Here is a 72,089-nt window from a genome sequence, read left to right as displayed (position 1 = left end):
TGAACACAGTGGAGAAACAAATTTACTGGGAACAGTACAGAACGAATTTGAGCAAGATAAGGCCTGCCCAAATTTGGGACTTTAGAGACATAATTCTATCTCAAAGAAGAATGCAAGATTGCAATTCAACTCAAATTTCATTCAATGCAAAGGTGTCTACAAAGAAGAACCCCTAGGTTGCTTATATAGCTTTTGGAATGACTTTGGTGATGAGTTTCAAGAGATGTGGGACTTGGAAGGCTCCAAGTTCTGTCCAGCAGCAGCTGCAACGTCCCTAGGTGCATGGGAGCCCCACATTTCTTAATTCTCTCATTCCAAAAGGGTTTATAAGCTTCCTAGCTCTCCTAGAGTTCAAAAACTAACACTAGCTATGCTTCCTAACTCCTACACGCCTAAAAATGCTCACTTTCTCTTCTATTCTTTTTAAGACCAAGCTATGAAAAGTCCCACATTGCTTACTCTTAAAGAGAAAGAAGAGTTTATAAGCAATTATTCACAAGAACTAAGAGAAAGAAATCAAAAGGCAAATACACACCCAAAGGAAACCTATTCTACTCTTTTTGTCTTTTTGTCACTTTGAAACTCTTCACTACTTGACCCATTTATGATCATATCAAAGTGTGACCGAATCGTATCAAGTAATAAAACTAGGTAAGACCAAGTATCGTTTTCCCAAAGGACTCACGACCTAGTTAGCTATATGATTTGTTGATTATTTAAGACTATTTAATAATTGATTGTAGGGTTTAAATGCAAAAGACAATAATTAAACATGTATGCATGAATTTGATCAATGGAAAAGAGGAATACAAACACTTTAATGAATTAGATGGATGAGTACGCTGTTGGGGTTATCAATTTCATCTTATCCACTCTCCTATACTTTAGGATTTCATCATTCTTTTCATCAATTGCTAATTCCACTCTCTAAATCACCTTGCAAGAAGGCCTATCCTTAATTACGAGTTCATACAATTCCTAGCATTCCTAATAATTAATTTTGAAGTGTAGAAGCTTAACGGCAACCAACCCTCATATTCCTATGTCTAGGCAATATGCTATTGGGAGAATTTCCCCGGATCTAGATTTCCCCGTACGTTCCCATATCGACAAAATCAATAATCATAGCATTGAATGAGTTAAACAAAGCAAGCTTTAAGCAAAGAGGAAAAACCCTAACTAATGATGAAAGGAAGCATATATCTTAAAATAAGATGTTAAAACACAAATTCCATATATGAGAGTTTCAAAAGACTACATTGGTTCCCTAACAACAATACAAGGTTTAGTTCACGATATTCATGGTGAAACTAGATGAACAATAATGAATGAAAGAAAGATAGAACCCTAGAAAGATGAGGAGGTAGCCTGAGCATCCAAGATCTTCCTTCAATGGGTGAAAAAGTGAGTGTTTGCTTCATCTCAGCCAAAGATACAAAACCTAGGACGTCCTAAAGCTTATATACTATTCTAAAATATACAGAAAATTAGGCCCAAGCCAAAAATAGTGCCGCTCAGCGGTAAGTGCGTGAGTTGATTCTTTCCCCTCAGCGGCATTTTCACCCCTCAGCGGATCCAACGTGAGTTCCTGAGTGCCGCTGATGGACAAATTTGTAAGCACCAAAATATGATGTCACAAACTTGTTTCACAATCGGCAAGTATGACCGAATCGTTTCAAGTAATAAACTTGGTAAGACCAAGTATCGTTCTCCCAAAGGACTCACGGCCTAGTTTAGTTATGTGATTTGTTGATTAGCTAAGACTTAAGAACACAATAATTGAAGTTTAATATGCAAAGACGAAAATTAAATATGTATGCATGAATTGATCAATGACAAAGACAAAAGATAAACACTTTCAAGGAAATATATGAATGAATATGTTGTTGGGGGTCAATTTCATCTCATCCACTCTCATATATTTTAGGAATTCAACATTCAAATCATCATTGTTAATGCCACTCTCTAATGTACCATTCTAGATGGCTTCTCCCTAATCAAATAGTTCATACAATTCCTAGCATTCCTAATGATTAGTTCATGAGTGCAGGAGCTTAAAGGCAACCAATATAATATTGTCAGTATAATATTGGGAGAAATTCCCCGGATCTAGATTTCCCCGTACGTGTCCGTATCAACAAAACCAATAATCATGCATTAGAATGAGTTAAACAATGCAAGCATTGAGCAAAGAGGAAAAACCCTAACTAATGATGAAAGAAAGCATATGTCTTAATTCAAAGATGTACTCAACAAATCCATATATGAGAGCTTCAAGAGATTACTTTGACTCCCCAACAAACATACAAGGTTTAGTTCACCATATTCATGGTGAACCTAGATGAATTACAATGAAAGTATGAAAGAATAAACCCAATAAAGGTGAAGAGGTAGCCTGACCATCCAAGATCCTCCTTCAAAGGGGTGAAAGAGAGAGTGTTTGCCTCGTTTCTGCCAAAGATGCCTAACTATAGGACGTGCAAGCCCTTATATACTAATCTAGAGTTACAAAAGATTACAAAAGTCCAAGCCCAAAAAGTGCCGCTCAGCGGTATTTACCGCTCAGCGGTGATTGCGCGTCTTCTTTCTTCCCCTCAGCGGCCATTTTGCCCCTCAGCGGTTCCAACGTCACCTCTTGAGTGCCGCTCAGCGGTAGTTTGCCGCTGAGCGGTGCCTTCGACTTCTCCTTTTTGCACTTTTTCTTGTCTTTTCTAATGTCCTCTCTCTTATTCTTCACTTCTTTCACCAAATTCACCTCAAAACCTGCACAAGAACACTTAAATCAAGCATAAACTTGTCCAGCTCTCTTATTTCTGAAAATATAAACAAAAGGCATGATTTCAAGCTAGTTTCTAAGTCTAAAGGTTGCTTTTAGTATCAACTTTAAGCATGAAAATAACAGTTTTTCAACTGTTATCACAACCCCAAACTTAGAACTTTGCTTGTCCTCAAGCAAATAAAATGTAACTCCATCTCCAACCAATTCATATGATGGTTCACTCATTCAAAATCCTCTTTTCAAGATAAGTAATAACTTCACTCAAACTTAAGACCAAGAGTTCAATCAAGATGTGCACATGCTTTAGTGTTCACAAAGTCATTTAAATTCCAACAAATGCTATTTTTCATGAATGATCAATCAATTAAGCATGGATGTTCATGTGCTTATGGAATATTTCCTCACTAGGTAAAGTGTTTCACTCAACACACAAGTGTATAAGAGGTAAAGTGTTTCACTCATTCACTCCACTATCACAATGTCACATGAATCAACTTTGCCTTTCATTTAACCACAATCAAATACATTCACAAGCATGCATCATCACAAGGACTTTTCAATGGCTTATAATGTGGCTGGGCTAACAAGAAAATTGGTTTTTCTGGATCACAAAATCCTTGAGTTAAGAGAATCATAACAACACAATCTTCTTATTCATTCCAAACTTTCTTTTGCCTTTGCTTTTGCATTTGCATTGAGCTTTGCTTCTTTTTCTTTTCTTTTCTTTGCATATTCTTACTTTTTAGCTGTTAGCTCAATGCTTTTTCCTTTTTCATGTTTCCCCAATAACCCCAAACTTGAACATTTAACAATACCACACAAGATCTTCTACTTAACTCAAGGTAAAGATTTTCAATCAAGGGTGTTCAGTGTATATTTAAGGCTAAGGGTTCAAAGGATAGAACACAACGTGTTCTCTTTTAGAAGGCTAACTTTATGAATTTGGCCAATAAAAAGGGTTTCAAAAACACGGCCTTTGATCATATGATGCAAAACAAGCAATTGATTCAATCATAGAAAACCTGGGCAAAGTCATTCATGCTTTCAAAGTAATAGCATTCAACAATAACAACTCTGGAGCTCAAAACCTCACATATAAGCTCATTCACATTTGACATACACATCCTGCTTAATTTCACAATCACAATCATGATACCCTGCATTTGTTCACAAAGCTTGTGAATCACCTGTATAAGCATTTTAATGTGCACATCATCTCAACATTAATCAATCAATAAGCATCATTCAATCATTACTTATCACACAATCACAGTTAATAGCAAACCATCATAAGGAACCAGGTGTTCAATAGAGTACATCAAACCCTAATCTAAAAACAAAAACAAATAAGTTCAGAAAACTTAAACCACAAAAGCATAATCATATGATAGCATTCATCAGTAAATGCTATCTCAGCTCCTCATCAGTCCGAGCTCTCTGTATCTTCCTCTTCCTCTTCATCATCATCTTCATCAAATGCATCCTCCTCCTCAGCTTCATCTTCATCCATGTCTCGGGCTGAAGCTTTAGCTGCTTCAGCTCCTCCATGCCATGGTTTTCAATCTCTTTCCTGAAGAGGATGCCATTCCTGCATTCAAACATAAATCCAAAACCACAGAACATGATGTTAATCATTAGTAAACACAAAACAAAACTCCTTTTGAAGCTAAACCACCGCTGAGGGCCAGAATTTCCCCTCAGCGCCACCAGTGCCACATTCAAACACGCAACAAACCAGAAAAAGCAAATCTGGCAGAGTGCCGCTCAGCGGTAAATGCCGCTCAGCGGTGATCTGCAGATTTTTGCAAATCTCGTTTTTAAACTGTCCTAACTCCACCCAAATGCAATTTTCAGTTTTCCAGTTCATAATCAAGCAGTTTAATCGGTTCAAACATCAAATATATCATCAAATCATGCATAGAAATCAAAACCCCTAAATATTCATGCTTTGACAATCACAGTCAATTTCAAGAACCCTAGAATGAACAAAATGCATTTTACTTACTTGGGTGGAGATGCTAGATGATATGAGAATGCTTCCAAACTAGAATGCTCTCTTCCAACCCCAAACTTTGATAGCACACTAGTGTAAAAGTGAGTGGAAGAGAAATTTTCTAAAGAGGGAAGAGTAAAAAGATGTGGGAAACCTAAGAGGAGATATGTGGGAGTCTTAGTGCAGAGAAGAGCTTGAAAGAATATAAAAACGCGCAGCTTAGGGTTTAAAAATACCCCAATGGGCTCGGGTTCCGCTAAGGGGAACTTAAGCCCATCTGCGATAGTACCGCTCAGCGGTAATTGCCGCTCAGCGGCACTTTCGTGATGTGCCCTTCTCCTTCTTTTCTTGACCTACGTGCCTTCCTAGCATACCCCTCATAGGTTCCCTGCAATTCAATGTTAAAAATGCTTATGCAAATCCTAAAAATAAACAAACAGAAAACAATCAATCAACTGGGTTGCCTCCCAGGTAGCGCTTGTTTAACGTCACGAGCCTGACCCAAAATCCACCAACACCCATCAGTAGGTGTTTCAAACTTACCAGCACCCATCAGTAGGTGCAAAATCTTCTCACCAACACCCATCAGTAGGTGTTACAAACTTAGTATCCTTCAGTAGATACTTAACCACCTAGCATCCTTCAGTAGATGCTAAATCCAACAAAATAATGTCCAGAATAATGTTCACAAATTACAAATTATAAAACCAAATCAAAAGTTTGTAAATCTACTGGGTTGCCTCCCAGCAAGCGCTTCTTTAATGTCATTAGCTTGACCCAGTAAAGCTCAAGTTCCTTCTTCTTTTTCTTCTTCTTCCTACTGAACTTCTTCAGAAATTTGATCAAACCAGGAACCTGTTGCAGTGTCTCAATCATAGGAACTTTAATCTCCAATTTCTTGAAGATTTGCATGAAGCACTTAAATTTCTTTTCCTTCCTATGATTCTTCTTTAGATGAGGATGTGATTTTTCATGTGATTTCTTCTTCTTTCCTCTCATCTTCTTTTTCTTCCTTTTTCTCTCCCTAAATTTTCTCTTTTTCTCTTCTTTTATTTTTTTCTTCCTTTCTCTTTTTCTCCTCAACTTCTTTATCTTCACACAAATTTTCTTTCTCTCTTCTCTCTCAACCAATTCTTTTTCTTTTTCTTCATCTTTATCTTTCTCACTCAACTCTTCTTTCTCTTTTCTCTCTACCCTTTCCTCATCTCCCTCTAATTTTTCCTCATCAAGAATCTTGTCACTTTCAGTGATAATGACTTGCCCTTCCTCCTTAAGGTTAACATCAGTATTAACATCATCATTTAATATCTGACTAATGTGACGAAGTTGCATCTCCATTCTTTTACATGATTCTTCAATGCTTTTCTGAGTAGAGTCAGAATTTTTCAAAAATCGTTGAAGGGTGTCCTCCAACCTATCCAAACTTCCTGATAGAAAGGGTTGTTGCTGCCATTGTTGTTGTGGTTGGTTCTCAAATTGTCCAGCAGCTTGCCAAAATTGGCTTTGATCCATGCTTGAGTGAGGTTCCCACCAGTGGTTGAGATTACTTTGGTTGAATTGAGTGCCCATATAGTTAAATTCTTAACCAAATTGCATTCTGCAGACATTAGGCACAAAACCCTAAAAACAATTGTTAGCACAAAAAGATAGAGAAAAGAAAAAAAATCAAAGGATAGAATTGAAAAGATAAGAAGATAGGAAATAAAAACAGGAAAAAATAAAAACAGAAAAATAAAATAAAATAAAATAAAAACAGAAAAATAAAATAAAATAAAATAAAAACAGAAAAATAAAATAAAATAAAATAAAATCTAATCTAATCAAATAAAATAAAATCAAATCAAATAAAAACTGAAAAATAAAAAAAACAGAAAATGAAAACAGAAAACAGAAAAAATAAAATAAAATCAAATAAAATACAAACTGAAAAATATAAACAGAAAAATAAAATAAAATAAAATAAAAATTCGAAATTTAAAATAAAATAAAAAAATAAGTCAAAGATAATCAATAATCACACAAATTAACCAGTTAAACCACGAATCCCCGGCAACGGCGCCAAAAACTTGATGGACAAATTTGTAAGCACCAAAATATGATGTCACAAACTTGTTTCACAATCGGCAAGTATGACCGAATCGTTTCAAGTAATAAACTTGGTAAGACCAAGTATCGTTCTCCCAAAGGACTCACGGCCTAGTTTAGTTATGTGATTTGTTGATTAGCTAAGACTTAAGAACACAATAATTGAAGTTTAATATGCAAAGACGAAAATTAAATATGTATGCATGAATTGATCAATGACAAAGACAAAAGATAAACACTTTCAAGGAAATATATGAATGAATATGTTGTTGGGGGTCAATTTCATCTCATCCACTCTCATATATTTTAGGAATTCAACATTCAAATCATCATTGTTAATGCCACTCTCTAATGTACCATTCTAGATGGCTTCTCCCTAATCAAATAGTTCATACAATTCCTAGCATTCCTAATGATTAGTTCATGAGTGCAGGAGCTTAAAGGCAACCAATATAATATTGTCAGTATAATATTGGGAGAAATTCCCCGGATCTAGATTTCCCCGTACGTGTCCGTATCAACAAAACCAATAATCATGCATTAGAATGAGTTAAACAATGCAAGCATTGAGCAAAGAGGAAAAACCCTAACTAATGATGAAAGAAAGCATATGTCTTAATTCAAAGATGTACTCAACAAATCCATATATGAGAGCTTCAAGAGATTACTTTGACTCCCCAACAAACATACAAGGTTTAGTTCACCATATTCATGGTGAACCTAGATGAATTACAATGAAAGTATGAAAGAATAAACCCAATAAAGGTGAAGAGGTAGCCTGACCATCCAAGATCCTCCTTCAAAGGGGTGAAAGAGAGAGTGTTTGCCTCGTTTCTGCCAAAGATGCCTAACTATAGGACGTGCAAGCCCTTATATACTAATCTAGAGTTACAAAAGATTACAAAAGTCCAAGCCCAAAAAGTGCCGCTCAGCGGTATTTACCGCTCAGCGGTGATTGCGCGTCTTCTTTCTTCCCCTCAGCGGCCATTTTGCCCCTCAGCGGTTCCAACGTCACCTCTTGAGTGCCGCTCAGCGGTAGTTTGCCGCTGAGCGGTGCCTTCGACTTCTCCTTTTTGCACTTTTTCTTGTCTTTTCTAATGTCCTCTCTCTTATTCTTCACTTCTTTCACCAAATTCACCTCAAAACCTGCACAAGAACACTTAAATCAAGCATAAACTTGTCCAGCTCTCTTATTTCTGAAAATATAAACAAAAAGCATGATTTCAAGCTAGTTTCTAAGTCTAAAGGTTGCTTTTAGTATCAACTTTAAGCATGAAAATAACAGTTTTTCAACTGTTATCAGCCGCTCAGCGGTAAACTGCCGCTGAGCGGTAGTTGCGACTTCTCTTTTTGCACTTTTTTATGTCTTTTCTGATTCCATCTCTATCCTTCTTCACTTCTTTCACCAAATTCACCTTAAAACCTGCATAAAACACTGAATTCAAGCATAAACCTGTCCAGCTCTCTTATTTCTAAAAATATGACCAAAAGCATGATTTCAAGCTAGTTTTTAAGTGTTAAAGGTTGCTTTTAGTATCAATTTTAAGCATGAAAATAACAGTTTTTCAACTGTTATCACAACCCCAAACTTAGAACTTTGCTTGTCCTCAAGCAAACAAGATGTAACTCAATCTTCTACCAATCCGTACAATGGTTCACTCAATCAAAAAAAAATTCTCTTTTCAAAATAAGTACAAACTTCAATTAAGCTCATGATAAAGACTTCAATCAAGACGTACACATGCTTTAGTGTTCACAAAATCACTTAATATCCAACAAATGCTATTTTTCATGAATGATCAATCAACTAAGCATGGATGTTCATGTTCTCATGGAATATTTCCTCACTAAGTAAAGTGTTTCACTCAAACACAAGTGTATAAGAGGTATTCACTCATTCACTCTACTATCACAATGTCACATGAATTGACTTTGCCTTTCATTTAACCACAATCAAATAAATTCACAAACATGCATCATCACAAGGACTTTTCAATGGCTTATAATGTGGCTGGGCTAACAAGAAAATTGGTTTTTCTAGATCACAAAACTCTTGAGTTAAGAGAATCATATAGACACAATCATTCTTACTTTTCCCAACTTTCCTTTGCATTGAGCTTTGCTTTTTTCTTTTCTTTTCTTTCTCTTTTTCTTTCGCTTTTCACATACTTAATTCTTAGCTCTTAGCTCAATGCTTTCAATTTCCCTTTCTATTTTCCAACAACCCCAAACTTGAACATTTATCAATACCACACAATATTTTCTACTTAACTCAAGGTAAAGCTTTTCAACAAGGGTTTTCAAATCATGTTCAAGGCTAAGGGTTCAAAGGATAGAACACAAAATGTTCTCTTTTAGTGGCTAATTTCATGAAATTGGCTAATACAAGGGTTACCAACAAATGGCCTTGATCGTATGATGCAAACAAGCAAGTAATTCAATCATAGAAAACTTGGGCAAAGTTATTCATGCTTCCAAAGTAATAGCATTCATTCACACAAACTTTGGAGCTCAAAACCTCACATATAAGCTCATTCACATTTGACATACACATCCTGCTTAATATCACAATCACAATCATAATATCATGCATTTGTTCACAAAGCTTGTGAATCACCTGTATAAGCATGTAATGTACATCTCAACATCAACTTCGACCACTTTGTCCATTTTGTCCACTTCCTCCACTTCCTCCAATTCGTCAACTTCGTCCTCTTCGTCAATTTCGTCCACTTCGTCAACTTCGTCACTTCGTCCACTTCCTTCACTTCCTCCACATCGTCAACTTCGTCCACTTCGTCCACTGCGTCCACTTCGTCAACTTCGTCCACTTCGTCCACTTCGTCAATTTCGTCCACTTCGTCAACTTCCTCCACCTCCTCCACTATCTCCACTACCTCCACTTCGTCAACTTCGTCATCTTCGTCATCTTCGTCAACTTCGTCCACTTCGTCATCTTCGTTACTTCGTCCACTTCCTCCACTTCCTCCACTTCCTCCACTTCGTCCAGTTCGTCCACTTCGTCCAGTTCGTCCACCTCGTCCTCTTCGTCCACTTCGTCCTCTTCGTCCACTTCGTCCACTACGTCAACTTCGTCAACTTCGTCAACTGGTCAACTTCGTCCACTTCGTCCACATCGTCAACTTCGTCCACTACGTCCACTTCGTCCACTTCGTCCACTTCGTCAACTTCGTAAACTTCGTCAACTTCGTCAACTCTGTCGACTTCGTCAACTTCGTCAAATCTGTCATCTTCGTCACTTCGTCAACTTCCTCCACTTCCTGCACTTCCTCCACTGCATCCACTTCGTCGAGTTCGTCCACTTCGTCCAATTCGTGAACTTCGTCAACTTCGTCCACTTTGTCCATTTCGTCCACTTCGTCCATTTCGTCCAATTCGTCCACATCATCCACTTCATCCACTTCGTCAACTTCGTCCACTGCGTCCAGTTCGTCCACTTTGTCAACTTCGTCTAGTTCGTCCACTTCGTCAACTTTGTCAACTTCGACGACTTTGTCCATTTTGTCCACTTCGTCCACTTCGTCTCCACTTCCTCCACTTCCTCCAATTCCTCAACTTCGTGCTCTTCGTCAATTTCGTCCACTTCGTCAACTTCGTCCACTACGTCCACTTCGTCCACTTCGTCAGCTTCGTAAACTTCGTCAAATTCGTCAACTTCGTCAAATCTGTCATCTTCGTCACTTCATCCACTTCCTCCACTTCCTCCACTTCGTCCACTGCATCCACTTCGTCGAGTTCGTCCACTTCCTCCAATTCGTGAACTTCGTCAACTTCGTCCACTTCGTCCATTTCGTCCACTTCATCCACTTCATCCACTTCGTCAACTTCGTCCACTGCGTCCAGTTAGTCCACTTCGTCAACTTCGTCCAGTTCGTCCACTTCGTCAACTTTGTCAACTTCGACCACTTTGTCCATTTTGTCCACTTCGTCCACTTGGTCTCCACTTCCTCCAATTCGTCAACTTCGTCCTCTTCGTCAATTTCGTCCACTTCGTCAACTTCGTCACTTCGTCCACTTCCTCCACTTCCTCCACTTCGTCCACTGCATCCACTTCGTGGAGTTCGTCCACTTCGTCCAATTCGTGAACTTCGTCAACTTCGTCAACATCGTCATCTTCGTCATCTTCGTCAACTTCGTCCACTTCGTCATCTTCGTTACTTCGTCCACTTCCTCCACTTCCTCCACTTCCTCCACTTCGTCCAGTTCGTCCACTTCGTACAGTTCGTCCCCCTCGTCCTCTTCGTCCACTTCGTCCTCTTCGTCCACTTCGTCCACTACGTCAACTTCGTCAACTTCGTCAACTGGTCAACTTCGTCCACTTCGTCCACATCGTCAACTTCGTCCACTACGTCCACTTCGTCCACTTCGTCCACTTCGTCAACTTCGTAAACTTCGTCAACTTCGTCAACTCTGTCGACTTCGTCAACTTCGTCAAATCTGTCATCTTCGTCACTTCGTCAACTTCCTCCACTTCCTGCACTTCCTCCACTGCATCCACTTCGTCGAGTTCGTCCACTTCGTCCAATTCGTGAACTTCGTCAACTTCGTCCACTTCGTCCATTTCGTCCACTTCGTCCATTTCGTCCAATTCGTCCACATCATCCACTTCATCCACTTCGTCAACTTCGTCCACTGCGTCCAGTTCGTCCACTTTGTCAACTTCGTCTAGTTCGTCCACTTCGTCAACTTTGTCAACTTCGACGACTTTGTCCATTTTGTCCACTTCGTCCACTTCGTCTCCACTTCCTCCACTTCCTCCAATTCCTCAACTTCGTGCTCTTCGTCAATTTCGTCCACTTCGTCAACTTCGTCCACTACGTCCACTTCGTCCACTTCGTCAGCTTCGTAAACTTCGTCAAATTCGTCAACTTCGTCAAATCTGTCATCTTCGTCACTTCATCCACTTCCTCCACTTCCTCCACTTCGTCCACTGCATCCACTTCGTCGAGTTCGTCCACTTCCTCCAATTCGTGAACTTCGTCAACTTCGTCCACTTCGTCCATTTCGTCCACTTCATCCACTTCATCCACTTCGTCAACTTCGTCCACTGCGTCCAGTTAGTCCACTTCGTCAACTTCGTCCAGTTCGTCCACTTCGTCAACTTTGTCAACTTCGACCACTTTGTCCATTTTGTCCACTTCGTCCACTTGGTCTCCACTTCCTCCAATTCGTCAACTTCGTCCTCTTCGTCAATTTCGTCCACTTCGTCAACTTCGTCACTTCGTCCACTTCCTTCACTTCCTCCACATCGTCAACTTCGTCCACTTCGTCCACTGCGTCCACTTCGTCCACTTCGTCCACTGCGTCCACTTCGTCCACTTCGTCAACTTCGTCCACTTCGTCAATTTCGTCCACTTCGTCAACTTCCTCCACTTCCTCCACTATCTCCACTACCTCCACTTCGTCAACTTCGTCATCTTCGTCATCTTCGTCAACTTCGTCCACTTCGTCATCTTCGTCACTTCGTCCATGATAACAGTTGAAAAACTGTTATTTTCATGCTTAAAAGTGATACTAAAAGCAACCTTTAGACTTAGAAACTAGCTTGAAATCATGCATTTTGTTTATATTTTCAGAAATAAGAGAGCTGGACAGGTTTATGCTTGATTTGAGTGTTTTTGTGCAGGTTTTGAGGTGAATTTGGTGAAAGAAGTGAAGAATGAGAGAGAGGACATTAGAAAAGACAAGAAAGAGTGCAAAAAGGAGAAGTCGAAGGCACCGCTCAGCGGCAAACTACCGCTGAGCGGCACTCAAGAGGTGGCGTTGGAACCGCTGAGGGGCAAATGGCCGCTGAGGGGAAGAAAGAAGACGTGTAACCACCGCTGAGCGGTAAATGGCGCTGAGCGGCACTTTTTGGGCTTGGACTTTTATAATCTTTTGTAACTCTAGATTAGTATTTAAGGGCTTGCACGTCCTTTAGTTAGTATCTTTGGCAGAAACGAGGCAAACACTCTCTCTTTCACCCCTTTGAAGGAGGATCTTGGATGCTCAGGCTACCTCTTCCACTTTATTGGGTTTATTCTTTCATACTTTCATTGTTATTCATCTAGGTTCACCATGAATATGGTGAACTAAACCTTGTATGTTTGTTGGGGAATCAATGTAATCTCTTGAAGCTCTCATATATGGATTTGTTGAATACATCTTTGAATTAAGACATATGCTTTCTTTTCATCATTAGTTAGGGTTTTTCCTCTTTGCTCAATGCTTGCATTGTTTAACTCATTCTAATGCATGATTATTGGTTTTGTTGATACGGACACGTACGGGGAAATCTAGATCCGGGGAATTTCTCCCAATATTTTACTGACAACATTATATTGGTTGCCTTAAGCTCCTGCACTCATGAACTAATCATTAGGAATGCTAGGAATTGTATGAACTATTTGATTAGGGAGAAGCCATCTAGAATGGTACATTAGAGAGTGGCATTAACAATGATGATTTGAAAGAGGAATTCCTAAAATATATGAGAGTGGATGAGATGAAATTGACCCCCAACAACATATTCATTCATTTAATCCATTGAAAGTGTTTATCTTATGTCTTTGCCATTGATCAATTCATGCATACATGTTTATTTTCGTCTTGCATATTAAAATTTCAATCATTGTTTTCTTAAGTCTTAGCTAATCAAGAAATCACATAACTAAACTAGGCCGTGAGTCCTTTGGGAAGAACGATACTTGGTCTTACCAAGTTTTATTACTTGAACGATTCGATCATACTTGCCGATTGTGAAACAAGTTTGTGACATCATATTTTGGTGCTTACAAATTTGTCCATCAAGTTTTTGGCGCCGCTGCCGGGGACTCGTGGTTTAACTGGTTAATTTGTGTGATTATTGATTACCTTTGACTTTGATTTTGAATTTCTGTTTTTATTTTTTCTGTTTTTATTAGATTTTATTTTTTTTAGATTTGATTTTTATCTTTTAGGTTAGATTTTATTTTTATCTTTTTAGATTAGATTTTATTTTATTTTCGAATTTTTATTTTATTTTTCTGTTTTCTGTTTTCTGTTTTTTGTTTTTTATTTTTAGGTTAGATTTTATTAGATTTTATTTTTATCTTTTAGGTTAGGTTAGATTTTATTTCATTAGATTTTATTCTATCTTGTAGGTTAGGTTAGATTTTATTATATTTTATCTTTTAGATTAGATTTTATTTTTTTTTTAGATTAGGTTTTATTTTATTTTATTTGATTCTATCTTCTAAAATCTTTTATCTTCTTATATCTTTTCAATCTTTATTTTCTTCTTTATCTTTTTGTGCTAACAAATCTTTTCTAGGGTTTTGTTTTCTTGTGCATGCAGAAGGCAATTCGAACTAGAAGTAAGAAAACAACAGAACCACTATTTGAAGGACTAGACGAGAGTAGAAGGAGGAGAAGAATCAGAACGTCCAGAGAACTTTTCCCTTCTCCTGAAACTCTCCTACAATCATCACCACAAGGTTCTGTTCACAGCACAGGGAGTATGGAGAACAATAATAATGCTAGAAGAACTCTTGCAGATTACACTAATCTTGCTGGACCTCAGCACTTCAATAGCATAGCTCGACCTAGAGTCAATGCAGCCAACATGGAGGTCAAACCAGCATTAATTCAACTGGTAAAGAGTAATCAATTTACTGGGTTATCACATGAAAGCCCATATGAGCACCTTACAACATTTAATGAGATCTGCAACACGGTCAAGATCAATGGGGTGCCAGACGAAGCTATCAAACTTAGCTTGTTTCCTTTCTCATTGGGAGGCAATGCTAAGCTTTGGTTGAACTCTTTTCCAGAAGAAAGTTTCACAGAATGGGAAGCAGTGGTTGCAAAGTTTTTAAACAAATATTTCCCACAATCTAAGGTGACTAAGGGCAAGCAAGAGATATCTTCATTCAAGCAGGGCATGGAAGAATCACTTGGACATGCATGGGACATATACAAAGGATTGTTACGTAAAACTCCTATGCATGGTTTCAGAGAAGAAGAAGTAGTCCTAACTTTCCTTGGAGGGCTTGGTTCACAAACCAAGATGATACTGAATGCTTCAGCTGGAGGCAATATCAAATGGAAGACTCCAGAGGAAGCAACTGAAATTATTGAAAATATGGCTACTAGTGACAACGAACTCAATATTGAAAAAGGAGACTTTCATCAGAGGGAGTTGTTACCATTACATGATGCTCTGCTAGAACAAAATAAAACTCTCTTTCAACAGCTTGAGGAAGTAACCATGAAACTTTCTCGAATACCACAGGGAATACAACAGGTCTCAATGGTTCAAGAACGACAAAAATGGCAGATGCAAGTTACTCCAGTTGAGAAAACAACAAAGCTTGAAGAGACTTTCCAGAGATTCTTGAAGACAAATGCGTCCTATTGTCATAATGTGGATGTTGCATTTAAAAAAATGGAGGTTCATGTTGAGAGAATAGTTGACGAAATTAAACAGGATAATCTTGGAAAGGAGTGCAAAACTGTTGTGACTAGAAGCGGTAGAGTGTTAGAGGAGAGACAAAAAGAGAGAGAGGAGAAAGAAAATGAGAGTGAGAGTGAAAAAGAAACATGTGAGAGAGAGAAAAAGAGAAAAGAAGAAGAGGAGAGGAGAGAAAAAAATGAGAGAGAAGAGAGACAGAAAGAAAAAGAGTATGAAAAGCCACTTCCTTATCCAAAGAGTTATTCAAGGAAGGAGAAAGAAAAGCAGTTGGAAAGATTCATGGAACTCTTTAAGAAGTTGGAGATCACTATACCATTCTCTGAAGCATTGCAACAGATGCCAGCATATGCAAAATTTTTGAAGGAACTTCTCACAAAGAAACACAAGTACATTGAGAAGGAAACTATCAATATACAGGGCAATTGCAGTGCAATCATACAGAAACTACCTCCTAAACTTAAAGACCCAGGAAGCTTCACCATTCCATGTACCATAGGAGATGTGAAAGTTGGAAGAGCATTGATTGATTTGGGAGCTAGCATTAATCTAATGCCGCTATCCATGTGCAGAACAATTCAGGGGTTGGAAATTAAACCAACCAGAATGGCTCTTCAATTGGCAGACAGGTCTCTTAAATATCCATATGGAGTGGTTGAAGATGTTCTAGTGAAGGTTGACAAATTTGTATTCCCAGTAGATTTCATTGTGATGGAGATGGAAGGAGCTAGTGATGTTCCTCTTATTCTGGGGAGACCTTTTATGAAGACTGCTAGAGTTTTGATTGATGTGGAGAATGGTAAGCTTAAACTGAGAGTTGATGATGAGGAAGTTACTTTTGATGTATCCAAGGCCATGACGTATCCAAATGATGACAAAGCATGCTTTCAATTTGATGAACTTGATGAAGTTTGTATGGTTCAAGAAAGAATGGTGCGTAATATTTCACCATTGGAAAAAACGCTCATTGATGCATGTGAAGATTTGGATGAAGAAGAAGAGAAATTGATTGATGAATGTCTGATGGACTTGGAAACATTGAAAAAGGGTCCAGAGGAAGATCCAATATTTGAAACAATTGATAAGGAAGAAACAATCAAAGCACAGTCGCCAGAATTGAAAAGATTGCCATCACATTTGAAATATGTGTTTCTAGAAGAGGATGGAGCAAAGCCAGTCATCATCAACAACTCTTTATCTTTACAAGAAGAAGAGCAGTTGATAGAAATTCTGAAAGCCAACAAAGAAGCAATTGGGTGGTCAATATCAGATCTCAAAGGTATTAGCCCAACTTATTGTATGCACAGGATTTTTATGGAAGAGGACTATAAACCAAGTGCTCAACCGCAGAGAAGGTTAAATCCTGTCATGAAGGAGGTGGTCAGAAAAGAAGTGTTGAAACTGCTAGAAGCTGGTATCATCTATCCAATCTCTGACAGTGAATGGGTGAGTCCAGTACAGGTGGTTCCAAAGAAAGGAGGGATGACAGTAATTTATAATGATAAGAATGAACTTATTCCTACTCGGACAGTTACTGGCTGGCGCATGTGCATTGATTATAGGAAACTGAATAAAGCTACCAGGAAGGATCATTTTCCTCTTCCCTTCATGGATCAGATGCTAGAAAGGTTATCAGGGCAGGCTTTCTATTGTTTTCTGGATGGATATTCTGGATATAATCAAATTGTGGTAGATCCAAAAGACCAGGAGAAGACGGCTTTTACTTGTCCTTTTGGTATCTTTGCATATAGAAAGATGCCTTTTGGATTATGTAATGCTCCAGCTACGTTTCAGAGGTGTATGCAGGCAATCTTTTCTGATCTTTTAGAAAAATGCATTGAAGTATTCATGGATGACTTCTCAGTTTTTGGAAATTCTTTCCAAAGATGTTTAGCTAATTTGAACACTGTCCTCAAAAGATGTGTTCAGACAAATCTGGTTCTGAATTGGGAGAAATGTCATTTCATGGTAACTGAAGGGATTGTACTGGGGCATAAAATTTCTGCTAAAGGAATTGAGGTGGATAAAGCCAAAGTAGAAGTCATTGAGAAACTGCCTCCCCCAACAGATGTAAGGGGGATTAGGAGTTTTCTTGGTCATGCTGGGTTCTATAGAAGATTCATCAAAGATTTCTCAAAAATTGCTAAACCATTGAGTAATCTTTTGATGAAGGATGCGCCTTTTGTGATGAACGAAGATTGTCTGAAAGCTTTTGATATATTGAAGAAGAAGCTAGTGTCAGCTCCAGTAATTGTAGCACCAGATTGGAATCAAAATTTTGAATTAATGTGTGATGCAAGTGATTATGCATTGGGAGTTGTTCTCGGCCAAAGGAAGGAACAAAAGTTTCATCCAATCTATTATGCTAGCAAGGTGCTGAATGATGCTCAATTGAATTATGCTACTACAGAGAAAGAGTTTCTTGCCATTGTATACGCTCTAGAGAAATTTAGACCCTATCTTATTGGGTCTAAGGTGATTGTCTATACAGATCATGCAGCTATCAAATATTTGTTGACAAAACCAGATTCTAAGCCACGTCTGATTAGATGGGTACTACTATTACAAGAATTTGATGTAGAAATCCGTGATAAGAAAGGAAGTGAGAACTTAATTGCTGATCATTTGTCACGGTTAGTCAACAATGAGGTCACTAGCAAGGAGTCTGCAATCTGGGAATCTTTTTCAGATGAATCACTCATGTATATTCAGCAGAGGCCCTGGTTTGCTGATATGGCCAATTTCAAAGCTGCAAGAGTCATGCCAGAAGATTTAACTTGGCAACAGAGAAAGAAATTTCTACATGATGCCAAGCAGTTTGTATGGGATGATCCGTATTTGTTCAAAATTGGAGCGGATAATCTTCTAAGGAGATGTGTTACAAATGAAGAAGCAGAAGGAATTCTCTGGCATTGTCATGATTCACCTTATGGAGGACATTTTAATGGAGAAAGAACAGCAGCAAAAGTCCTTCAATCAGGATTCTATTGGCCAACTTTATTTAAAGATGCTCATAATCATGCTAGGAATTGTGATAAATGTCAAAGAGCAGGGACAATCACTAAACGTCATGAGATGCCTTTACAAGGTATTTTAGAGGTTGAGGTCTTTGATTGTTGGGGTATTGACTTTGTTGGACCCTTCCCTCCATCTTTCAACAATGAATATATTTTGGTAGCAGTGGATTATGTGAGTAAATGGGTGGAAGCATTGGCTTGTCCTAAAAATGATGCTAACACGGTAATTAAATTCCTGAAGAGGCAGATATTCTCACGTTTTGGCACTCCAAGAGTGTTGATCAGTGATGGAGGATCTCATTTTTGCAATTATCAGCTAGAGAAAGTACTCAAACACTATGGAGTAAAGCATAAGGTAGCTGCACCTTATCATCCACAAACCAATGGCCAAGCTGAGGTGTCTAACAGGGAGATAAAAAGAATCCTGGAAAAGACTGTGACTTCATCCAGAAAGGATTGGTCTCTCAAATTGGATGATGCTCTTTGGGCTTATAGGACAGCAATGAAGACGTCTATGGGATTATCACCATTTCAACTAGTCTATGGGAAAGCATGCCATTTGCCAGTTGAACTGGAGCATAGAGCATTATGGGCTTTGAAATTCTTGAATTTTGATCCTTATGACACTCAATGCACCCGCAGACGGCAGATTTTGGAGCTTGAAGAAATGCGCTTAAATGCATATGATTCATCCAAGGCTTACAAAGACAAAATGAAATTTTATCATGACAGGAAGTTGGTGAATAGAGTTTTCAATCCAGGACAGCAGGTATTATTGTTCAACTCAAGATTGAAGATATTTCCTGGGAAGCTGAAGTCAAAATGGACAGGACCATTTGTGATAAAAGAAGTGCATCCGCATGGAGCAATTGAAATCTTTAATCCATCTGATGATCCGCAGAGAAGTTGGGTGGTAAATGGTCAACGTCTCAAGCCCTATCTAGGGGGAGAGGTGCAACAATTGTCCACCATGATGTTGTTGGTGGATCCTTGAAAGTTTGGGTCAGGCTCGGGACGTTAAACAAGCGCTTACTGGGAGGCAACCCAGTAGTTTGTAAGTTATTTATTTTTGTTTTTAGATTAAGGTTTGATGTACTCTATTGAACACCTGGTTTGTTATGATGGTTTGCTATTAACTGTGATTGTGTGATAAGTAATGCTTGATGATGCTTATTGATTGATTGATGTTGAGATGATGTGTACATTAAAATGCTTATACAGGTGATTCACAAGCTTTATGAACAAATGCATAATATCATGATTGTGATTGTGAAATTAAGCAGGATGTGCATGTCAAATGTGAATGAGCTTATATGTGAGGTTTTGAGCTCCAGAGTTGTTATTGTTGAATGCTGTTACTTTGAAAGCATGAATGACTTTGCCCAGGTTTTCTATGATTGAATCAATTGCTTGTTTTGCATCATATGATCAAAGGCCGTGTTGTTGAAACCCTTTTTATTGGCCAAATTCATAAAGTTAGCCTTCTAAAAGAGAACACGTTGTGTTCTATCCTTTGAACCCTTAGCCTTAAATATACACTGAACACCTTTGATTGAAAATCTTTACCTTGAGTTAAGTAGAAGATCTTGTGTGGTATTGTTAAATGTTCAAGTTTGGGGTTATTGGGGAAACATGAAAAAGGAAAAAGCATTGAGCTAACAGCTAAAAAGTAAGAATATGTAAAGAAAAGAAAAGAAAAAGAAGCAAAGCTCAATGCAAATGCAAAAGCAAAGGCAAAAGAGAGTTGGGAATGAATAAGAAGATTGTGTGTTATGATTCTCTTAACTCAAGGATTTTGTGATCCAGAAAAACCAATTTTCTTGTTAGCCCAGCCACATTATAAGCCATTGAAAAGTCCTTGTGACGATGCATGCTTGTGAATGTATTTGATTGTGGTTAAATGAAAGGCAAAGTTGATTCATGTGACATTGTGATAGTGGAGTGAATGAGTGAAACACTTTACCTCTTATACACTTGTGTGTTGAGTGAAACACTTTACCTAGTGAGGAAAGATTCCATAAGCACATTAACATCCATGCTTAATTGATTGATCATTCATGAAAAATAGCATTTGTTGGAACTTAAATGACTTTGTGAACACTAAAGCATGTGCACATCTTGAATTAACTCTTGGTCATAAGTTTGAGTGAAGTTATTACTTATCTTGATAAGAGGATTTTGAATGAGTGAACCAACATATGAATTGGTTGGAGATGGAGTTACATTTTGTTTGCTTGAGGACAAGCAAAGTTCTAAGTTTGGGGTTGTGATAACAGTTGAAAAACTGTTATTTTCATGCTTAAAAGTGATACTAAAAGCAACCTTTAGACTTAGAAACTAGCTTGAAATCATGCATTTTGTTTATATTTTCAGAAATAAGAGAGCTGGACAGGTTTATGCTTGATTTGAGTGTTTTTGTGCAGGTTTTGAGGTGAATTTGGTGAAAGAAGTGAAGAATGAGAGAGAGGACATTAGAAAAGACAAGAAAGAGTGCAAAAAGGAGAAGTCGAAGGCACCGCTCAGCGGCAAACTACCGCTGAGCGGCACTCAAGAGGTGGCGTTGGAACCGCTGAGGGGCAAATGGCCGCTGAGGGGAAGAAAGAAGACGCGTAACCACCGCTGAGCGGTAAATGGCGCTGAGCGGCACTTTTTGGGCTTGGACTTTTATAATCTTTTGTAACTCTAGATTAGTATTTAAGGGCTTGCACGTCCTTTAGTTAGTATCTTTGGCAGAAACGAGGCAAACACTCTCTCTTTCACCCCTTTGAAGGAGGATCTTGGATGCTCAGGCTACCTCTTCCACTTTATTGGGTTTATTCTTTCATACTTTCATTGTTATTCATCTAGGTTCACCATGAATATGGTGAACTAAACCTTGTATGTTTGTTGGGGAATCAATGTAATCTCTTGAAGCTCTCATATATGGATTTGTTGAATACATCTTTGAATTAAGACATATGCTTTCTTTTCATCATTAGTTAGGGTTTTTCCTCTTTGCTCAATGCTTGCATTGTTTAACTCATTCTAATGCATGATTATTGGTTTTGTTGATACGGACACGTACGGGGAAATCTAGATCCGGGGAATTTCTCCCAATATTTTACTGACAACATTATATTGGTTGCCTTAAGCTCCTGCACTCATGAACTAATCATTAGGAATGCTAGGAATTGTATGAACTATTTGATTAGGGAGAAGCCATCTAGAATGGTACATTAGAGAGTGGCATTAACAATGATGATTTGAAAGAGGAATTCCTAAAATATATGAGAGTGGATGAGATGAAATTGACCCCCAACAACATATTCATTCATTTAATCCATTGAAAGTGTTTATCTTATGTCTTTGCCATTGATCAATTCATGCATACATGTTTATTTTCGTCTTGCATATTAAAATTTCAATCATTGTTTTCTTAAGTCTTAGCTAATCAAGAAATCACATAACTAAACTAGGCCGTGAGTCCTTTGGGAAGAACGATACTTGGTCTTACCAAGTTTTATTACTTGAACGATTCGGTCATACTTGCCGATTGTGAAACAAGTTTGTGACATCATATTTTGGTGCTTACAAATTTGTCCATCAGTCCACTTCCTCCTCTTCCTTCACTTCGTCCACTTCGTCCAGTTCGTCCACTTCGTCCACTTCATCCAGTTCGTCCACTTCGTCCTCTTCGTCCACTTCGTCCTCTTCGTCCACTACGTCAACTTCGTCAACTGGTCAACTTCGTCCACTTCGTCCACATCGTCAACTTCGTCCACTACGTCCACTTCGTCCACTTCGTCCACTTCGTCAACTTCGTCAACTTCGTCAACTTCGTCAACTCTGTCGAGTTCGTCAACTTCGTCAAATCTGTCATCTTCGTCACTTCGTCCACTTCGTCCACTTCCTCCACTTCCTCCACTGCATCCACTTCGTCGAGTTCGTCCACTTCGTCCAATTCGTGAACTTCGTCAACTTCGTCCACTTCGTCCATTTCGTCCACTTCGTCCATTTCGTCCAATTCGTCCACTTCATCCACTTCGTCAACTTCGTCCACTGCGTCCAGTTCGTCCACTTTGTCAACTTCGTCCAGTTGGTCCACTTCGTCAACTTTGTCAACTTCGACCACCTTGTCCATTTTGTCCACTTCGTCCACTTCGTCTCCACTTCCTCCACTTCCTCCAATTCGTAAACTTCGTCGTCTTCGTCAATTTCGTCCACTTCGTCAACTTCGTCCACTACGTCCACTTCGTCCACTTCGTCAACTTCGTCCCCTTTGTCTACTTTGTCCACTTCATCATCTTCGTCCACTTCGTCCACTTTGTCCACTTCGTCAATTTCGTCCACTACGTCCACTACGTCCACTACGTCCACTACGTCCACTTCGTCCACTTCGTCAACTTCGTAAACTTCGTCAACTTCGTCAACTCTGTCCACTTCGTCAACTTCGTCAAATTTGTCATCTTCGTCACTTCGTCCAATTCCTCCACTTCGTCCACTGCATCCACTTCGTCGAGTTCGTCCACTTCGCCAACTTCGTCCACTTCGTCCAATTCGTGAATTTCGTCAACTTCGTCCACTTCGTCAACTTCGTCCATTTCGTCCAATTCGTCCACTTCATCCACTTCATCCACTTCGTCAACTTCGTCTACTTCGTCCACTGCGTCCACTTCGTCCACTTCGTCAAGTTCGTCCAGTTCGTCCACTTCATCAACTTTGTCAACTTCGACCACTTTGTCCATTTTGTCCACTTCGTCCACTTGGTCTCCACTTCCTCCACTTCCTCCAATTCGTCAACTTCGTCCTCTTCGTCAATTTCGTCCACTTCGTCAACTTCGTCACTTCGTCCACTTCCTTCACTTCCTCCACATCGTCAAATTCGTCCACTTCGTCCACTGCGTCCACTTCGTCAACTTCGTCCACTTCGTCAATTTCGTCCACTTCGTCAACTTCCTCCACCTCCTCCACTATCTCCACTACCTCCACTTCGTCAACTTCGTCATCTTCGTCATCTTCGTCAACTTCGTCCACTTCGTCATCTTCGTTACTTCGTCCACTTCCTCCACTTCCTCCACTTCCTCCACTTCGTCCAGTTCGTCCACTTCGTCCAGTTCGTCCACTTCGTCCTCTTCGTCCACTTCGTCCTCTTCGTCCACTTCGTCCACTACGTCAACTTCGTCAACTGGTCAACTTCGTCCACTTCGTCCACATCGTCAACTTCGTCCACTACGTCCACTTCGTCCACTTCGTCCACTTCGTCCACTTCGTCCACTTCGTCAACTTCGTAAACTTCGTCAACTTCGTCAACTCTGTCGACTTCGTCAACTTCGTCAAATCTGTCATCTTCGTCACTTCGTCAACTTCCTCCACTTCCTGCACTTCCTCCACTGCATCCACTTCGTCGAGTTCGTCCACTTCGTCCAATTCGTGAACTTCGTCAACTTCGTCCACTTCGTCCATTTCGTCCACTTCGTCCATTTCGTCCAATTCGTCCACTTCATCCACTTCATCCACTTCGTCAACTTCGTCCACTGCGTCCAGTTCGTCCACTTTGTCAACTTCGTCCATTTCGTCCACTTCGTCAACTTTGCCAACTTCGACCACTTTGTCCATTTTGTCCACTTCGTCCACTTCGTCTCCACTTCCTCCACTTCCTCCAATTCGTCAACTTCGTCCTCTTCATCAATTTCGTCCACTTCGTCAACTTCCTCCACTTCGTCCACTTCGTCAACTTCGTCACTTCGTCCACTTCCTTCACTTCCTCCACATCGTCAACTTCGTCAACTTCGTCCACTGCGTCCACTTCGTCCACTGCGTCCACTTCGTCAAGTTCGTCCAGTTCGTCCACTTCATCAACTTTGTCAACTTCGACCACTTTGTCCATTTTGTCCACTTCGTCCACTTGGTCTCCACTTCCTCCACTTCCTCCAATTCGTCAACTTCGTCCTCTTCGTCAATTTCGTCCACTTCGTCAACTTCGTCACTTCGTCCACTTCCTTCACTTCCTCCACATCGTCAACTTCGTCCACTTCGTCCACTGCGTCCACTTCGTCAACTTCGTCCACTTCGTCAATTTCGTCCACTTCGTCAACTTCCTCCACCTCCTCCACTATCTCCTCTACCTCCACTTCGTCAACTTCGTCATCTTCGTCATCTTCGTCAACTTCGTCCACTTCGTCATCTTCGTTACTTCGTCCACTTCCTCCACTTCCTCCACTTCCTCCACTTCGTCCAATTCGTCCACTTCGTCCAGTTCGTCCACTTCGTCCTCTTCGTCCACTTCGTCCACTACGTCAACTTCGTCAACTTCGTCAACTGGTCAACTTCGACCACTTCGTCCACATCGTCAACTTCGTCCACTACGTCCACTTCGTCCACTTCGTCCACTTCGTCCACTTCGTCCACTTCGTCCACTTCGTCCACTTCGTAAACTTCGTAAACTTCGTCAACTTCGTCAACTCTGTCGACTTCGTCAACTTCGTCAAATCTGTCATCTTCGTCACTTCGTCAACTTCCTCCACTTCCTGCACTTCCTCCACTGCATCCACTTCGTCGAGTTCGTCCACTTCGTCCAATTCGTGAACTTCGTCAACTTCGTCCACTTCGTCCATTTCGTCCACTTCGTCCATTTCGTCCAATTCGTCCACTTCATCCACTTCATCCACTTCGTCAACTTCGTCCACTGCGTCCAGTTCGTCCACTTTGTCAACTTCGTCCATTTCGTCCACTTCGTCAACTTTGCCAACTTCGACCACTTTGTCCATTTTGTCCACTTCGTCCACTTCGTCTCCACTTCCTCCACTTCCTCCAATTCGTCAACTTCGTCCTCTTCATCAATTTCGTCCACTTCGTCAACTTCCTCCACTTCGTCCACTTCGTCAACTTCGTCACTTCGTCCACTTCCTTCACTTCCTCCACATCGTCAACTTCGTCAACTTCGTCCACTGCGTCCACTTCGTCCACTGCGTCCACTTCGTCAAGTTCGTCCAGTTCGTCCACTTCATCAACTTTGTCAACTTCGACCACTTTGTCCATTTTGTCCACTTCGTCCACTTGGTCTCCACTTCCTCCACTTCCTCCAATTCGTCAACTTCGTCCTCTTCGTCAATTTCGTCCACTTCGTCAACTTCGTCCACTAGGTCAACTTCGTCTAGTTCGTCAACTTCGTCTAGTTCGTCCACTTCGTCAACTTTGTCAACTTCGACGACTTTGTCCATTTTGTCCACTTCGTTCACTTCGTCTCCACTTCCTCCACTTCCTCCAATTCCTCAACTTCGTCCTCTTCGTCAATTTCGTCCACTTCGTCAACTTCGTCCACTAGGTCCACTTCGTCCACTTCGTCCACTTCGTCAGCTTCGTAAACTTCGTCAACTTCGTCAACTTCGTCAAATCTGTCATCTTCGTCACTTCATCCACTTCCTCCACTTCCTCCACTTCGTCCACTGCATCCACTTCGTCGAGTTCGTCCACTTCCTCCAATTCGTGAACTTCGTCAACTTCGTCCACTTCGTCCATTTCGTCCACTTCGTCCATTTCGTCCAATTCGTCCACTTCATCCACTTCATCCACTTCGTCAACTTCGTCCACTGCGTCCAGTTCGTCCACTTTGTCAACTTCGTCCAATTGGTCCACTTCGTCAACTTTGCCAACTTCGACCACTTTGTCCATTTTGTCCACTTCGTCCACTTCGTCTCCACTTCCTCCACTTCCTCCAATTCGTCAACTTCGTCCTCTTCATCAATTTCGTCCACTTCGTCAACTTCCTCCACTTCGTCCACTTCGTCAACTTCGTCACTTCGTCCACTTCCTTCACTTCCTCCACATCGTCAACTTCGTCAACTTCGTCCACTGCGTCCACTTCGTCCACTGCGTCCACTTCGTCCACTTCGTCAACTTCGTCAACTTCGTGCACTTCGTCAACTTCGTCCACTTCGTGCACTTCGTCAACTTCGTCCACTTCGGCCACTTCGTCCTCTACGTCCACTTCGTCCACTTCGTCAACTTCATCGACCTCTTCCACTTCCTTCACTTCGTCCACTTCGCCAACTTCGTCCACTTCCTCCACTTCCTCCACTTCGTCATCGTCGTCAAGTTCGTCAACTTCGTCAACTTCGTCAACTTCGTCAATTCGTCCACTTCGTCCACTTACTCCACTTCCTCCACTTCGTCAACTTCGTCAGCTTCGTCAACTTCGTCCATTTCATCAAGTTCGTCCACTGCGTCCATTTGGTCCACTTCGTTAACTTCGTCCCCTTTGTCCAGTTCCTCCACTTCCTCCACTTCGTCAACTTCGTCCATTTCGTCAACTTCGTCCACTTCGTCCACTGCATCCACTTCGTCCAGTTTTTCAACTTGGTTAACTACGTCCACTTAGTCCACTTCTACCACTTCGTCAACTACGTCCACTTCGTCCATTTCGTCCACTTCGTCAACTTCCTCCACTTCGTCCATTGCCTCCACTTCGTTAACTTCGTCATCTTTGTCAACTTCGTCCACTTTGTCAACTCCGTCCAGTTCGTCAACTTCGTCACTTCGTCCACTTCATCTACTTCGTCCACTTCATCAGCTTCCTCCACTTCGTCCACTTCGTCCACTTCGTCCACTTCTCCCACTTCGTCAACTTCGTCCTTTTCGTCCACTTCGTCCACTTCCTCAACTTCGTCAACTTTGTGCACTTCCTCCTCTTCCTCCACTTCCTCCACTTCCTCCACTTCGTCCAATTCGTCAACGTCGTCCACTTCGTCAACTTCGTCCACTTCGTCCAGTTCCTCCACTTCCTCCACTTCCTCCACTTCGTCAACTTCGTCCACTTCGTCCACTTCGTCCATTTCGTCAACTTCGTCCACTTCGTCCATTTCGTCAACTTCGTCCACTGCATCCACTTCGTCCAGTTTGTCCACTTTGTCAACTACTTCCACTTCGTCCACTTCGTCAACTACGTCAACTTCGTCCACTTCGTCCACTTTGTCCACTTCGTCCACTTCGTCCACTTCGTCCACTTCGTCAACTTCGGCCACTATGTCCACTTCGTCCACTTCGTCCAATTCGTCCACTTCGTCCACTTCGTCGACTTCGTCAACTTCGTCCATTTCGTCAACTTCGACCACTACGTCCAGTTTGTCCACTTCGTTAACTTCGTCCACTTCGTCCAGTTTCTCCACTTCCTCCACTTCGTCCATTTCGTCAACTTCGTCCACTTCGTCCACTACTTCCACTTCGTCCAGTTTGTCCACTTTGTCAACTACGTCCACTTCGTCCACTTCGTCAACCTCGTAAACTTCGTCAACTCTGTCCACTTCGTCAACTTCGTGAAATCTGTCATCTTCGTCACTTCGTCCACTTCGTCCACTTCGTCCACTTCGTCGACTTCGTCCACTTCATCCACTTCGTCCACTTCTTCAACTTCGTCCCCTTCGTCTACTTTGTCGACTTCGTCATCTTCGTCCACTTCGTCCACTTTGTCCACTTCGTCTACTTCGTCCACTTTGCCACTTCGTCCACTTCGTCCAGTTCCTCTACTTCCTCCACTTCGTCAACTTTGTCATCTTCGTCAACTTCGTCCACTTCGTCAACTTCGTCACTTCGTCCACTTCGTCAACTTCGTCACTTCGTCCACTTCCTCCCCTTCCTCCACTTCGTCAACTTCGTCAACTTCGTCAACTTCGTCCATTTCGTCAACATCGTCCACTGCGTCCAGTTGGTCTACTTCGTTAATTTCGTCCACTTCGTCCAGTTCTTCCACTTCCTCCACTTCCTCCACTTCCTCCACTTCGTCAACTTCGTCTACTTCGTCCATTTCGTCAACTTCGTCCACTTCGTCCATTTCGTCAACTTCGTCCACTGCATCCACTTCGTCTAGTTTGTCCACTTTGTCAACTACTTCCACTTCGTCCACTTCGTCAACTACGTCAACTTCGTCCACTTCGTCGACTTCGTCCACTTCGTCCACTTTGTCCACTTCGTCCACTTCGTCCACTTCGTCCACTTCGTCAACTTCGGCCACTACGTCCACTTCGTCCACTTCGTCCAATTCGTCCACTTCGTCCACTTCGTCGACTTCGTCAACTTCCTCCATTTCGTCAACTTCGACCACTACGTCCAGTTTGTCCACTTCGTTAACTTCGTCCACTTCGTCCAGTTCCTCCACTTCCTCCACTTCGTCCATTTCGTCAACTTCGTCCACTTCGTCCACTACATCCACTTCGTCCAGTTTGTCCACTTTGTCAACTACGTCCACTTCGTCAACTCTGTCCACTTCGTCAACTTCGTGAAATCTGTCATCTTCGTCACTTCGTCCACTTCCTCCACTTCGTCCACTTCGTCCACTTCATCCACTTCGTCCACTTCTTCAACTTCGTCCCCTTCATCTACTTTGTCCACTTCGTCATCTTCGTCCACTTCGTCCACTCTGTCCACTTCGTCTACTTCGTGCACTTTGCCACTTCGTCCACTTCCTCCACTTCCTCTACTTCTTCCACTTCGTCAACTTTGTCATCTTCGTCAACTTCGTCAACTTCGTCCACTTTGTCAACTTCGTCACTTCGTCCACTTCCTTCACTTCCTTCACTTCCTCCACATCGTCAACTTCGTCAACTTTGTCCACTTCGTCCAATTCGTCAACTTCATCCACTTCGTCGATTTCGTCCACTTCGTCAACTTCCTCCACTTCGTCCACTTCCTCCACTTCGTCAACGTCGTCATCTTCGTCAACTTCGTCCCCTTCGTCATCTTCGTCACTTCGTCCACTTCGTCCAATTCCTACACTTTCTCCACTTGGTCAACTTCGTCAACTTCGTCCACTTCCTCCACTTCGACATCTTCGTCAACTTCGTCCACTTCGTCACTTCGTCGTGTTCCTCCATTTCCTCCACTTCGTCTACTTCGTCCACTTCGTGCATTTCGTCAACTTCGTCCACTTCGTCCACTGCGTCCAGTTCGTCCACTTCTTCAACTTCGACAACTTCGTCAACTTCGTCCATTTCGTCCATTTCGTCCACTTTGTCTCCACTTCGTCCAATTCGTCAAATTCGTCAACTTCCTCAAGTTCGTCCACTTCGTCAACTTCGTCAACTTCGACCACTTCGTCCATTTCGTACACTTCGTCCACTTCGTCTCCACTTCCTCCACTTCGTCCACTTCGTCTAATTCGTCAACTTCGTCCACTTCGTCAATTTCGTCCACTTCGTCAACTTCCTCCACTTCCTCCACTTTCTCCACTACCTTCACTTCGTCAACTTCGTCATCTTCGTCATCCTCGTCAACTTCGTCCACTTCGTCATCTTCGTCAACTTCGTCCACTTCGTCATCTTCGTCACTTCGTCCATTTCGTACACTTCGTCCACTTCGTCTCCACTTCCTCCACTTCGTCCACTTCGTCTAATTCGTCAACTTCGTCCACTTCGTCAATTTCGTCCACTTCGTCAACTTCCTCCACTTCCTCCACTTTCTCCACTACCTCCACTTCGTCAACTTCGTCATCTTCGTCAACTTCGTCATCTTCGTCAACTTCGTCCACTTCGTCATCTTCATCACTTCGTCCACTTCCTCCACTTCGTCCACTTCGTCCACTTCGTCAACTTCGTCCAGTTCGTCCACTTCGTCAACTTTGTCAACTTCGACCACTTTGTCCATTTTGTCCACTTCGTCCACTTCGTCTCCAGTTCCTCCACTTCCTCCAATTCGTCAACTTCGTGCTCTTCGTCAATTTCGTCCACTTCGTCAACATCCTCCACTTCGTCCACTTCGTCAACTTCGTCAACTTCGTCAACTTCGTCCACTTCGTCAACTTCGTCCACTTCGTCCACTTCATCAACTTCGTCAACTTTGGCCACTTCGTCCTCTACGTCCACTTCGTCCACTTCGTCAACTTCATCCACCTCGTCCACTTCCTCCACTTCCTCCACTTCGCCAACTTCGTCCACTTCCTCCACTTCCTCCACTTCGTCATCGTCGTCAACTTCGTCAACTTCGTCAACTTCGTCACTTCGTCCAGTTCGTCCACTTACTCCACTTCCTCCACTTCGTCAACTTCGTCAGCTTCGTCAACTTCGTCCATTTCATCAAGTTCGTCCACTGCGTCCATTTGGTCCACTTCGTTAACTTCGTCCCCTTTGTCCAGTTCCTCCAGTTCCTCTACTTCGTCAACTTCGTCTACTTCGTCGATTTCGTCAACTTCGTCCACTTTGTCCACTACATCCACTTCGTCCAGTTTTTCAACTTCATTAACTACGTCCACTTAGTCGACTTCTACCACTTCGTCAACTTCGTCCACTTCGTCCATTTCGTCCACTTCGCGCATTGCCTCCCAATGAGAAAGGAAACAAACTAAGTTTGATCGCTTCATCTGGCACCCCATTAATTTTGACTGTGTTGCAAATTTCATTGAATGTAGTAAGGTGCTCATATGGGCTTTCATGAGATAACCCATTAAATTGATTGCTTTTCACCAGTTGGATCAATGCTGGTTTGACCTCTATATTGGCTGCATTGACTCTAGGTCTAGCTATGCTGTTAAAATGCTAAGGTCCAACTATATTGGTGTAATCAGCAAGAGTTCTTCTGATATTATTGTTCTCCATATTTTCTGTGCTATTGTCAGAACCTTGTGGTGATGGTTGCAACAGAGTTTCCGGAGGAGGAAAAAGTTCTCTAGATGTTCTGATTCTTCTCCTCCGTCTACTGTCTTCTAATCCTTCAAGTAGAGGTTCTGTTGTTTTCTTGTTCCTAGTTCGAATTGCTTCCTGCATACACAAGAACACAAAACCCTAGAAAAGATTTGGTTAGCACAAAAAGATATAAGAGAAGATATAAGATTCAGAAAATAAAAACAGAAAACAGAAAAACAGAAAACAGAAAAATAAAATAAAATCAAATAAAATACAAACTGAAAAATATAAACAGAAAAATAAAATAAAATAAAAAATTCGAAATTTAAAAAAAAAAATAAAAAATAAAAATAAGTCAAAGATAATCAATAATCACACAAATTAACCAGTTAAACCAGAGTCCCCGGCAACGGCGCCAAAAACTTGATGGACAAATTTATGAACACCAAAATATGATGTCACAAACTTGTTTTTCAATCGGCAAGTATGACCGAATCGTTCAAGTAATAAACTTGGTAAGATCAAGTATCGTTCTTCCCAAAGGACTCACGGCCTAGTTTAGTTGTGTGGTTTCTTGATTAGCTAAGACTTAAAGACGAAATATTTGGATTTTATATGCAAAAGACGAAAATTAAATATGTATGCATGAAGTTTTGATCAATGGCAAGAGCAAAAGATAAACACTTTCAATGAAATATATGTATGAATACGTTGTTGGGGTTCAATTTCATCTTATCCACTCTCATATATTTTAGGAATTCAACATTCAAATCATCATTGTTAATGCCACTCTCTAAATTACCTTTCAAGAAGGCTTCTCCCTAATCACGAGTTCATACAATTCCTAGCATTCCTAATGATCAGTTCATAAGTACAGGAGCTTAACGACAACCAATATAATATTGGGAGAAATTCCCCGGATCTAGACTTCCCCGTACGCGCCCATATCGACAAAATCAATAATCATGCATCGAATGAGTTAAACAATGCAAGCATTAAGCAAAGAGGAAAAACCCTAACTAATGATGAAAGAAAACATAAGTCTTAATTAAAAGATGTAAAAACAGATTCCATATATGAGAGCTTCAAAAGATTACATTGATTCCCCAACAAACATATAGAGTTTAGTTCACCATATTCATGGTGAACCTAGATGAATAACAATGAAAGAATGAAAGATAAAACCCTAAAAAGGTGAAGAGGAAGCCTCAGCATCCAAGATCCTCCTTCAAAGGGGTGGAAGAGAGAGTGTTTACTTCGTTCCAGCCAAAGATACCTAACCCTAGGAAACCCTAAAGCTTAAATACCATTCGTAAATTACAAAAATCCACTGCGTCCAGTTCGTCCACTTCGTCAACTCCGTCCAGTTCGTCCACTTCGTCAACTTCATCAACTTTGTCAACTTCGACCTCTTCGTCCAGTTTGTCGACTTCGTTCCACTTCGTCCAATTCGTCAACTTCGTCCACTTCGTCAATTTCGTCAACTTCGTCCTCTTCCTCCACTTCGTCAACTTCGTCATCTTCGTCAACTTCGTCCACTTCGTCAACTTCGTCCCCTTCGTCATCTTCGTCACTTCGTCCACTTCGTCCACATCCTCCACTTTCTCCACTTCGTCCACTTCGTCCACTTCGTCAACTTCATCCACTTCGTCCATTTCGTCAACTTCGTTCACTTCGTCGACTTTGTCCATTGCATCCACTTCGTAGAGTTCGTCCACTTCGTCAACTTCGTTAACTTCGTCCACTTCGTCAACTTCGTCCACTTCCTCAACTTCGTCCATTTCGTCCACTTCGTCCTCTGCGTCCAGTTCGTCCACTTCGTCAACTTCGTCCAGTTCGTCCACTTCGTCAACTTCGTCAACTTCGACCACGTCGTCCATTTTGTCCACTTCGACTCCACTTCCTCCACTTTGTCTACTTCGTCAACTTCGACCACGTCATCAATTTTGTCCACTTCGTCCACTTCGTCCACTTCGTCTCCACTTTCTCCACTTCGGCCACTTCGCCCAATTCGTCAACTTTGTCCACTTCGTCAATTTCGTCCACTTCGTCAATTTCGTCCACTTCGTCAACTTCGTTCACGTCGTCCACTTCCTCTACTTCCTCCACTTCAACATCTTTGTCATCTTCGTCAACTTCATCCACTTCGTCAATTTCGTCTCCTTCGTCATCTTCGTCACTTCGTCCACTTCGTCCACATCCTCCACTTTCTCCACTTCGTCCACTTCGTCAACTTCGTCCACTTCGTCCATTTCGTCAACTTCATCCAGTTTGTCCACTTCGTCTCCACTTCCTCCACTTCGTCCACTTCGCCCAATTCGTCAACTTCTTCACTTCGTCAATTTCGTCCACTTCGTCAACTTCGCCCACTTCGTCCACTTCCTCCACTTCCTCCACTTCGTCAACTTCGTCATCTTCGTCAACTTCGTCCACCTCGTCAACTTCGTCACTTCGTCCACTTCCTTCACTTCCTCCACTTCGTCAACTTCTTCAACTTCGTCAACTTCGTCAACTTCGTCAACTTCATCCACTTCGTCCATTTCGTCAACTTCGTCCACTTCGTCCACTCCATCCACTTCGTGCAGTTCGTCCACTTCGTCATTTTCCTCCACTTCGTCCACTTCGTCAACTTCATCAACTTTGTCAACTTCGTCCACTTCGTCCAGTTCGTCCAGTTCATCCAGTTCGTCCACTTCGTCTAGTTCAACCAGTTCGTCCAGTTCGTCCAGTTCGTCTACTTCGTCCACTTCGTCCACTTCGTCAACTTCGTCCACTTCGTCCACTACGTCCAGTTCGTCCAGTTCGTCCACTTCGTCCACTTCGTCCACTTCGTCCACTTCGTCCACTGCGTCCAGTTCCTCCACTTCGTTAACCTCGTCTACTTCGTCAACTTCGTCCACTTCGTCCACTTCCTCCACTTCGTCTACTTCGTCAACTTCGTCAACTTCGACCGCGTCCTCAATTTTGTCCACTTCGTCCACTTCAACTCCACCTCCTGCACTTCGTGCACTTCGCCCAATTCGTCAAGTTCGTCCAATTCGTCCACTTCCTCTACTTCCTCCACTTCGTCAACTTCGTCATCGTCGTCAACTTCATCCACTTCGTCAATTTCGTCCCCTTCGTCATCTTCGTCACTTCGTCCACATCCTCCACTTTCTCCACTTCGTCAACTTCGTCCACTTCGTCGATTTCGTAAACTTCATCCAGTTTGTCCACTTCGTCTCCACTTCCTCCACTTCGTCCACTTCGCCCAATTCGTCAACTTCGTCCACTTCGTCAATTTCGTCCACTTCGTCAACTTCGTCCACTACGTCCACTTCCTCCACTTCGTCAACTTCGTCATCTTCGTCAACTTCGTCCACTTTGTCCAGCTCGTCAACTTCGTCACTTCGTCCACTTCCTTCACTTCCTCCACTTTGTCAACTTCTTCAACTTCGTCAACTTCGTCAACTTCGTCAACTTCGTCAACTTCATCCACTTCGTCCATTTCGTCAACTTCGTCCACTCCATCCACTTCGTGCAGTTCGTCCAGTTCGTCCAGTTCGTCCAGTTCGTCTACTTCGTCCACTTCGTCCACTTCGTCCACTTCGTCCACTTCGTCCGCTTCGTCCGCTTCGTCAACTTCGTCCACTTCGTCCACTTCGTCAACTTCATCATCTTCGTCAACTTCGTCCACTTCGTCAACTTCGTCACTTCCTCCACTTCATACACTTCCTCCACTTCGTCAACTTCGTCAACTTCGTCTGGTTCGTCCACTTCGTCAACTTCGTCTGCTTCGTCCACTTCGTCCATTTCGTCAACTTCTTTCACTTCGTCCACTGCGTCCATTTCGTCCAGTTCGTGAACTTCGTCAACTTCATCCATTTCGTCCATTTCGTGCACTTCGTCCACTTTGTCTCCACTTCCTCTACTTCGTCCACTTCGTCCAATTCGTCCACTTCGTCAATTTCGTCCACTTTGTCAACTTCCTCCACTTCCTCCACTTCGTCATCTTCGTCAACTTCGTCCACTTCGTCAACTTCGTCCACTTTAAGACTTATAAACTAGCTTGAACTCATTTTTGCTTTAGTTTTGTGAATAAGAGAGTTAAAGGTGAATTTTATGGTTTTGTGCAAGATTCCCTTGATTTTGTAGGCTAATTGAATGATTTGAAAGAAGAATTGAAGTACCGAATGATTGGAATGCTGAAAAGTCAACCAGAAACCAAAAAAGTCAACCAGTCAACCAAAAAAGTCAACCAGTCAACTAGAAAGGTCAACTAGTCAACCAGAATGCTGAAAAGTCAACCAGAATACAGAAAAAGTTCCGCTGAGCGGCACTTTTCAGGTGCCAAAATCACCGCTGAGGGGCAAAAACAGCAGCTGGGGGCAAAATGGATCATGCGCTATTACCGCTCAGCGGTAAAATACCGCTGAGCGCCATTCTAAGTGGGCTTGGACCGGTTTTCTTTTGTTTTTATGGGCTTGGACTTGTTTTATGTTATTTTTATGCCCTATTTAAGGACTTTCACGTCCTAGGGTTTGTATCTTTGGCTGGGAGGAAGCAGAAACACACTTTTCACCCCTTGGGGGTAGATTGGGAGATGGTGACGGCTCTCCTCTTCTCTTTCTAGGGTTTTTCTATCTCTTTCATTCTTTCATTATTATTCATCTAGTTTCACCATGAATATGGTGAACTAAACCTTGTATTGTTGTTGGGGAATCAATGTAGTCTTGTGAAACTCTCATATATGGATTTTGTTTTAACATCTTATTTTAAGACTTATTCTTTCTTTCATCATTAGCTAGGGTTTTTCCTCTTTGCTTAAAGCTTGCTTTGTTTAACTCATTCATTGCCATGATTATTGATTTTGTCGATATGGGAACGTACAGGGAAATCTAGATCCGGGGAATTTCTCCCAATAACATATTGGTTGCCTTTAAGCTTCTGCACTTCAGAATTAATTACTAGGAATGCTAGGAATTGTATGAACTCGTAATTAAGGATAGGCCTTCTTGCAAGGTGATTTAGAGAGTGGCATTAGCAATTGATGAAAAGAATGTTGAATTCCTAAAAGTATATGAGAGTGGATAAGATGAAATTGATAACCCGAACAACATACTCATCCATCTAATTCATTAAAGTGTTTAATTTCCTCTTTTCCATTGATCACATTCATGCATACATGATTATTTATTCTCTTTTGCATTTAAAACCTACAATCAATTGTTCACAAGTCTTAAATAATCAACAAATCATATAACTAACTAGGCTGTGAGTCCTTTGGGAGAACGATACTTGGTCTTACCGAGTTTATTACTTGATACGATTCGGTCACACTTGCCGAGGGTTAATCAAGTTTTTGGCGCCGTTTTTCGGTGTTCATAAATTTGTCATCCATCCACTTCGTCCACTACGTCCACTTCGTCCACTTTGTCAACTTCGTCGACTTTGTCCGCTTCGTCCACTTCATCAACTTTGTCAACTTCGTCCAATTATTCCACTTCGTCAACTTCGTCCACCTCGTCCACCTCTTCCTATTCGTCCACTTCGTCCACTTCGTCCACTTCGTCAACTTCGTCCATTGCGTCCACTTCGTCCACTTCGTCAACTTTGTCCACTTCGTCCACTTCGTCAACTTTGTCCACTTCGTCCACTTCGTCAACTTCGTGAACTTTGTCAACTTCGTCCACTTCGTCCACTTCGTCCACTGCGTCCACTTCGTCCACTTCGTCCACTTCGTCCAATTCGTCAACTTCGTCCATTTCGTCCACTTCATCCACTTCGCCCACTTCTTCCACTTCGTCCACTGCGTCCACTTCATCCACTGCGTCCACTTCGTCCACTGCGTCCAATTCGTCCACTACGTCTCCACTTCATCCACTTCGTCCACTTCTTCCACTTCGTCCACTTCGTCCACTGCGTCCACTTCATCCACTACGTCTACTTCGTCGACTGCGTCCACTACGTCTCCACTTCGTCCACTTCGTCCATTTCCTCAACTTTGTCCACTTCGTCCACTGGATCCACTTCGTCCAGTTCGTCCACTTCCTCAACTTCGTCAACTTCGTCCACTTCCTCAACTTCGTCAACTTCATCAACTTCGTCCACTTCGTCAAATTCATCCACTTCGTCGAGTTCGTCCACTTCGTCCACTTCATCCACTTCGTCCTCTTCGTCCACTTCGTCCACTACGTCAACTTCGTCAACTACGTCAACTGGTCAACTTCGTCAACTACGTCAACTGGTCAACTTCGTCAACTGGTCAACTTCATCAACTTCCTCAATTTTGTCCACTTCGTCCACTTCGTCAACTTCGTCCACTTCGTCCACTGCGTCCACTTCGTCAACTTCGTCCACTTTGTCCACTTCATCCACTTCGTCAACTTTGTCAACTTTGTCCACTTCGTCCACCTCATCCACCTCGTCCTATTCGTCCACTTCGTCCACTTCGTCCACATCGTCCACTTCACAACTTCATCCACTTCGTCCACGTTGTCAACTTCGTCCACTTCGTCCATTGCGTCCACTTCGTCCACTTTGTCCACTTCGTCGACTTTGTCTACTTTATCCGCTTCGTCCGCTTTGTCAACTTTGTCAACTTTTTCGACTTCGTCGACTTCGTCCACCTCGTCCACCTCGTCCACTTCGTCCACTTCGTCCACTTGGTCAACTTCGTCAACTTCGTCCACTTCGTCAACTTCGTTTACTTCGTCCACTTCGTGGACTACGTCAACTTCGACCACCTCGTCCACCTCGTCCACCTCGTCCACCTCGTCAACTTCGTCAACTTCTTCAACTTCTTCAACTTCGCCATCTTCGTCCACTTCGTCCACTTCGTCAACTTTGTCAGCTTTGTCCACTTCGTCCACCTCGTCCACCTCGTCCTATTCGTCCACTTCGTCCACTTCGTCCACTACATCAACTTCGTCCACTTCGTCCACTTCGTCAACTTGCTCACTTCGTCCACTTCCCCCATTTCGTCAACTTCGTCCACTTCGTCAACTTCGTCACTTCGTCCACTTCCACCACTTCGTCAACTTCGTCCGTTTCTTCCACTACGTCCATTTCGTCAACTTCGTCCACTTCGTCCACTGCGTCCACTTCGTCCACTGCGTCCACTTCGTCCACTTCGTCAACTTCATCAACTTCGTCAACTTTGTCCACTTCGTCCATTTCGTCCACTTCGTCCACTTCGTCTCCATTTTCTCCACTTCGTCCACTTCATCCAATTCGTCAACTTCGTCCACTTTATCAACTTCCTCCACTTTGTTCACTTCCTCCACTTCCCCCACTTCCTCCACTTCGTCAACTTCGACATCTTCGTCAACTTCGTCATCTTCGTCAACTTCGTCCACTTCGTCAACTTCGTCACTTCCTCCACTTCCTCCACTTCGTCAACTTCGTCCACTTCGTCAACTTCGTCCACTTCGTCCACTTCCTCTACTTCCTCCACTTCGTCAACTTCGTCATCTTCGTCAACTTCGTCCACTTCGTCAATTTCGTCTCCTTCGTCATCTTCGTCACTTCGTCCACATCCTCCACTTTCTCCACTTCGTCCACTTCGTCCATTTCGTCAACTTCATCGAGTTTGTCCACTTCGTCTCCACTTCCTCCACTTCGTCCACTTCGCCCAATTCGTCAACTTCGTCACTTCGTCAATTTCGTCCACTTCGTCAACTTCGTCCACTTCGTCCACTTCGTCCACTTCGTCAACTTCGTCAACTTCGTCACTTCCTCCACTTCCTCCACTTCCTCCACTTCCTCCACTTCGTCAATTTCATCAACTTCGTCAACTTTGTCCACTTCGTCCATTTCGTCCACTTCGTCTCCACTTTCTCCACTTCGTCCACTTCATGCAATTCGTCAACTTCGTCCACTTTGTCAACTTCCTCCACTTCGTCAACTTCGTCATCTTCGTCAACTTCGTCCACTTCGTCAACTTCGTCAGTTCCTCCACTTCCTCCACTTCCCCCACTTCGTCAACTTCGTCAACTTAATCCACTTCGTCCATTTCGTCAAGTTCGTCCACTTCGTTCACTGCCTCCACTTCGTCCAGTTCGTCCACTTCGTCCACTTTGTCCTCTTCGTCAACTTCGTCCACTTCGTCCAGTTCGTCCAATTCGTCCACTTCCTCCACTTCGTCCACTCAGTCCACTTTGTCCACTTCGTCCACTTCGTCAACTTCGTCCACTTCGTCCATTTCGTCCACTTCGTCCACTACATCCGCTTTGTCCACTGCGTCCACTGCGTCCACTTCGTCCTCTACTTCTCCACTTCGTCCACTTCGTCCAATTCGTCAACTTCGTCCACTTCGTCAATTTCGTCCACTTTGTCAACTTCCTCCACTTCCTCCACTTCGTCAACTTCCTCCACTTCGTCAACTTCGTCATCTTCGTCAACTTCGTCCACTTCATCAACTTCGTCCACTTCGTCACTTCGTCCACTTCGTCCACTTCGTCACTTCGTCCACTTCCTCCACTTCGTCAACTTTGTCAACTTCATGCACTTCGTCCATTTTGTCAACTTTGGCCACTTCGTCCACTGCATCCACTTCGTCCAGTTCGTCCACTTCGTCAACTTCATCCAGTTCGTCCTCTTCGTCAACTTCGTCAACTTCATGAACTTTGTCCACTTCGTCCAATTTGTCCACTTCGTCCAATTCGTCCACTTCGTCCACTTCGTTCTCTTCGTCCACTACGTCAACTTCGTCAACTACGTCAACTTCGTCAACTGGTCAACTGGTCAACTTCGTCAACTGGTCAACTTCGTCAACTGGTCAACTTCGTCAACTTCGTCCACTCAGTCCAATTCATCCACTTCGTCAATTTCGTCAACTTCCTCAATTTCGTCAACTTCGTCCAATTCGTCCACTTCGTCAATTTCGTCCACTTCGTCCACTTCGTCCACTTCGTTCTCTTCGTCCACTACGTCAACTTCGTCAACTACGTCAACTTCGTCAATTGCTCAACTTCGTCAACTGGTCAACTTCGTCAACTTCGTCCACTCAGTCCAATTCATCCACTTCGTCAATTTCGTCAACTCCCTCAATTTCGTCCACTTCGTCCACTGCGTGCATTGCGTGCACTGCGTGCACTGCGTCCATTTCGTCAACTGCGTCGACTTTGTCCGCTTCGTCCACTTCGTCAACTTTGTCAACTTCGTCCACTTCATCCACTTCGTCCACCTCGTCCACCTCGTCCTATTCGTCCACTTCAATTTCGTCCACTTCGTCCACTTTGTCCACTTCGTCAACTTCGTCTACTCCGTCCACTTCATCCACCTCGTCCACCTCGTCCACTTCCTCGAATTCGCCCACTTCGTCAAATAAAAACAGAAAACAGAAAAAAATAAAAACAGAAAAATAGAATAAATCAAAAGGCAAATACACGCCCAAAGGAAACCTATTCTACTCTTTTTGTGTTTTTGTCACTTTGAAACTCTTCACTACTTGACCCATTTATGATCATATCATCCCCCCCAGGTTGGAGAGGATTCGACCTCGAATCTTGAAAAGCCTGCAACAAAGAGAGATTTAGTGACTTATTTCGTATATAAACCAAAGCAACTCCTCCTGGATCAAATGTCAATCTGCAAAAATCATTAAACATTTTGTGAATGAATTTATGTTGACCAATCAATGTATATAAACAAGTAATAGTAAAAGAAAGTATCCTGATATTTTTATTGCATTTAGTGGTGAAAACTAGGAGACCAATTTTAGAGAAAAAATTATTTTTGTCTTGAGTTGAATGGACCCAAAGGGGTAACACTAACTCATGACATGTTTCATAAATGTTTATGGAATAGTTGGAAAGAAGGAAAGAGGGAGGTGAAAAAGTTGTGCAAAATATTTTTGGAACAAAGAAAGAAAACTTAGTAAAAGGAGAAAAGTAGAAGGATTGAAAAACTCCCCTGTCATGGTTTATCTCTATTTGAATGATGGGAGTGGATAGTGCCTTCAGTAACACTTCCTTTTTGACTAAGACTTTGTCCTTCTTTATTTCTCTCACAAGTTCTTCTTTTTCTTTCTTTTCTCCCGCCTCTCTTTCTTTTCTCTCAGTCTCTTCTTTTACTCTCTCCTCTCTTTCTTTTCTGTCGTCATTTAAACAAGTAAGCATGACCTTCTCTTTGGCATCACTTGATGAGGAAGAAGAGCTATAGGTTGGTGAAGTTAAGGAAGACGTAGACTCATTAGTCACAATTACTTCACCCTCAATGCATGTTGCCTTTTTGGTGGGGCAGGCAGAGGCTATATGACCATGTCCTAAACATTTAAAACATTTAATGTGACTTGGTCTAGAAGAAGATTTAGGTGGGGAAGAGGAATGGTTAGAAGAAAAATGAGAAAACGATTTGTTAGTGGGCTCCTTAGAAACATCCTTGTTTTTATCCTTTGATGATGAGGATTTGTAGAAAACATCTCTTGAAGATTTGGAAAATTTGTTTTGACAAGCTTCTTTTTTCAAGAGTTTCTTCTCTACTTTCATGGCTCTATGAATCACTACATCTAAAGTCTCATCATCATGGAATTCAATTATATCTTGGATGTTGCTATTAAGTCCACTAATAAATCTAACTATTTTTGCATGATCATTTTCTTTAAGGTTAGTATGATGTAGGAGCACTTCGAGCTCGCGAGCATACTCCTCCACACTTCGTCTACCTTGAGTAAGCCATTGTAGCTTAATCAAGAGGTCCCTATGGTAGTATGGAGGTACGAAACGTTGGTACAAAATGTCCCTGCAATGTTCCCATGTACTCGCGGGTGAGGCCATGGTTAAGTATCTCTTATTTAGCCATTGTTTGGCGTATCCCTCTAAAGCTAAACAAGCTAACTTTACACGCAAAGGTCCATTTACACTATATAAATCAAAAATTTGGTCTACTTTAGCTATCCAATCTAAAAAAATAGACGGCTCGACTTCCCCTTTGAAAGTAGGCAAGTTCAACTTTGGTAGTGTAAGGCCTTGGTCCATAGCTTTATCTTCTTGATGCTTCTTTGGCGAGGGAAGGTATACATTTATGGTTCTAGCTTCTTGCTTCTTCTTGTAGGAACCATGATCATGACCATGAGATTGCTTCCCTTTAGCCTTTGTTTCCGCGTTTAACCGTTTGCTCATAGCATCAAGTTGATGTTGCATTTGTTGGAAGGCCTTCATCACATCAAACTTGCTAGAAGGGCTTCCATGGTTGCTATCTCCATGAGATGAAGCATTGCTGGAACCTGCAGACATGTTAAAAAAAAAAAAAACAGCAGCAAGCTACACACAAAAACAGGTTAGAAACAACCAAAAATCAAGGCAAAGCAACAGCCACAAAACAGCTCACGGTTTCACTCAAAGAATGGAAGGAAACGACTCAAAACTCACGGCCAGTGTCTCAAAAAACAAGGAAAGGGCAGCACCCTTCTTTTAAGATAGTAAAATGTCTCACAAGTCCACTTTGAGAGTGATGAGTCAATATTTTCTCAATTTCACTTAGCTTATTGTGCTAGATTTAATCAGGGAATTGTGCTTAAAAGTCCGGTATTTTTCCGTTTTTGCTAATTGTGCTTAATTTGACCAAAAATTCTTATTTTAATTAATTTGAATTATTTGAGCTAATTATTTGCATTGTTAATTGTAGGGAAATTGTTGGATAATATTTTGGGACTTAAAGAGAAATGCCACATCAAATATACTTTAAACTAAAATGAGAGGAGGTGTGGATTTCATTTTTGGGGGTGCACATAGAGATGAGACGTGAAAGAAGTGCTAAATTAGTTGGCCTGGTCGAGCAGATTTCTTGCACATGGGTTACATACACATCCAACACGGCCCAAAGCAGTCCAACACCTTCATTCACGCATCCGGCAGCTTGGTTGTAGTCCAGCAACGTCTAGCAACACGGTCCAGTAGGAGCAGCTGCGGATTCCAGCAAATGGTAGCAGCAGGGGTGCAGAAGAGAAAAGAAGATGCAACATCTTCTCGGGTCCAGTAGCTTGAGGAGAGGACTGATGTTGGAAGCACACAGACCTTGAGAGCTGCCACATCCACTAAGTCCAGCACTCCACGCACCTTTGTAGGAAGCACACACACAAACAGCAACAGTGGGCTGGTCCACGTGAAGTCCAACAGCAAGCAGCTGTTACGGCTTGCACCTTCCTCGAATCTCCCCAACACGTCACGGCCATGACAACAGCTTGGCCCAGCAGGAGATGGCTCATTTGGAAGAAGTCCAGCACGTGGTGACAGCATGATCTGGTCCATCAATTTGGTGAGCACAAGCGGGCTTGGATCTGATCCACGGTCCAGCCTTCACGCAGACACACGGGAGATCCAAGTGGCTGCATCCAGTGGGCACTAGGGCACTTATATTTTTTTTAGTTTTCTAGAAGAGGGGGCTGGTTTTTGTTGGATATTAGGAAGCTCTAGCCGCCACCTATGGGGGATGGTTTTTTTTTTCTTTAAAAATATGTAGTCACGGGAGGAGCAGCACGTCAGGTAGAGTGGTGTCACGGCTTAGAAGAAGCAAGTTGAGTTTGGTCTGTTGCAATTACCATTCTCGGTTTGCCTTAATATTATTCCTGTTGCAACGTGTTTTCACTCTCATGATAATTTGAATGTTGTTATATTTTAAATTCTTGAACTGCTGGAATGTACTGCTAATTCATTAGCTCATCACTGCAGATTTACTAGCATGGACTTGTCCTTACAATTCAAGTTGTTTACACAAGCTGAAATTTAAACCATGATGAAGTTCATTTTCAATTAAGTATTTTTTTCACTGCCTCTTTTATTTTACCGTTTACTGCTTTCTGTACCGTTAATTTTTGTCATTGTGTTTCATCATTCATGTTATTTTCAAACACTGCGTAATTTTCTGTTTTCTGATTTTCCCGTTTGGTCTTCACTGTCGTTAAAATTTAATTCAGTCGTGTTTAATTTTATCCGCACAAAAACAATCACAAAACCCCCCCACTACGTGTTGATCTGAGACTGAACCCAAATTGGTCCTTGTGAGACGACCTAGGAGTCACTTCCTAGCACTGTACTGCATTCTTTTATGCACAACTTTTGTGAGAGGTGCGACCCTCTCATCAGAGAGCACCAACTCAAGTCCAAAGCAAATGGAAAGATGTACAATCCACTTTAATGCAAAGAAGCCAAATCAAGACAGCACATGGTAGAGGCCAAAGAAAGAATGAAAACTAGTGCAGAACAGGCTATAGACGTCCGTTCTGTGGGTCTTTTGACGTCCGACCTCCAACGGACGTCTATGTGGGTGACGTCTATGTAGACGTCCGTTGTGTCAGGCCGGACGTCTATATAGACGTCCGTTGTGTCAGGCCGGACGTCTATATAGACGTCCGCTGTGTTAGGCGGACGTCTATATAGACGTCCGCTGTGAACCTCTCGGACGTCTATACACTACTGCAGAAAGGGCTTTATTAGACGGGTTATTTAGGGTTATTTACGGGTTATTTAGGATTACAGGGTTTGGACGTTTGTTTGTGCACTGCAACACGTCTGAAGAGCAGATTCGAAATGAAAATGGAGGGAGATGGAGGAGTAAACGACCTAAAACGTAGGCCAAAAACGCCGCCCAAGAACACGCTACAAACTGCACAAAAATGCACAGAAAACGACTTTTAATCGGTTCAAATGAACGATATTTCATCACTGAACAATTTAATCGGAATAAAAGTAAGATTAAATGGTCCAAAACAGATAAAAACCAACCTGGAAATGCAAGGCGCAGAGGGAACTCTCACGGGTTCGCATAACTCCTCGCGGGTTCGCGTTTTGGTTAGTAAGTCCTTATTTTAAACGTCTTTTGAACGTCCGTCCTGAAGGGGGACGGACGTTTAATATATATAGACGTCCGTCCCCCTCCAGGACGGACGTTCAAGAGGCTGACAGAGTAGTTGAACCAGTCAGCCCCTTGAACGTCCGTCCTGGAGGGGGACGGACGTCTATATATATTAAACGTCCGTCCCCCTCCAGGACGGACGTTCAAGGGGCTGACAGGTTCAACTACTCAGTCAGCCTCTTGAACGTCCGTCCTGGAGGGGGACGGACGTTTAATATATATAAACGTTCGTCCCCCTCCAGGACGGACGTTCAAGGGGCTGACTGGTTCAACTACTCAGTCAGCCTCTTGAACGTCCGTCCTGGAGGGGGACAGACGTTTAATATATATAAACGTTCGTCCCCCTCCAGGACGGACGTTCAAGGGGCTGACTGGTTCAACTACTCTGTCAGCCTCTTGAACGTCCGTCCTGGAGGGGGACGGACGTTTAATATATATAGACGTCCGTCCCCCTCCAGGACGGACGTTCAAGGGGCTGACTGGTTCAACTACTCTGTCAGCCTCTTGAACGTCCGTCCTGGAGGGGGACGGACGTCTATATATATTAAACGTCCATCCCCCTCCAGGACGGACGTTCAAGAGGCTGATAGAGTAGTTGAACCTGTCAACCCCTTGAACGTCCGTTAGAGGGGTCGGACGTCTACTGTATTATAGACGTCCGGCCCCGTCTAGGACGGACGTCTCCACACTCAATTATTTACATTTATGCCACCGGTCAATTCTTTACGTTGGGGTTTTGGTGGACGGACGTCTATGAGGTGACGTTAAAGATCAATTTTGCACTAGTGTATACAAGACAAATGATGAAAATGGAACCTAAAAAATCAAGAAACTTGGCACAAAAACAAGGAGGCAGTATCTAATGAATGTGAAGAGACAAAACAACAAGAAATTGGAGTCAAAACAGTGGTACAAAATGAACAAGACAGCAAAGAAAAATTAACACAACTAAGGAGCAAAATCACATCAACATGCTACGCATACATGAAGAGCAAGACCGAATTAATGCTGGAAATAATTTTGGCAAACCTCAAACCAAAATATTCTGTATTGGAAATGAAAAAGAGGCTCTAAATGAAGCAATCAAACACACCAATCAATGAGAAAACTCTCGGCCAAGCACACCAAACAGCAACCAATTTTTTTTTTTGTTGATTTTATTTTGATACAGCAAACAGCACTTGGTAAAATGTCTCGGCCAAGCCACTTTAATGAAGAAAATGTGTTTGATTGGAAGCACAATTGTAATGGTTTATAGCCTCTATTTATACAGAACAAATAAGCAAGGTTCACATGCTTAAATCCAATGATGATCAAGCTCAATTCATCATACAAGCAAGGAGATGTAAAAATACTCTTAGCTATGCAATTTCAGAAAAATACTCTAGAAAACTCCTAAAGAGGAACAAACATATGACTCAATTCAAAGCTAATAAGCAAGAAAAGACACATACAGTCCAGCCAAGACAAGAAATTACAGCTGGAACAAACAAACAAAAGGAAATAGGACACCTACTTGTTGAAGACCTCCAATAGCATTGTTGCTGTTTGATGAAAAGTCTACTTGCACAAGACTCTGGACAGCCACGGTTTAGTCCCTCAAAGCATTGATTTGAAGTGTTGATTCCTTGCTTAAGAGTATTGAGAGGGTGTAGCAACGTCCAGGGAGCAATTCCAGCCACCAAAATGTCCAAACAGCCAACAACAAGCAAAACAGTGGAGTATTAATTCAACAGCAGAAAACTGGATGAACACAGTGGAGAAACAAATTTACTGGGAACAGTACAGAACGAATTTGAGAAAAGTAAAATATGTTCATGAAACTAGACATCTAGACGAAACTAGGAAAAAAAATTTCATGGAAAACGGACAAGAAATGAAGCTAAACTAAATCATACAAGTTCACTGTATTTTCACGCAGAGGCTGGGCGAGACAGAAAATGGCTCAGCGAAAATGAACATATCTAAGCTATTCTACTCTAGCATGCAATTCCTAAGAGATCAAAAACCTAAGGCTCATGATACCACATGATGGGGAAGTGCATACCTAGAGAGAATATACTAAATGACATTTAAGAAATGGAAGAGAAATTAAAAATGGAAGAGATTAGAGAAAAGGAAACTTAGGAAATGAAGATGCGCCACTTGAACAAGCTTCCAAGATAAGCATCATGAAGAGGACCGCCACTTGCTTGAGCAAGATAAGGCCTGCCCAAATTTGGGACTTTAGAGACAGAATTCTATCTCAAAGAAGAATGCAAGATTGCAATTCAACTCAAATTTCATTCAATGCAAAGGTGTCTACAAAGAAGAACCCCTAGGTTGCTTATATAGCTTTTGGAATGACTTTGGTGATTATTTTCAAGAGATGTGGGACTTGGAAGGCTCCAAGTTCTGTCCAGCAGCAGCTGCAACGTCCCTAGGTGCATGGGAGCCCCACATTTCTTAATTCTCTCATTCCAAAAGGGTTTATAAGCTTCCTAGCTCTCCTAGAGTTCAAAAACTAACACTAGCTATGCTTCCTAACTCCTACACGCCTAAAAATGCTCACTTTCTCTTCTATTCTTTTTAAGACCAAGCTATGAAAAGTCCCACATTGCTTACTCTTAAAGAGAAAGAAGAGTTTATAAGCAATTATTCACAAGAACTAAGAGAAAGAAATCAAAAGGCAAATACACGCCCAAAGGAAACCTATTCTACTCTTTTTGTGTTTTTGTCACTTTGAAACTCTTCACTACTTGACCCATTTATGATCATATCAAAGTGTGACCGAATCGTATCAAGTAATAAAACTAGGTAAGACCAAGTATCGTTTTCCCAAAGGACTCACGACCTAGTTAGCTATATGATTTGTTGATTATTTAAGACTATTTAATAATTGATTGTAGGGTTTAAATGCAAAAGACAATAATTAAACATGTATGCATGAATTTGATCAATGGAAAAGAGGAATACAAACACTTTAATGAATTAGATGGATGAGTACGCTGTTGGGGTTATCAATTTCATCTTATCCACTCTCCTATACTTTAGGATTTCATCATTCTTTTCATCAATTGCTAATTCCACTCTCTAAATCACCTTGCAAGAAGGCCTATCCTTAATTACGAGTTCATACAATTCCTAGCATTCCTAATAATTAATTTTGAAGTGTAGAAGCTTAACGGCAACCAACCCTCATATTCCTATGTCTAGGCAATATGCTATTGGGAGAATTTCCCCGGATCTAGATTTCCCCGTACGTTCCCATATCGACAAAATCAATAATCATAGCATTGAATGAGTTAAACAATGCAAGCTTTAAGCAAAGAGGAAAAACCCTAACTAATGATGAAAGGAAGCATATATCATAAAATAAGATGTTAAAACACAAATTCCATATATGAGAGTTTCAAAAGACTACATTGGTTCCCCAACAACAATACAAGGTTTAGTTCACCATATTCATGGTGAAACTAGATGAACAATAATGAATGAAAGAAAGATAGAACCCTAGAAAGATGAGGAGGTAGCCTGAGCATCCAAGATCTTCCTTCAAGGGGTGAAAAAGTGAGTGTTTGCTTCATCTCAGCCAAAGATACAAAACCTAGGACGTCCTAAAGCTTATATACTATTCTAAAATATACAGAAAATTAGGCCCAAGCCAAAAATAGTGCCGCTCAGCGGTAAGTGCGTGAGTTGATTCTTTCCCCTCAGCGGCATTTTCACCCCTCAGCGGATCCAACGTGAGTTCCTGAGTGCCGCTCAGCGGTAAACTGCCGCTGAGCGGTAGTTGCGACTTCTCTTTTTGCACTTTTTTATGCCTTTTCTGATTCCATCTCTATCCTTCTTCACTTCTTTCACCAAATTCACCTTAAAACCTGCATAAAACACTGAATTCAAGCATAAACCTGTCCAGCTCTCTTATTTCTAAAAATATGACCAAAAGCATGATTTCAAGCTAGTTTTTAAGTGTTAAAGGTTGCTTTTAGTATCAATTTTAAGCATGAAAATAACAGTTTTTCAACTGTTATCACAACCCCAAACTTAGAACTTTGCTTGTCCTCAAGCAAACAAGATGTAACTCAATCTTGAGAAAGTTTCATAGTTACTTCTTCAAGCTGTTGAGCGATAATTCTATTTTGAATAAGCAAAGCCTCATTTGATTGTAACAACTCCTTCTGACTAAAATCTCCTTTTTCAATGTTGAGTTCATTGTCATTAGTAGCCATATTTTCAATAATTTCAGTTGCTTCCTCTGGAGTTTTCCATTTAATGTTTCCTCCTGCTGAGGCATGAAGCATCATCTTAGTTTGTGAACCAAGACCTCCAAGGAAAGTTAGGACTACTTCTTCTTCTTTGAAGCCATGCGTGGGGGTTTTTATTAGCAGACTTTTGTATCTATCCCATGCATGCCCCAGTGATTCTTCCATGCCCTGCTTAAATGAAGATATCTCTTGCTTGCCTTTTGTCACCTTTGATTGTGGAAAGTACTTGTTCAAAAACTTTGTTACCACTGGTTCCCACTCTGTGAAACTTCCTTCTGGAAAAGAGTTCAACCAAAGCTTAGCATTGCCTCCCAATGAGAAAGGAAACAAACTAAGTTTGATTGCTTCGTCTGGCACCCCATTGATTTTCACTGTGTTGCAAATTTCATTAAATGTAGTAAGGTGCTCATATGGGCTTTCATGAGATAACCCATTAAATTGATTACTCTTCACCAGTTGGATCAGTGCTGGTTTGACCTCCATATTGGCTGCATTGACTCTAGGTCTAGCTATGCTGTTAAAGTGTTGAGGTCCAGCTATGTTGGTGTAATCAGCAAGAGTTCTTCTGATATTATTATTCTCCATATTTTCTGTGCTATTGTCAGAACCTTGTGGTGATGGTTGCAACAAAGTTTCCGGAGGAGGGAAAAGTTCTCTAGATGTTCTGATTCTTCTCCTCCGTCTACTGTCTTCTAATCCTTCAAGCAGAGGTTCTGTTGTTTTCTTGCTCCTAGTTCGAATTGCCTCCTGCATACACAAGAACACAAAACCCTAGAAAAGATTTGGTTAGCACAAAAAGATATAAGAGAAGATATAAGATTCAGAAAATAAAGACAGAAACCAGAAAAACAGAAAACAGAAAAATAAAATAAAATAAAATAAATTCGAAATTTAAAAATAAAATAAAAAAAAATAAGTCAAAGATAATCAATAATCACACAAATTAACTAGTTAAACCACGAGTCCCCGGCAACGGCGCCAAAAACTTTATGGACAAATTTATGAACACCAAATTATGATGTCACAAACTTGTTTTTCACTCGGCAAGTATGACCGAATCGTTCAAGTAATAAAACTTGGTAAGACCAAGTATCGTTCTTCCCAAAGGACTCACGGCCTAGTTTAGTTATGTGGTTTCTTGATTAACTAAGACTTACAAACGAAATATTTGGGGTTTAAAATGCAAGACAGAAAATAAACATGTATGCATGAATTTTGATCAATGGCAAAAATCAAAAGATAAACACTTTCAATGAAATATAGATATGAATATGTTGTTGGGGTTCAATTTCATCTTATCCACTCTCATATATTTTAGGAATTCAACAGTCAAATCATCATTGTTAATGCCACTCTCTAATGTACCTTTCCAGAAGGCTTCTCCCTAATCACGAGTTCATACAATTCCTAGCATTCCTAATGATCAGTTCATAAGTGCAGGAGCTTAACGACAACCAATATAAAATTGGGAGAAATTCCCCGGATCTAGACTTCCCCGTACGTGCCCGTATCAACAAAACCAATAATCATGCATCGAATGAGTTAAACAATGCAAGCATTAAGCAAAGAGGAAAAACCCTAACTAATGATGAAAAGAAAGCATAAGTCTTAATTAAAAGATGTAAAAACAGATTCCATATATGAGAGTTTCACAAGATTACATTGATTCCCCAACAAACATACAGAGTTTAGTTCACCATATTCATGGTGAACCTAGATGAATTACAATGAAAGAATGAAAGAATAAACCCTAAAAAGGTGAAGAGGAAGCCTCAGCATCCAAGATCCTCCTTCAAAGGGGTGGAAGAGAGAGTGTTTGCTTCGTTCCAGCCAGAGATGCCTAACCCTAGGAAACCCTAAAGCTTATATATCATTCGTAAATTACAAAAAGTCAAATCCAAGCCCATTAAAATGCCGCTCAGCGGTAAAATACCGCTCAGCGGTGAGTATGTGACTTGTTTTCTCCCCTCAGCGGCCATTTTGCCCCTCAGCGGACCTTACGTGACTTCCAGAGTGCGGCTCAGCGGTAAAATACCGCTCAGCGGTGAGTGCGTGACTTGTTTGCTCCCCTCAGCGGCCATTTTGCCCCTCAGCGGACCTCCCGCAAGCTCCTGAGTGCCGCTCAGCGGTAAACTGCCGCTGAGCGGTGACTTCGGCTTCTCCTTTTGCACTTTTTATTGTCTTTTCTGATTTCATCTCTCTCCTTCTTCACTTCTTTCACCAAATTCACCTTAAAACCTGCACAAAAACACTGAAATCAAGCATAAACCTGTCCAGCTCTCTTATTTCTAAAAACATGAGGAAAAACATGATTTCAAGCTAGTTTCTAAGTGTAAAGGTTGCTTTTAGTGTCAATTTTAATCATGAAAATAACAGTTTTTCAACTGTTATCACAACCCCAAACTTAAAACTTTGCTTGTCCTCAAGCAAATAAGATGTAACTCCATCTTTAAACCAATTCATATGATGGTTCACTTCTTTCAAAAATCTTCTTTTCAAGATAAGTAAAAACTTCACTCAAACTTATGACCAAGAGTTCAATCAAGATGTGCACATGCTTTAGTGTTCACAAAGTCATTTAAATTCCAACAAATGCTATTTTCATGAATGATCAATCAATTAAGCATGGGTGTTCATGTGTTCATGTAATATTTCCTCACTAAGTCAAGTGTTTCACTCACACTCAAGTGTATAAAAGATGATCACTCATTCACTCTACTATCACAATGTCACATGAATCAAATTTGCCTTTCATTTTACCACAATCAAAAACATTCACAAGCATGCATCATCACAAGGACTTTTCTATGGCTTATAATGTGGCTGGGCTAACAAGAAAATTGGTTTTTCTGGATCACAAAATCCTTGAGTTAAGAGAATCATACAACACAATCATCTTATTCATTCCCAACTTTCTTTTGCCTTCGCATTGAGCTTTGCTTCGTTTTCTTTTCTTTTCTTTTTCTTTGCATATTCTTACTTTTTAGCTCTTAGCTCAATGCTTTTCATGTTTTCCCAACAACCCCAAACTTGAACATTTAACAATACCACACAAGATCTTCTACTTAACTCAAGGTAAAGCTTTTCAACAAGGGTTTTCAAATCATGTTCAAGGCTAGAGGTTCAAAGGATATAACACATAGTGTTCTCTTTTAGTGGGCTCAATTCATGAATTTGGCTAATAGAAGGGTTATCAACAAATGGCCTTGATCATATGATGCAAACAAGCAAGTAATTCAATCATAGAAAACCTGGGCAAAGTCATTCATGCTTTCACAGTAATAGTATTCAACAATAACAACTCTGGAGCTCAAAACCTCACATATAAGCTCATTCACATTCCACATATAACATCCTGCTTAATTTCACAATCACAATCATGATATCATGCATTTGTTCACAAAGCTTGTGAATCACCTATATAAGCATTTTAATGTGCACATCATTTCAACATCAATCAATCATAAGCATCATTCAGCATTACTTATTACACAATCACATTTAATAGCAAACCATCACAAGAAACCAGGTTTCAAATAGAGTACATCAAACCCTAATCTAAAAACAGATAATACTTACAAAACACTGGGTTGCCTCCCAGTGAGCGCTTGTTTAACGTCACGAGCCTGACCCAAACTTTCAAGGATCAACCAACAACATCATTGTGGAAAATTGTTGCACCTCTCCCCCTAGATAAGGTTTGAGACGTTGACCATTCACCACCCAACTTCTTTGTGGATCAGCAGCAACTGGATTAAATATTTCAATTGCTCCATGCGGATGCACTTCTTTTATCACATATGGTCCTGACCACTTTGACTTCAGCTTCCCAGGAAATATCTTCAATCTTGAATTGAACAATAACACCTGTTGTCCTGGATTGAAAACTCTATTCACCAACTTTCTGTCATGATAAAATTTAATTTTGTCTTTGTAAGCCTTGGATGAATCATATGCATGTAATCGCATTTCTTCAAGCTCCAAAATCTGCCGTCTGCGTGTGCATTTAGTTTCATAAGGATCAAAATTCAAGAATTTCAAAGCCCATAATGCTTTATGCTCCAATTCTACAGGCAAATGGTATGCTTTCCCATAGACTAATTGAAATGGTGATAATCCCATAGACGTCTTCATTGCTGTCCTATAAGCCCAAAGAGCATCATCCAATTTGAGAGACCAATCCTTTCTTGATGAAGTCACTGTTTTTTCCAGGATCCTTTTTATCTCCCTGTTAGATACCTCAGCTTGTCCATTGGTTTGTGGATGATAAGGTGCAGCTACCTTATGTTTTACTCCATAGTGTTTGAGTACTTTCTCTAGCTGATAATTGCAAAAATGAGATCCTCCATCACTGATCAACACTCTTGGAGTGCCAAAACGTGAGAATATCTGCCTCTTCAGGAATTTAATTACCGTGCTAGCATCATTTTTAGGACAAGCTAATGCTTCCACCCATTTACTCACATAATCCACTACTACCAGAATATATTCATTGTTGAAAGATGGAGGGAAGGGTCCAACAAAGTCAATACCCCAACAATCAAAAACCTCAACCTCTAAAATACCTTGTAAAGGCATCTCATGACGTTTAGTGATTGTCCCTGCTCTTTGACATTTGTCACAATTTCTAGCATGATTATGAGCATCTTTAAACAAAGTTGGCCAATAAAATCCTGATTGAAGGACTTTTGCTGCTGTTCTTTCTCCATTAAAATGTCCTCCATAAGGTGAATCATGACAATGCCAGAGAATTCCTTCTGCTTCTTCATTTGTAACACATCTCCTCAGAAGATTATCTGCTCCAATTTTGAACAAATAAGGATCATCCCATACAAACTGCTTGGCATCGTGCAAAAATTTCTTTCTTTGTTGCCAAGTTAAGTCTTCCGGCATGACTCTTGCAGCTTTGAAATTAGCCATATCAGCAAACCAGGGTCTCTGCTGAATATACATGAGTGATTCATCTGAAAAAGATTCCCAGATTTCAGACTCCTTGCTAGTGACTTCATTGTTGACTAATCGTGACAAATGATCAGCAATTAAGTTTTCACTTCCTTTCTTATCACGAATGTCTACATCAAATTCTTGCAATAGTAAAACCCATCTAATCAGACGTGGCTTAGAATCTGGTTTTGTCAACAAATATTTAATAGCTGCATGATCTGTATAGACAGTTACCTTGGACCCAATAAGATAAGGTCTAAATTTCTCTAGAGCATACACAATAGAAAGAAATTCTTTCTCGGTTGTAGCATAATTCAATTGAGCATCATTCAGAACCTTGCTAGCATAATAAATTGGATGAAACTTTTGTTCTTTCCGCTGGCCAAGGACAACTCCTATTGCATAATCACTTGCATCACACATTAATTCAAAGTTTTGATTCCAATCTGGTGCTACAATTACTGGAGCTGACACTAACTTCTTCTTCAATGTCTCAAAAGCTTTCAAACAATCTTCATTCATCACAAAAGGTGCATCCTTCATCAAAAGATTACTCAATGGTTTAGCAATTTTTGAGAAATCCTTGATAAATCTTCTATAAAACCCAGCATGACCAAGAAAACTTCTAATCCCCTTTACATTTGTTGGTGGAGGTAGTTTCTCAATGACTTCTACTTTAGCTTTATCTACCTCAATTCCTTTAGCAGAAATTTTATGCCCCAATACAATTCCTTCAGTTACCATGAAATGACATTTTTCCCAATTCAAAACAAGATTTGTCTGAACACATCTTTTGAGGACAGTGTTCAAATTAGCCAAACATCTTTGGAAAGAATTTCCAAAAACTGAGAAATCATCCATGAATACTTCAATGCATTTTTCTAAAAGATCCGCAAAGATTGCCTGCATACACCTCTGAAACGTAGCTGGAGCATTACATAATCCAAAAGGCATCTTTCTATACGCAAAAATACCAAAAGGACAAGTAAAAGCCGTCTTCTCCTGGTCTTTTGGATCCACCACAATTTGATTATATCCAGAATATCCATCTAGAAAACAATAGAAAGCCTGCCCTGATAACCTTTCTAGCATCTGATCCATGAAAGGAAGAGGAAAATGATCTTTCCTAGTAGCTTTATTCAGCTTCCTGTAATCAATGCACATACGCCAACCAGTAACTGTCCGAGTAGGAATAAGTTCATTCTTATCATTATAAATTACTGTCATCCCACCTTTCTTTGGAACCACCTGTACTGGACTCACCCATTCACTGTCAGAGATTGGATAGATGATACCAGCTTCTAACAGTTTCAACACTTCTTTTCTGACAACCTCCTTCATAACAGGATTTAACCTTCTCTGTGGTTGAGCACTTGGTTTATAATCTTCTTCCATAAAAATTTTGTGCATGCAGTAAGTTGGGCTAATACCTTTGAGATCTGATATTGACCACCCAATTGCTTCTTTGTTGGCTTTCAGAATTTCTATCAATTGCTCTTCTTCTTGTAGAGATAAAGAGTTATTGATGATGACTGGCTTTGTTCCATCTTCTTCTAGAAACACATATTTCAGATGTGATGGCAATCTTTTTAATTCTGGTGTTTGTGTTTTGACTGTTTCTTCCTTATCAATTATTTCAAATATTGGATCTTCCTCTGGACTCTTTTTCAATGTTTCCAAGTCCATCAGACATTCATCAATCAATTTCTCTTCTTCTTCATCTAAATTTTCACATGCATCAATGAGAGTTTTTTCTAATGGAGAAATATTTCGCACCATCCTTTCTTGCACCATACAAACTTCGTCAAGTTCATCAAATTGAAAACATGTTCTGTCATCATTTGGATATGTCATGGCCTTGGATACGTCAAAAGTGACTTCTTCATCATCAACTCTCAATTTAAGCTTACCATTCTCTACATCAATCAAAACTCTAGCAGTCTTCATAAAAGGTCTCCCAAGAATAAGAGGAACATCACTAGTTCCTTCCATCTCCATCACAATAAAATCCACTGGGAATACAAATTTATCAACCTTCACTAGAACATCTTCAACCACTCCATATGGATACTTAAGAGACCTGTCCGCCAATTGAAGAGCCATTCTGGTTGGTTTAATTTCCAGCCCCTGAATTGTTCTGCACATGGATAGCGGCATTAGATTAATGCTAGCTCCCAAATCAATCAATGCTCTTCCAACTTTCACATCTCCTATGGTGCATGGAATAGTGAAGCTTCCTGGATCTTTAAGTTTAGGAGGTAGTTTCTGTATGATTGCACTGCAGTTGCCCTGTATATTGATAGTTTCCTTCTCAATGTACTTGTGTTTCTTTGTGAGGAGTTCCTTCAAAAATTTCGCATATGCTGGCATCTGTTGCAATGCTTCAGAGAATGGTATAGTGATCTCCAACTTCTTAAACAATTCCATGAATCTTTCCAACTGCTTTTCTTTCTCCTTCCTTGAATAACTCTTTGGATAAGGAAGTGGCTTTTCATACTCTTTTTCTTTCTATCTCTCCTCTCTCTCTTCTCTCTCTTTTTTTTTTCTCCTCTCCTCTTCTTCTTTTTCCTTTTTCTCTCTCTCAACTCTTTCTTTCCACTCACATGTTTCTTTTTCACTCTCACTCTCATTTTCTTTCTCTTCTCTTTCTTTTTGTCTCTCCTCTAACACTCTACCACTTCTAGTCACAACAGTTTTACACTCGTTTCCATGATTATCATGTTTCATCTCGTCAACAATTCTCTCAACATAAACCTCCATTTTTTTAAATGCAACATCCACATTATGACAATAAGACGCATTTGTCTTCAAGAATCTTTGGAAAGTCTCTTCAAGCTTTGTTGTTTTCTCAACTGGAGTAAATTGCATCTGCCATTTTTGTTGTTGCACTTGAACCATTGAGACCTGTTGTATTTCTTGTGGTATTTGAGAAAGTTTCATAGTTACTTCTTCAAGCTGTTGAGCGATAATTCTATTTTGAATAAGCAAAGCCTCATTTGATTGTAACAACTCCTTCTGACTAAAATCTCCTTTTTCAATGTTGAGTTCATTGTCATTAGTAGCCATATTTTCAATAATTTCAGTTGCTTCCTCTGGAGTTTTCCATTTAATGTTTCCTCCTGCTGAGGCATGAAGCATCATCTTAGTTTGTGAACCAAGACCTCCAAGGAAAGTTAGGACTACTTCTTCTTCTTTGAAGCCATGCGTGGGGGTTTTTATTAGCAGACTTTTGTATCTATCCCATGCATGCCCCAGTGATTCTTCCATGCCCTGCTTAAATGAAGATATCTCTTGCTTGCCTTTTGTCACCTTTGATTGTGGAAAGTACTTGTTCAAAAACTTTGTTACCACTGGTTCCCACTCTGTGAAACTTCCTTCTGGAAAAGAGTTCAACCAAAGCTTAGCATTGCCTCCCAATGAGAAAGGAAACAAACTAAGTTTGATTGCTTCGTCTGGCACCCCATTGATTTTCACTGTGTTGCAAATTTCATTAAATGTAGTAAGGTGCTCATATGGGCTTTCATGAGATAACCCATTAAATTGATTACTCTTCACCAGTTGGATCAGTGCTGGTTTGACCTCCATATTGGCTGCATTGACTCTAGGTCTAGCTATGCTGTTAAAGTGTTGAGGTCCAGCTATGTTGGTGTAATCAGCAAGAGTTCTTCTGATATTATTATTCTCCATATTTTCTGTGCTATTGTCAGAACCTTGTGGTGATGGTTGCAACAAAGTTTCCGGAGGAGGGAAAAGTTCTCTAGATGTTCTGATTCTTCTCCTCCGTCTACTGTCTTCTAATCCTTCAAGCAGAGGTTCTGTTGTTTTCTTGCTCCTAGTTCGAATTGCCTCCTGCATACACAAGAACACAAAACCCTAGAAAAGATTTGGTTAGCACAAAAAGATATAAGAGAAGATATAAGATTCAGAAAATAAAGACAGAAACCAGAAAAACAGAAAACAGAAAAATAAAATAAAATAAAATAAATTCGAAATTTAAAAATAAAATAAAAAAAAATAAGTCAAAGATAATCAATAATCACACAAATTAACTAGTTAAACCACGAGTCCCCGGCAACGGCGCCAAAAACTTTATGGACAAATTTATGAACACCAAATTATGATGTCACAAACTTGTTTTTCAATCGGCAAGTATGACCGAATCGTTCAAGTAATAAAACTTGGTAAGACCAAGTATCGTTCTTCCCAAAGGACTCACGGCCTAGTTTAGTTATGTGGTTTCTTGATTAACTAAGACTTACAAACGAAATATTTGGGGTTTAAAATGCAAGACAGAAAATAAACATGTATGCATGAATTTTGATCAATGGCAAAAATCAAAAGATAAACACTTTCAATGAAATATAGATATGAATATGTTGTTGGGGTTCAATTTCATCTTATCCACTCTCATATATTTTAGGAATTCAACAGTCAAATCATCATTGTTAATGCCACTCTCTAATGTACCTTTCCAGAAGGCTTCTCCCTAATCACGAGTTCATACAATTCCTAGCATTCCTAATGATCAGTTCATAAGTGCAGGAGCTTAACGACAACCAATATAAAATTGGGAGAAATTCCCCGGATCTAGACTTCCCCGTACGTGCCCGTATCAACAAAACCAATAATCATGCATCGAATGAGTTAAACAATGCAAGCATTAAGCAAAGAGGAAAAACCCTAACTAATGATGAAAAGAAAGCATAAGTCTTAATTAAAAGATGTAAAAACAGATTCCATATATGAGAGTTTCACAAGATTACATTGATTCCCCAACAAACATACAGAGTTTAGTTCACCATATTCATGGTGAACCTAGATGAATTACAATGAAAGAATGAAAGAATAAACCCTAAAAAGGTGAAGAGGAAGCCTCAGCATCCAAGATCCTCCTTCAAAGGGGTGGAAGAGAGAGTGTTTGCTTCGTTCCAGCCAGAGATGCCTAACCCTAGGAAACCCTAAAGCTTATATATCATTCGTAAATTACAAAAAGTCAAATCCAAGCCCATTAAAATGCCGCTCAGCGGTAAAATACCGCTCAGCGGTGAGTATGTGACTTGTTTTCTCCCCTCAGCGGCCATTTTGCCCCTCAGCGGACCTTACGTGACTTCCAGAGTGCGGCTCAGCGGTAAAATACCGCTCAGCGGTGAGTGCGTGACTTGTTTGCTCCCCTCAGCGGCCATTTTGCCCCTCAGCGGACCTTACGTGACTTCCAGAGTGCGGCTCAGCGGTAAAATACCGCTCAGCGGTGAGTGCGTGACTTGTTTGCTCCCCTCAGCGGCCATTTTGCCCCTCAGCGGACCTCCCGCAAGCTCCTGAGTGCCGCTCAGCGGTAAACTGCCGCTGAGCGGTGACTTCGGCTTCTCCTTTTGCACTTTTTATTGTCTTTTCTGATTTCATCTCTCTCCTTCTTCACTTCTTTCACCAAATTCACCTTAAAACCTGCACAAAAACACTGAAATCAAGCATAAACCTGTCCAGCTCTCTTATTTCTAAAAACATGAGGAAAAACATGATTTCAAGCTAGTTTCTAAGTGTAAAGGTTGCTTTTAGTGTCAATTTTAATCATGAAAATAACAGTTTTTCAACTTTTATCATCCACACCAGCTATCTTGCAGAGGTGTGTGATTAAAGAAGGATGTCCTAAGGGTGCTTTGCTGTTTGTTGTGTTAGCACACACCCTTATCTCATCAGCTATTACCTGTCCAATATTCATATTCAAGTTCCTGATTGCACAGTAAAGGAGGAGTGCCCTGCTAAGAGTGATGTCTGACACATGAGAACATGGCTGAATGTTGGCATGAAAAAATGCCATCCAATACTTTGCAAGAGTTCGTCCACTTCCTCCACTTCCTCCACATCGTCCACTTCCTCCACTTCCTCCACCTCGTTAACTTCGTCCACTTCATCCAGTTTGTCCACTTCGTTCACTTCGTCAACTTCGTCAACTTCCTCCTCTTCCTCCACTTCGTCCACTTGGTCCAATTCGTCCACTTCGTCCATTTCGTTCACTTCGTCCACTTCGTGCACTTCATCCACTTCGTCCACTTCGTCCACTTCGTCAACTTCGTCCACTTCGTCCACTTCCTCCACTTCGTCACCTTCCTCCACTTCTTCCACTTCCTCCACTTCCTCCACTTCCTCCACTTCGTCAACTTTGTCATCTTCGTCAACTTCGTCCACTTCGTCCACTTCGTGAACTTCGTAGACTTTGTGAACTTCGTCAACTTTGTCATCTTCATCAACTTCGTCCACTTCGTCCATTTCGTCAATTTCTTACACTTCGTCAACTTCGTCCAATTCGACCAATTCGACCACTTCGCCCAATTCGTCAACTTCGCCAACTTCGTCCACTTCGTCCAGTTTGTCCATTTCATCCACTTCGTCCACTTTGTCAACTTCGTCCACTTCCTCTACATCCTCCACTTCGTCAACTTCATCAACTTTGTGAACTTCATCAACTTGGTCAACTTCGTCCATTTCGTCCACTTCGTTCACTTCGTCCAATTTGTCCACTTCGTCCTCTTCGTCCAATTCGTCCACTTCGTCCATTTCGTCAATTTCGTCCACTTCGTCCACTTCGTCCACTTCGTCCACTTCGTCCAGTTCATCCACTTCATCCAATTCGACCAATTCGACCACTTCGTCCAATTCGTCAACTTCGCCAACTTCGTCCACTTTGTCCAGTTCGTCCATTTCGTTCACTTCGTCCACTTCGTCAACTTCGTCCATTTCGTCCACTTGCTCCACTTCGTCCACTTCGTCAACTTTGTCAACCTCGTCAACTTGGTCAACTTGGTCAACTTCTTTCACTTCGTCCACTTCGTCCACTTCGTCCAATTCGTCCAATTCGTCCACTTCGTCCACTTCGTCAACTTCGTCCACTTCGTTCAATTCGTCCACTTCATCAACTTCGTCCACTTCCTCCTCTTCCTCCACTTCGTCCACTTCGTCCAATTCGTCCACTTCGTCCACTTCGTCAACTTCGTCAACTTCGTCAACTTCGTCCACTTCCTCCACTTCGTCCAATTCGTCCACTTCCTCCACTTCGTCCACTTCGTCAACTTCCTCAACTTCCTCCACTTCCTCCACTTCCTCCACGTCGTTAACTTTGTCCACTTCATCCAGTTCGTCCAGTTCGTCCACTTCGTCCAATTCGTCCACTTCGTCAACTTCGTCAACTTCGTCTACTTCCTTCTCTTCCTCGACTTCGTCCACTTCGTCCAATTCGTCCACTTCGTCCACTGCATCCACTTTGTCCACTTCGTCAACTTCGTCCATTTCCTACACTTCGTACACTTCGTCCACTTCGTCAACTTCGTCAACTCCGTCCACTTCCTCTAGTTCGTCCACCTTGTCCAATTCGTCAACTTTGTCCACTTCGTCAATTTCGTCCACTTCGTCAACTTCCTCCACTTCATCCACTTCCTCCACTTCCTCCACTTCCTCCACTTCCTCCACTTCCTCCACTTCGTCAACTTCGTCATCTTCGTCAACTTCGTCCACTTTGTCCACTTCGTCAACTTCGACCAATTCGTCCAATTCGTCCAATTCGCCAACTTCGTCCACTTCGTCCACTTCGTCCACTTCGTCCACTTCGTCCTCTTCATCCACTTCGTCCACTACGTCATCTTGCTCAACATCGTCAACTTCGTCAACTTCGTCCACTTCGTCCAACTCATTCACTTCGTCCACTTCGTCAAGTTCCTCCACTTCGTCCATTTCGTCTAACTTCCTCCACTTCGTCCAACTCGTCCACTTCTTCAACTTCCTCCACTTCCTCCACTTCGTCCATTTCGACCACTTCGCCCAAATCGTCAACTTCGCCAAGGTCGTCTACTTCGTCCAGTTCGTCCACTTCCTCCACATCCTCCACTTCGTCAACTTCGTCAACTTTGTGAACTTCATCAACTTGGTCAACTTCGTCCACTTCGTCCACTTCGTTCACTTCGTCCAATTCGTCCACTTCGTCCACTTCGTCCTCTTCGTCCAATTCACCCACTTCGTCCACTTCGTCCACTTCGTCCACTTCGTCCATTTCGTCAATTTCGTCCACTTCGTCCAGTTCGTCCACTTTGTCCACTTCGTCTTATTCGACCAATTCGACCACTTCGTCCAATTCGTCATCTTCGCCAATTCGTCCATTTCGTCCAATTCGTCCATTTCGTTCACTTCGTCCACTTCGTGCACTTCGTCCACTTCGTCAACTTCGTCCACTTCCTCCACTTCCTCCACTTCCTCCACTTCGTCCACTTCGTCAACTTTGTCATCCTGATCAACTTGGTCAACTTGGTCAACTTCGTCCACTTCTTTCACTTCATCGACTTCGTCCAATTCGTCCACTTCGTCCTCTTCGTCCAATTCGTCCACTTCGTCCACTTCGTCCATTTCGCCAATTTCGTCCACTTCGTCCACTTCGTCCACTTCGTCCACTTCGTCTTATTCGACCAATTCGACCACTTCGTCCAATTCGTCATCTTCGCCAATTTGTCCACTTCGTCCAGTTCGTCCATTTCGTTCACTTCGTCCACTTCGTGCACTTCGTCCACTTCGTCAACTTCCTCCACTTCCTCCACTTCCTCCACTTCCTCCACTTCGTCAACTTTGTCATCCTGATCAACTTGGTCAACTTCGTCAACTTCGTCCACTTCTTTCACTTCATCCACTTCGTCCACTTCGTCCAATTCGTCCACTTCGTCCACTTTGTCCACTTCACCAACTTCGTCCAATTCGTCCACTTCGTCAACTTCGTCCACTTCCTCCTCTTCCTCCACTTCTTCCACTTCGTCCACTTCGTCCACTTTGTCAACTTCGTCCACTTCGTCCACTTCGTCCACTTCGTCCACTTCGTCCACTTCGTCCACTTCGTCCACTTCGTCCACTTCCTGCACTTCCTGCACTTCGTCCACTTCCTCCACGTCGTTAACTTCGTCCACTTCATTCACTTCATCCTGTTCGTCCACTTCGTCCAATTCGTCCACTTCGTCAACTTCGTCCACTTCCTCCTCTTCCTCCACTTCCTCCACTCCGTCCACTTTGTCCAATTCGTCTACTTCGTCCACTGCATCCACTTTGTCCACTTCGTCAACTTCCTCCACTTCCTCCACTTCGTCAACTCCGTGCACTTCGTCCAGTTCGTCCAGTTCGTCCACCTTGTCCAATTCGTCATCTTCGTCAACTTCGTCTACTTCGTCAACTTCGTCAATCATGACAAATTTATGAACACCGAAAAACGGCGCCACAAACTTGTTTAACAATCGGCAAGTGTGACCGAATCGTTTCAAGTAATAAAACTCGGTAAGACCAAGTATCATTCTCCCAAAGGACTACGGCCTAGTTAGTTATATGATTTGTTGATTATTTGAGACTTGTGAACAATTGATTGTAGGTTTTAAATGCAAAAGACAATAATTAAACATGTATGCATGAATTTGATCAATGGAAAAGAGGAAAACAAACACTTTAATGAATTAAATGGATGAGTATGTTGTTGGGGTTATCAATTTCATCTTATCCACTCTCATATATTTTTAGCAATTCATCATTCTTTTCATCAATGCTAATGCCACTCTCTCAATGACCTTGCAAGAAGGCCTATCCTTAATTACGAGTTCACACAATTCCTAGCATTCCTAGTAATTAGTTCTTAAAGTGCAGGACCTTAAAGGCAACCCATATGCTATTGGGAGAAATTCCCCTGATCTAGACTTCTCCGTACATTCCCGTATCGACAAAATCAATAATCATGGCAATGAATGAGTTAAACAAAGCAAGCATTAAGCAAAGAGGAAAATCCCTAACTAAAGATGAAAGAAAGCATGTATCTTAATATAAGATGTTAAAACAAATTCCATATATGAGAGTTTCACAAGACTACATTGATTCCCCAACAACAATACAAGGTTTAGTTCACCATATTCATGGTGAAACTAGATGAATAGTAATGAAAGAATGAAAGATAGAACCCTAGAAAGAGGAGGAGGTAGCCTGAGCATCCAAGATCTTCCTTCAAGGGGTGGAAAAGAGAGTGTTTTTCTTCGTCTCAACCAAAGATACTAAACCCTAGGACGTCCTAAAGCCTATATACTATTCAAAAATATACATAAAATTAGGCCCAAGCCCAAACTAGTGCCGCTCAACAGTAAACTACCGCTCAGCGATAAGTGCGTGAGTTGTTTTTCTCCCTCAGCGGCCTTTTCACCCCTCAGCGGAGCCAACGTGGGTTTCTGAGTGCCGCTCAGCGGTAAACTGCCGTTGAGCGGTACTTGCGGCTTCTCCTTTGGCACTTTTTGATGTCTTTTCTGATTCCATCTCTATCCTTCTTCACTTCTTTCACCAAATTCATCTTAAAACCTGCACAAAAACACTGAAATCAAGCATAAACCTGTCCAGCTCTCTTATTTCTAAAAATATAACCAAAAGCATGATTTCAAGCTAGTTTCTAAGTGTTAAAGGTTGCTTTTAGTATCAATTTTAAGTATAAAAATAACAGTTTTTCAACTGTTATCAGTCAAGTTCGTCAAGTTCGTCAACTTCGTCATCTTCGTCCACTTCGTCCATTTCGTCGCATTCGACCAATTCGTCCAATTCGCCAGCTTCGTCAACTTCATCCACTTCGTCCTCTTCGTCCACATCGTCCACTACGTCATCTTCCTCAACATCGTCAACTTCGTCAACTTGTCAACATCGTCCACCTCGTCCAACTCGTTCACTTCGTCCACTTTGTCAACTTCCTCCACTTCGTCCACTTCGTCCATTTCGTCCACTTGGTCCACTTGGTCCACTTCGTCCACTTCGTCCACTTCGTCTAGTTCGTCCACTTCGTCAACTTCGTCCACTTCGTCTAATTCGTCCACTACGTCAACTTTGTCAACTTCGTCATCTTCGTCCACTTCGTCCATGATGGACAAATTTATGAACACCAAATTATGATGTCACAAACTTGTTTTCAATCGGCAAGTATGACCGAATCGTTCAAGTAATAAACTTGGTTAGACCAAGTATCGTTCTTCCCAAAGGACTCACGGCCTAGTTTAGTTATGTGGTTTCTTGATTAACTAAGACTTACAAACGAAATATTTGGGGTTTAAGATGCAAGACAGAAAATAAACATGTATGCATGAATTTTGATCAATGGCAAAAAGCAAAAGATAAACACTTTCAATGAAATATAGATATGAATATGTTGTTGGGGGTCAATTTCATCTTATCCACTCTCATATATTTTAGGAATTCAACATTCAAATCATCATTGTTAATGCCACTCTCTAAAGTACCTTTCTAGAAGGCTTCTCCCTAATCACGAGTTCATACAATTCCTAGCATTCCTAATGATCAGTTCATAAGTGCAGGAGCTTAACGACAACCAATTTCATATTGGGAGAAATTCCCCGGATCTAGACTTCCCCGTACGTGCCCGTATCGACAAAACCAATAATCATGCATCGAATGAGTTAAACAATGCAAGCATTAAGCAAAGAGGAAAAACCCTAACTAATGATGAAAGAAAGCATAAGTCTTAATTAAAAGATGTAAAAACAGATTCCATATATGAGAGTTTCACAAGATTACATTGATTCCCCAACAAACATACAGAGTTTAGTTCACCATATTCATGGTGAACCTAAATGAATTACAATGAAAGAATGAAAGAATAAACCCGAGAAAGAGAAGAGGAGAGCTGTCACCATCTCCCAATCTACCCCAAGGGGTGGAAGAGAGAGTGTTTGCTTCGTTTCTGCCAAAGATACCTAACCCTAGGAAACCCTAAAGCTTATGTACCATTCGTAAATTACAAAAAGTCAAGTCCAAGCCCATTAAAGTGCCGCTCAGCGGTAAACTACCGCTCAGCGGTGAGTGCGTGACTTGTTTTCTCCCCTCAGCGGATCTCCCGTGACTTCCAGAGTACCGCTCAGCGGTAAACTACCGCTCAGCAGTGAGTGCGTGACTTGTTTTCTCCCCTCAGCGGCCAATTTGCCCCTCAGCGGACCTCCCGCAAACTCCTGAGTGCCGCTCAGTGGTAAACTGCCGCTGAGCGGTGACTTCGGCTTCTCCTTTTGCACTTTTTGTTGTCTTTTCTGATTCCATCTCTTTCCTTCTTCACTTCTTTCACTAAATTCACCTTAAAACCTGCACAAAAACACTCAAATCAAGCATAAACCTGTCCAACTCTCTTATTTCCAAAAATATAAAGAAAAACATGATTTCAAGCTAGTTTCTAAGTGTAAAGGTTGCTTTTTGTGTCAATTTTAATCATAAAAATAACAGTTTTTCAACTGTTATCACAACCCCAAACTTAAAACTTTGCTTGTCCTCAAGCAAACAAGATGTAACTCAATCTTCAACCAATTCATATGATGGTTCACTCATTCAAAAATCCTCTTTTTCAAGATAAGTAACAACTTCACTCAAACTTATGACCAAGAGTTCAATCAAGATGTGCACATGCTTTAGTGTTCACAAAGTCATTTAAATTCCAACAAATGCTATTTTCATGAATGATCAATTAATTCATGGATGTTCATGTGTTCATGTGATATTTCCTCACTAAGTCAAGTGTTTCACTCACACTCAAGTGTATAAGAGATGATCACTCATTCACTCTACTATCACAATGTTACATGAATCAACTTTGCCTTTCATTTTACCACAATCAAAAACATTCACAAGCATGCACCATCACAAGGACTTTTCAATGGCTTATAATGTGGCTGGGCTAACAAGAAAATTGGTTTTTCTGGATCACAAAATCCTTGAGTTAATAGAATCATAACAACACAATCATCTTATTCATTCCCAACTTTCTTTTGCCTTTGCATTGAGCTTTACTTCTTTATCTTTTCTTTTCTTTTTCTTTGCATATTCTTACTTTTTAGCTCTTAGCTCAATGCTTTTCATGTTTTCCCAACAACCCCAAACTTGAACATTTAACAATACCACACAAGATCTTCTACTTAACTCAAGGTAAAGATTTTCAATCACGGGTTTTTAGTGTATATTCAAGGCTAAGGGTTCAAAAGGATTGAACACAAGTGTTCTCTTTTAGTGGGCTAATTTTTTACAAATTTGGCCAATAAAAAGGTTTCCAACAAATGGCCTTGATCATGTGATGCAAAACAAGCAATTGATTCAATCATAGAAAACCTGGGCAAAACCATTCATGCTTTCAAAGTAATAGCATTCAACAATAATAACTCTGGAGCTCAAAATCCTCACATATAAGCTCATTCACATTTGACATACACATCCTGCTTAATTTCAAAATCACAATCATGATATCATGCATTTGTTCACAAAACTTGTGAATCACCTGTATAAGCATTTTAATGTGCACATCATCTCAACATCAGTCAATCATAAGCATCATTCAGCATTACTTATCACACCATCACAGTTAATAGCAAACCATCACAAGAAACCAGGTTTCAAACAGAGTACATCAAACCTTAATCTAAAAACAAAAAACAAATAAGTTCAGAAAACTTAAACCACAAAAGCATAATCATATGATAGCATTCATCAGTAAATGCTCTCTCAGCTCCTCATCAATCTGAGCTGTCCTCTGTATCTTCCTCTTCCTCCTCATCCGCATCATCTTCAAATGCATCATCCTCATCAACTTCATCTTCTTCCATATCTCTAGCTGAAGCTTCAGCTGCTCCAGCTCCTCCTCCATGCACTGGCTCCTCTGGCCAAGCTACCACATTATGGAATTCATCCATAGTCCACCTGTGGGCTGGAGGTGTATCATACATCCCCACAATCATCTCAGCAGTGGCCACCTGCCCTCTGTGAATGGACTGCAACTGAGCCCCTATAAGAGACATATACATGTCCCTCATCTGGAATGGCTCTACTTCATGTGTCTCAGCAGATGTCTGGCTCTGTGCTGGCCCTCTCTCTCTACGAGCACGGCGTGGTGGAACTGGCTGAGCTTCATCATCACCTCCACAGTACTGTCTATAGTAGGCCTCATCAATAGCTTTTCTTGGCCTCTCAAAAGGTGGAGCAGAAGTGTCCACCCCAGCTATCTTGCAAAGGTGCGTGATCAAAGAAGGATGTCCTAGTGGTGCTTTGTTGTTTGAAGTATTAGCGCACACACTAATCTCATCAGCTATCACCTGCCCAACATTAACATTCAAGTTTCTGATAGCACAGTAGATGAAGAATGCCCTGCTGAGAGTAATATCTGACACATGTGAACATGGCTGAATGTTGGCATGAGAAAACGCCATCCAATACTTTGCAAGAGGAGTCAAATCCGTCCTCCTAATGTTAACCACTGAGCCAGATCTATTCCTTTGGAAGTGTCCTCCAGGTATACACAGTACTCTCTCCACATCCTCATAATCAGCACCTTCCTCCATGCAAAGAGCAAACTGGCACTGCTCACCAGCCCATACAGTGTCCAGAAAGTTATTAATTGAATCAGGATCATACCTGATAGCATGGCCTCTAACATAGCCCAAATAATTCTCAGCTGGATAATCACCAATCTTCTTTGCATTGGTGTAAAATTCCTTAACCACAGCTATGTTGGCAGGTGCAGGATAAGTGGCTAGCTTTCCCCACTCATTCCCTAACACTTGCTCTCCAAATTGAGGAGCAAAGTTAGGTATCATTCCAACCTTTCTCTCCATCAGAAGTCTCCTGTCCTGAACCACTTTAAAGTGCTTCTCATGTTTCCTAGAGAGGAACCTACTAGAGTGGGGTTGCTCTGGTTCCTTTTCCTTTCCCTTGTTTGCCATGGTTTTCAATCTTTTTCCGGATGAGGATGCCATTCCTACATTCAAAACACAAAACCAAACCACAAAACATGATGTTAATCATTAGTAAAACACAGAACACAACTCCTTTCGAAGCTAAACCACCGCTGAGGGCCAGAATTTCCCCTCAGCGCCACCAGTACCACATTCCAGATCACACAAAACCAAAAAAATCAAATCTGGCAGAGTGCCGCTCAGCGGCAATTTACCCCTCAGCGGTAACTCTGCAGATTTTTGAAAAACCTGTTTTAAAGCTTTCCTAACTCCACCCAAATGCAATTTTCAGTTTTCCAGTTCATAATCATGCAGTTTAATCGGTTCAAACATCAAATATATCATCAAATCATGCAAAGAAATCAAAACCCCTAAATCTTCATGCTTTGACAATCATATTCAAAATCAAAAACCCTAGAATGAACAAAATGCATTTACTTACTTGGGTGGAGATACTAGATGCAATGAGAATGCTTCCAAGCTAGAATGCTCTCTCCCAACCCCAAACTTTGATGGCACACAAGTGAAAAGGTGAGTGGAAGAGAAATTTTCTTAAGAGGGAAGAGTGAAAAGATGTGGAAAACCTTGGAGAAGGTATGTGAGAGTGTTTGTGCAAAGAAAAGTCTGAAAGTATGAAAGAATGCGCAGCTTAGGGTTTAAAAATACCCTAATGGGCTCGGGTTCCGCTAAGGGGAACAAAAACCCTATTCTGCGAGAGTACCGCTCAGCGGTAAAGTACCGCTCAGCGGCACTTTCGTGAAGTGCTCTTCTCCTTCTTTTCTTAACCTACGTGCCTCCTAGACATGCCCCTCACTGGCTCCCTGCAATTCAATGTTCAAAATGCTTATGCAAATCCTAACTAAAACAAACAAACAGAAATATTCAATCAACTGGGTTGCCTCCCAGGTAGCGCTTGTTTAACGTCACGAGCCTGACCTAAAATCCACCAACACCCATCAGTAGGTGTTACAGCCATTGTATCCTTCAGTAGATACTTACCCACCTAGCATCCTTCAGTAGATGCTATATCCAACAAAAATAAAAAATAATGTTCAAAATTACAAATTACAAAACCAAATCAAAAGTTTTTAAATTCACTGGGTTGCCTCCCAGCAAGCGCTCTTTTAATGTCATTAGCTTGACCCAATAAAGTTCAAGTTCCATCTTCTTTGTATTGATGTTGTTATTCCACCAACTCCTCAGCTGTTTCCTTTGAACTGTTTTGGTTCTTCTAGAACATGGAGACTCTATCTCTATCATCTCCTTCTCTTTAAAGCCCTTCACAACCCACAACTTGTTCTTGATTCTAACAGGTGTGCCAAGTTGGAGTCTTCTTTTCTTCCAGTCTCTAGGAATTTCTTCTCCTCTTCCAATCTCTTCTACCTTGGGTACCTGAAACAACAAACAATGGTTACCTGAAACCTCAAGATTTTCATCTTTACGGCTAGTCATGGGTGCATCTCGAAATGCAGCTTTATAACTAGCTTCTTCCTCCTTTGCTTGCATCTCATCTTTGAAAACATCTACCACCACTCTCTCCTCTCTATCCTGGAGCACCACTATACCTTCATTTACATCTATGATAGCCCTGGCCGTTTTCATAAACGGTCTTCCAAGTATGATAGGTATCTTCTCAGTCTCCATCTTCATCACCACAAAGTCTGCCAAGAACTGAAGTTTGCCAACACAAACTATAATGTCCTCTACAATCCCACATGGCTCCTTTGAAGATCCATCGGCCATTACTATTTTAATCTTTGCATGTTTCATTTTAACATTGCCGATTTGCTCCAGTAAAGAATAAGGTATCAAGTTAACACTTGAACCTAAATCAAGGAGAGCTTTCTTTACCTTTTTCTTCCCTATAGTACAAGGGATAGAAAAACTACCTGGATCTGACGCTTTAGGAGGGAATGACTCTTTCTTAACAGTTATACACTCTTTTGCCTCATCATCTCTACGTCTCTTCTTTGTAGAAATTTCTTCATCAGATTTTGTGTAAACTGCAATTTTCTGTAAAATCTGTTCCCAAGGTGCTTTATTATCCACCATTCTGAATAATTCTGTGAAATCCATTTGTTTCTCTTGATTTATTGGAAAAGGAAAATTATTTTTGCTCTCTATTTCTCTTCTTTCTTCTGTTTCTCCTTCTTCTAACTCAATTATCTCTTCATTCACACTCTTTACCACTTTGCACTCTTCTCTAGGGTTAACCTCAGTATTAGCCCCAAAATTTCTATTTGGCCTTTCTTCCAATTGCTTGGTAATCTGACCCATTTGAATCTCCAAATTCTTTATAGCAGCTTCAGTGCTCTTTTGAGAAGATTCAGTTTTCTGTATGAATTGCTGAAGAGTTTCTTCCAACCTTGTTGATTTTTCATTAAGCATAGATAACTGTTGCCAAAAGGTTGGTTGTTGCTGCTTATTATATTGATTTGCTTGCCCAGTTTGTCCTTGACCAATGCTTGGATGTGGTTTCTACCCTTGATTGTAATTCCCTTGACGGTATGGAAATTGATTAGCCATGAAATTAACATCCTCCAAAGCCTCCACTGGAAAAGCACATTGACCATTGATATGATCACCTCCACATAATTCGCACAACTAAGTTTGCACCTGTGCAGCAGTTTTCAACTCTTTAGGTAATTGTGCAAGAGTTTTAGTCAGAGTCTCCAACTGTTGAGTTAGAATTTTATTTTGAGCTAGCAAGGCATCATGTGTCTGTAATTGGAGAACCCCTTTTTGTTGCATAGGAACTCCTCTTTCGCTGTTGAGCTCATTATCACTAGTAGCCATGTTGTCAATAATTTCTATAGCTTCCTCTGGAGTTTTCCATTTAATATTGCCCCCTGCTGAGGCATCAAGCATCATCTTGGTTTGTGAACCAAGCCCTCCAAGGAAAGTTAAGACTACTTCCTGTTCTTCAAAGCCATGTGTGGGTGTTTTTCTTAGCAGACTTTTGTATCTATCCCATGCATGCCCTAGTGATTCTTCCATGCCCTGCTTAAATGAAGATATCTCTTGCTTGCCTTTTGTCACCTTTGATTGTGGAAAGTACTTGTTCAAAAACTTTGTTACCACTGGTTCCCACTCTGTGAAACTTCCTTCTGGAAAAGAGTTCAACCAAAGCTTAGCATTGCCTCCCAATGAGAAAGGAAACAAACTAAGTTTGATTGCTTCGTCTGGCACCCCGTTGATTTTCACTGTGTTGCAAATTTCATTAAATGTAGTCAGGTGCTCATATGGGCTTTCATGAGATAACCCATTGAATTGATTACTCTTCACCAGTTGGATCAATGCTGGTTTGACCTCCATATTGGCTGCATTGACCCTAGGTCTCGCTATGCTGTTAAAATGTTGAGGTCCAGCTACATTGGTGTAATCAGCAAGAGTTCT

General features: G+C 41.3%; 1 pseudogene; it reads right to left on the bottom strand.

The window, feature by feature from the left end:
* Positions 1-41,579: 41,579 nt before the first annotated feature.
* On the bottom strand, positions 41,580-42,333 carry LOC148199322 (uncharacterized; annotated as a pseudogene).
* Between the last annotated feature and the right edge of the window lie 29,756 nt (positions 42,334-72,089).

The sequence above is a fragment of the Vigna umbellata genome, chromosome 4 (assembly GCF_029865625.1).
Source record: "Vigna umbellata cultivar VRB3 chromosome 4, Vumbellata_1.0, whole genome shotgun sequence".
Classification (NCBI taxonomy): Eukaryota; Viridiplantae; Streptophyta; class Magnoliopsida; order Fabales; family Fabaceae; genus Vigna; species Vigna umbellata.
Note: the sequence above shows the minus strand (reverse complement) of the source record. Positions and strands in the feature narration are given on the sequence as shown.